The sequence below is a fragment of the Columba livia genome, chromosome 1, assembly GCF_036013475.1.
Source record: "Columba livia isolate bColLiv1 breed racing homer chromosome 1, bColLiv1.pat.W.v2, whole genome shotgun sequence".
In the NCBI taxonomy this organism is placed as follows: domain Eukaryota; kingdom Metazoa; phylum Chordata; class Aves; order Columbiformes; family Columbidae; genus Columba; species Columba livia.
In genome coordinates, this window is record NC_088602.1 from 109,641,139 (window position 1) to 109,713,227 (window position 72,089).

Genomic DNA, 72,089 nt, shown 5'->3' on the forward strand with positions numbered 1-72,089 from the left:
GTTTGGTTGTTTTTTTGTTTGTTTTTTGTTTTTTTTTTTTTTGTTTGTTTGTTTGTTTGTTGTTTGTTATTGTTGTTTTTTCGGTCTAATGCTTGAAAATTGACAAAAAAGCAAGTGAATAAAAACGCTTATGAAATGAGATTTTTTTTCTAGCTGGAAAGCAACAAAAGCCTTCTTATTTTGCCTATCATGCTTTATTAGCTGTCAGCTTTGTGTTTTTCAGCATTTAACTTTTGACAGACTGCTCAGTTTGAGTCCATATTTCTATAGAGGCGATTTATGAGCATTTTTAAAAGCATGGTATATAAAATTAGGAAATATATCCAAAGGCAAAGAAAAACATCAAATTAGAATGCATTCTTTCACTTTTTTGACTTTTTTTTTTCTCCTATATTTCCTTCTAAACGTTATTTCAAGGGAGTGGAAACATTTCACATTTATGCAGATTTTCATTTGATGAAGGAATTAGTTTTCAGTGCTTTTCATACCAGACTACACAGCCTCTGGAAAAGAAAAAGAAATGCATGTTTCAAGTAAAATAAACTGCCTTGCCTTTGTACACAGCATTCAAAGGCATTTGAGTTCTATACAGATGGCTGAATGCATACATACATTACTTTACAAAGCAATAAATAATATTCATAGAAGATACTAAATTTACACACACTATATGAAATATGTACAGCCTTGTAGTTCATAACAAAGCTTTTGCGCACATGCACTTGGAAAGAGATATGAAGCAGATTGTGTCTTCAGCTGTCTTCAGAGAGCACTGCTGGTAAAGCCAGCCTATGACATGTAACTAACTGCTTTTCTCTGTCATAATTTTTATAAAAAACAAATACTGTGTGGTCTTGTTAAGATATTTTTAAAGCGCACGTCGTAGTAATGGATTGCCAAGCTTCCTGAATCAAGTCCTGGCTTTTCTAGACTGCCAGCGACTGGGCCTGAGTGCACATTCAGAACAATCAGAAATGTACAATGATTTTTCTTCCAGGAGCAACCAACAGAAGTGGAAATGCCCATCTGGAGTTCAGTGCTCACCTGCCATTCATAGAGCTCTGCTTCTTGGAAATTAACGAGTTCCTCTTGAAGACTCGTAGCCACTGAGTGAGGGAAGTGTTTTTAAAGTTTTTTTCAACCTAGACTCAATCCCTCAGATAGTAGAGCACAGCTTACCTATTCCCTGAAATGCAACACAACACTTACAGTAAGAAATGCACCTATCTTGCCCAAAGACCACCACTTCTGGACATCAGTCAGAGTAATCTCAAGGGATGACTGTGGTCATTGGGAGTGTATTCACAGCAAGATCCTTCTGTCATGCCAGTAGGGAGATATACAGCCCAGGGAGTCAGCCAAGGCCTGAACCACCATCTGAAGAGGTCTCCTATGTGCCTCATTAAGATGACTTGGGAATAAAAGTCCCTTTCTCATTGTTAAACCACCTTAACAGCCTGCCCAATGTGGCATCAGATGGTGGTGACAGGGCTGTAGGCAGCAGTTAACAAGAAAAGGAGAAGGGGGCATCGTGTGTGACCTTCCGCTGGCCAGCATGGAGGCATGGCAGGACAGTGAGGGACCCTGGGATGAGACTTAGGAGAGGTGTGGTGGGACTTGGATGGACAGACATCAGCCATTTAAAAGTTAGGCATCTCACCTACACTTGTCATCTAGAATTGGTCTGAGTGCTGAGAGAGGGGGTACTGTGTTTTGTCTGAAGGGAGGTGTCCGAAACAGGAGGTATGATGTGCACTGGATGTGCCTGTCCGTCTCCATGGACAGTGGAGAAAAGATGGCAACCCGTTGAGTCTGTGTGCCTGATTTTTCAGGGCAACAGGTAGGAGAGAGGCACCTAAACCCCTGGTGATTGTGGTTAACTTTGTTGCTGACTTCTGGGGACAGTAGGCCATCCACTTTTACATGCTTTGGCTTGGTATTAGGTGAGTCATAAAACACGGATGGAAACATCACTATTTTTTTGAAAAATTCATTGAACTCTTTGGATGAGAAGACTTGTTTGAGAGGCAGGGGTTACAATCATTCTCTACCTCATGGTGCAGAGATTAGTGTCAAGCCCAACTCCCACTAAAAAATAACTGCAGGGCCATAGGGAGATGGTGGTGTGAACAGCTGTAATACACTGTCTGACTCCAGAGCTGGAAGTACTGACACAAATGCAATGTCCATCTACTACAAAGCAACATACTGAATGGACCTGAGGGACTGACTTGCCTTGAAAACACACTTACAAAGAGATGTTCAGCATAACTCAGGCTTTTTACCATTCGGTATAATTAATTTTCATTAAGATAGATTAGATCCTTTATTTCAAAAGAATTCTATGTTCAATTCTCTTTAATTCATATCCACTTATGGTAAAATAATCAAACTAATCACAGAAATAATTTCAAGTAGCTATTTCAATAAACAGGCAATGAGGCACTTTTAAAATGAGTTTTGGATGTGATTTTAATATAAAATTAGATATAGCCTTCTTTGATAATCTTAGCATTAAGCAGAGTGCTATTCAGTCTCTGTTCTTAAAAGATTTTACAATTGCAGTGATCAATTATTATGAAGTGCAAGGTAGTCACATAAATACCAATCCATTCACCTAGCAATTATAGATTTTCCCATGGGGGATTCTTTCCAAAGGGGACTTTTTCATCCCTTTTGTGGCATGACCTGCATGGACACCTTATCTGGGTGGGGACTCATGGGTTAAGTGTGGATCCACATCCAGCTCCACCAGTTTCAAGGTGTTGAGCCCCGCAAAGTGGCCTTTGCAGTTAAACTTTGAGCTTCCGAGGGAAACTGTTACAGAGGACAAATAAGTTACAGGAGATCTGTAGCATGGACCCAAGTTAACCACACATGGGGTACCTGGAGTGTGATTTGGAGATGAGTAGCGCCTCTCCATCCAGCTGAAGTCAGGATGAGTAGGGACAAAACCCTGCTGGGTCTTTTGGGAGGAGAGAGAGGCTGGGGACAGGGTGACCTTCCCAGAAGAGGTGTGTGGGCAGGCAGCTGGCGCAGGGCTGCTGGCTTTGGGGGAGCAGCCTGGCCGCGGCCTGTGCGTGTGAGTTGGATAGCCCACGGGCACGAGACGTCATGCGCAAGGGGGGGCTGCAGCAAGAACAGCTCGTCCACCTCACCATCCACCACAGAGACCCAGTTGCAGGCTGGCTGGACTCTCTTGTGAGGGGTGTCTGTAGCTACCCAAGATGGAATTCATTTTATAGCCCAATGACAACTTTTCTGTTCCTAAAATTTCAACTTACAGAAGATCCAAATCAACTATCTCTTTACATGCACCTTTTTTTCAGGTTTAAAATTTAGTATATCATGTGTAAAGATGGTGTCATAAAAATAAAACAAAAAAATAGAGTAAGAATAGCACAAATATTTAAGTAAAGGCAGAGAAATCTTTCAGTTTTAAATAATGCCATCTAAATATTTCCTCACCTCCTTGTACTGCTGCTCTATTCCTCTTGGAAAGGGCAATATAATAAATCTCTAATGATTTATTGTGAATGATACAGGTCTATCACCTGCCGTGATTTCCCAGGACAGAGAGGATGAACTACCCTGTTATCATCATGGTGCCTAGCACTAATGATGAACCATGCAGTTAACATTCAGGGGATTGCTTACTGCTCAGATAAGCAGCACTGAGCTTCCCTTTAAAGAGGGCTGAAAGACAGGTTTTTTCCCAACTGAATACACACAGATGGTTTTCTGCGGTAAAATATTGTACTTTGTCAGAATAATGAGGAAGCAGGTATATTATTTCTGCCAAACCATGCATAAAACTGTAATCTTTCAGTTTTTTAACATTCGTTCCGTATAAATCAAGCTAATTGGGGGAATCAGAATTACATGTATCAATAGCAAATTTCCTGGTGTTTTTTGTTAGGTAAACAGAAGCTCTTTGACACTTTTTTTTTTTTTTTTTTGGTTAAAACAAAGAAAAAGTCATTATCTTATATATATATATATATTTTTTTTTCCCCCAATAAAATAAATGTTTGTGTTCAACAAATATTTCCATAAATAAATATTTGTGTTCAACAATACAACCCTTCCTGTCCACCAGGAGGCTTTTTTTTCTTGGTTACAACTGTTGTTGCCATGCAGCAGAATCATGCATCTTTGATTTTTCATACTTAAACACTTCCTACAAGGCAATATTTGGAAACACTGCAACACAAATGTTCCTTGTAGGCAGTGCTGAGGAACTCCTAATCCTTTACCTCATGTCAGTATTAGGAAATTTCTATGCTTTTTGATACTTTGTAGTAATTTTCCAAACTTATAAGAAATCATTTTAGAGCCAAACTGGGCTGAATAATTCTAAACTAAAGCAAGAACAGCTGAAAGCTGTGGTTTACTCAGCATCATCTCCTAGCACATTCAATGGGAGAAAAGGGAAATCAGGAATCTCAGGAAATTCAAATACATAATGAAGAACACTGTTTCATCTTATTTAGATTCTCCTGAGAAATCATGGACATAATTCAATATGTCCCTGTTAAATATTAGTTTCATATTTCACACCGATTCATATAATGACAGCTACATATTTTTAATAACCCTCTGACCTGTAGTACTTCTGACCAGGGGTGAGGGCATGGCTGCGCTGCAGTAAATAGCAATACTCTCCTGGTGTGAAACATACAGCATCCTGACCCAGAGACCATTTTTCCCCCACCCACACCCTGCAGCTGGTTGAACATGACACAACTGCCACGTGTCAGATGGAAGGACAGAGAGACCAAACCCAAAAGGCTATTTGGCTCCAGGAGAATTTCACATGTTTCCAGTTTTGGGGGTGTCTGGATCACAACCAGAGAATTCCTCAGCCTCCCAGGAGCCAGGGATGCAGTGTGCAGCTCTGTAGCTGCCTGCCCAAGCAGGGGTTTTATCTTGGGCACTTTGGAAATATGTCAAACACACAAAATGCTTCAGACTATGCTCCAGGTTGAAAGAATCAGTGTGGCAAGTGTGCCAGCAAACACTGAGACAGATCTAGATAAGGGATTAGGTTGTTGCAGCAGTGTGAAGTACACGGTGTTTTTGAAACCAAGGTAATAAGACAAGGAGTGGGAACAAAAAACAAAACAAAACAAAAAAAAACAACAAACCAAAAGCAACAAAAGCAACAAAACCAATTACAGCTACAAGTATTTCAATTATGTGCTGGGAAATTTCAGAAAACTTTCTTGAATTGTCCTTTCACGACTTCGACTGCTGTATTGACATTTTTCATTATTTTAATACAAGGATGAAATAGAAGTCATTCCAACCTCAGATTTGCAATTTCTATGGTATTAAAAAATTACTGTAGTTTTGTGAAATACATGCCAAAATACTTTTTTTGCAAGGAACCATTTTCAATGGATTTTTTTTTCACAGAACCACCTAATTTTCTTAGAGATATTAGATGGGGAAACAGGAGTCTAAATAAAATGAAGAGCATTACTGAAAATTTACATCTCATCTGAAAAGGCTTGGTTTAAATTGCTGAAAATTAAAATAAGTTGTAAGTATCTTAGATTCTGATGAAGGGATTACATTTTGCATGGAACTGTCCTAAATTTTTGCCTGCCACCTCTGAAGAGAAAACAATACTAAGCAAATTAAGCAATGGTGAAGCTGTGACACATGTGGACACCTGCAGCTGCAGTTCTGGAAAGCACTTTCCAAATCAGAGCCAAAACCATCTTTTCTTTTCCTCCAAGGAGTCACTAGCTCTATTAGGAAGAAATGGGTAACATCAATAGCAGTTATTTAATTCCATGGTGCTGAATTTTCATAACTTTCTTGTGTTCAAAACAACATGTTTATCAGCGAGGCGGGGTGTGTATTCGGCTTAACCCTGAGGAAGCTACAGCAATGCTCTTTCCCCCATAGCTGTGATCTTCCCACATCACAGCTGTGCTCTCTCCTTCAGAAACAAAAATTCAGAAACTATCGGAGCCTCTTGTTCTTTACCAAACAGGAGGACACATCATGTAGCACAGATGGTGTGACTGCTGTTGAAGTATGTAATTCCTGCTTGCCTTTGATTAAATTCGTTCAAGGCTGAAGAAAATATTCAGTAAAAATTACTCAGGACAGATAAAATTTGCTCATTTTGGAATGAGAAAGTAGCTCAAAACTCGACAAAACTTTACGAAATGGCTGCAGACTGGGCTTCTGGTACTGTATGTAGCTTCATGTTAAAGCTCAGGGGAAGGGCCATCCTGCTGAAACTTTTGGGAAATGAGGACCTCACACAGCCCAGTAAATTTAAATCTACATCATAGCTACCCAGTCAGCTAAGCAAGGGAATTGCCTCAGCTGTAAAATAACCCCATCACATCAGTGTTCAGGCTAATTGGGGCACTCATGCCTGCAGGAGGGGGTGACACAGGTGGTGGTTCCCACAGATGGTGGGGGGATAGGGCAAGACAGCCCTTATCAGCCCATCAGCATGGTGGTGTGGTCACAAGCTGAGCTCATGTACCTGCGTGTTGAACCTCATACAAAGGTACCTCTCCCAAAGGCAAAATCAGAGTTTTCAGAGCTCTGCCTTTGGCATCACAGCCCTTTTGTGGACCCCGGAGACGATAGCTTCCACCAGCATCCCTGGACAGCTGCAGATGCAGGGCTGAGTTTTTCTACACTGCACACAAGACTTCATCTATGTTCACAGAGCAAGTGCAACACAAAGTTGTACTAGTTTTCATTTTTCTTTTGCTGTGGTAAGGAAAAGGATTATCATCAGAGAGGCTGAGGGCCATTAAAAACTCAATATTCTGCTACATGGATTGCTTTATGGCCTCATTTTGCAGCAGCTTCCTTTATCAGGTGTGCAGCTTCATTGCCTGTCCTATAGCCCACGCACTTCAAGAGTTTTTATCTGTGGGACACTGTGCTCCTGTTCCTGAATAGCTGATACCTGGCACAGGAACTGCTCTGGAGTGAACATTACAGAAGACCTGCTTCTCCAGTCTGTTGTCCCATTTTAGCACTCTGTCTCCACAGATTTCTGTGAAGATAGAAGGGAAAAAACTGTGTGTTTTAAATCTAGGGTGTTTTACAAAGCACTACTGCATAAAAATAGCTGTGCTTAATTTTTGGTTAATTACCTGCCCTTAACCAAAACCGTCTAAAGTTTTGTGCTGCACTGTAGGTGTTAAACTTTTGCTATATCACACCTTGAAGACAGGAAGGTCAAACCAGTAAGGAAAATGCTCTGCTGTCTCCTCTACAACATGGCAAAAGCTCACACATTTGAAAACTGTAAACATATTCCAACTCACATTTATTCATGTTACTGCTTTCACATTGATGTGGCACAAGATACTGCTCATTTCAGATGGGGCTACTGACTTACCCCAGTAAACTCTTGATATCTTTTATACCATGAATTAATACTGTACTCAGAACAATAATAAATACTTTTAAAGTCCGTAAATGACCTACACTGAACTCTTTTGTAAAAGTATTTGCCTTATTTAAATGTAGTTATTTTGGTGTCAAAATATATTACACCGCAAACTGCTGGATGCAACTGTTCTGACAAATTTTGTGCACCCGGTATGGAATTTGTCACTGCTGTAAGTCTGCCCAAGTTCAGATTTGAGCAGAAAGTGACAAAAAATCTGCAGAGCCAAACTAGATTTGATCTTAAGATGCTCACTTTGCTCTCAAAAAAAGCAGCAGGTTTTGAAGCAACACAGCACTTCCCGGGGAGTTCCTGTGGGCTGGTGCTCAATGATCTGCTGCTTTGGCAATGTCTCGGTCCAGGATGAGATGTTGGATGCTTCAGCTTCAGCCCAGGATGAAATGTTGGATGCTTTAAGCTCCTCTGAGTTCTCTGAGCACATCAGACTTCCTTGCACACACGTGTGCATGTGTGTGTGTGTGTGTGCTACTCACCATCCCCACAGAGCAAAACCAAGCAGCCACACTAGGTACGTGATGTGGTTGTCCCTGACTGTGCCCTTTAGACGTAGCCTTCGTGGCAGACATGGTTGCCATTGATAAGGCTGAAGGTGGCCAGGGAATGGTTGGTGCTCTTGAGGGAGGTCATTCGTGTGGTGCTCCTGGCCATGCTCTGGGACCGGATGAGGAGGCGAGCTCTGCAGCAGAACAGCTGGTTGTTGAACTGTTTCCGAAAGCTCTTGCTGAGCAAGTAGAGAGCAAATGGGTTGACACACGAGTTAGTGAATGCCAGGATCCGAGCGCAGATGCTGGCAATGAAATGCAGCACTGAGGTGTCCACCTCTGAGTAGTGGTAGGATCGGTATAAATAGATGATGTGAGTGGGGAGCCAGCAGAAGGCAAAGAGGCACACAAAGACCAGTACTGTCCTGGCCAGACGCTTACGTGATTCAATCTGTAAGAAGAAAGAGAAATGCAGATTAGCAGCTATTCCTAGTTCACATCAGTAGCTGTTTTTCCCAGTACTGCAGCTTTGGGGCAAGTGCATGGCAGGTGTACAGACAGAGCAGGGCAACCTGAACCACAGGTTAACATAAACAGGGTCAAGAACCCTCCTTGTCTTTCCTCAGTCCCCTTCCCCCAAAAACAAGTAATTCTGAAAATTTCTTACACAAGGAAGTAGTTGTTCCTTTCCTGTTTTGGTATAAAGCTCCAATGGTTTGTCACTTTGTAAAATCCAAGCTCAGGCAAAAAAAGTGCAGACACCTACATTAGTTATCCCCATATAATACACACGTTCTTATGTAATTTATATATATTAGCTTATTACTCTTCCTGTTATTATGATTATTAATTATGGGGTAGGGGCCTGGCATATTTCATAGAACCTAGAGGCAGGACTTTCTGCCTTGGGGCCATATGGTATATGTACACAAAAGTGCTGCCAACAGCTCACAGCCCTTAGAGACCAACTGCACTCAGAGGCAAAAGAGCTGAAGAAACCAAGAGAGGAAAATCTGTACTTGGAGAAAGACAGAGGCAGAGGCAAGCTGGACTCTTCAGCTGAAAGAACTGGGGACACGAGGAGAAGGCAGATGTAGGTGGTGAGCAGGTGGATGACCACCTCTCAGCATAATTCGAGCTTTGTCAGGGAAAGGTGCTTTTACAGTGTCAGCTAGCACACAGCATAACCTTCACGCAGACTAGCCACACTTTTGTTTTACTTAAGTATACAGGCTTGGAGTCAACCCAAAAGTATTGCTCAACTGAGGGGAGCTGAGGTAAACTGTACCTTGTCTTTTGTCCACCAGCGCTGCACACTAAGATAACAATGACACTGAAAAACACATCTTTCTTCCTAATGAAGACAAGAGTCCTGACAAAGGTCACCCGAAAGGAGAGGACAGACAGAGTTGCCCAGAAAGATGTGCTGAAATACACTGCTCCCTGGAAGAGGTTGCACAGATAGATGTTTGTAGGCACAGAAAGTGTAACCACTAAATTTTCAGGGTTTCATAATATTCTCTTCTCTGGTAGTCCCTGCACATTTTCACAGTCACCCCTAGGGAATTTGTTGCAGTTTGCTCCCTGTATTTGAGGAAGACCTGGATGGCCTGAAACTGCCCTTAGCCCCAGCCCTCTGCCCTGGTTCCTGCCCTGATGCAGCTGTGGTGCCCCTCCTGGGACACTTCCCCATCCTCACTCCCCTTCCAAGCTGCACAGGCACATCAGAAACTCAACAGCTCACACAGGCTGATCTTTCCTCAGGGCAGCTGCAAGCATGAAGTAGGCAGGAGAGACCTCACAAGACCGTTTTTACTTTATTTTGTGCCCCGTTAATGGCACCGACCAAAAATCAGCCATTGAGCTTGGGAAGGATTGACATGTACCAGATGATAATGTCTCCAGAGAGCAGGCTAAAAATTAAATCCTTTGAGGAAGGGTTCTCCTTGGCTAAACCATATATTCTTTTTAAATGTATCCTTAATTCGATATAGGGCTGTTGAGGCCACATCTGCACTATGAAGAAAGGAAGCAACGCAATAAAGAAATCGATACCAGTTATCTCAGATGGAGACCTATAGCTCCTGAATGCACTGCAGGACGGGAATGATGGACCGACGGTGCTAGACTGCTGCCTGGCCTTTTGCTTTCTTTAGAGTTCTCTCCCCAAAACCAAAGGGGGAAATGGCTTCTTTTACTACTTGCTTTATTGTTACTAATCTAAACAGTCACCAAATCAGCAGAAAAATGGCCTGCAGGGGAGAAAGATTTACACACATTCAGAAGTGGAAAAGGATAAGGATTTCATGGATCACACATCGTTTAACAGGCAGAAAACACAGCTTTCCAGGCCTGCTGTTTCACTTTAGCAGCTGAAGGCTACATGAGATGATTGCATTAGGTCAGCCCAAGGTGGAGATGTCAGTTGGGTGCAATTATGTGGACCTTTGTTCAGCTGAAGAATGGCTTGTGTCAGTTTAGCTTAGGTTGAAGCTCAGTTGAAAGAAAGAGGTAAGGTAAATAAAGTAAATAAGTCAAGGTAAATAAGTTTTTTTAAAAAATTAGTTACTTTGCTGTTACTTTCTTACTTGGACAACCTAAGTCTCAGATGTACTCAAATTTGAGCACTCACCTGAAACACCCAGTTGCTCATGCAGGATTTGGATTTCCCCCCTGAAGAAGACTCTTTTTTTCTTTTCTGCAAAGATCACACCAACCACAAGGCACACGGCTTCAGTGCATCTGTGAGGACCCCACACTGTCTTGCTCCTTCCTCCCTCTTGGGCACTCTGCACCTGCTACTGTCCTCCTCTGGTCTCCGGTCCTTGGGTCTCTCTCTAGACTTGTATTGGTTTCTCAACATGGCACAGCACCAGTAGGTGAAAGCTGGAGTTGTGGTGAGCACAGGAGGCATTGCCACTCTCCAGGCATAGCTGTGTACCTCCCTGACTGACTAGTTCTCCTGGCCCTGAGGTTCCCTTGCAGAAGGAACTTCCTCCACCTCCAGTCTTCTGCTGCTGGGTCCCATTTAGAATCATAGAATCATTTTGGCTGGAATCAGGATCATTGAATCCAACCATCAACCCGGCACTGTCACTAAAACATATCTCTAAGAACATAATCTACATGTCTTTTAAACACCTCCAGGGAGGGTACTCAATCTCTTTCCCGGGCAGCCTGTTCCAACACCTGACAACCCTTTCTATGAAGAAATGTTTCCTAATATCCAATCTGAACCTCCTCTAGCACAACTTGAGACCATTTCCTCTTGTCCAATCGCTTGTTACCTGAGGGAAGAGACCAACCCCTCCCAGAGAGGGATAAGGTCTCCCCTTGACCTCCTTTTCTTTGTTTTCCAGTCCAGAGGAGTGAATTACAGAGCCAGAATTTCCGACTGTGTGAAGAGGGACTGCTTCATGGAGCAAGATTTCATCCAAGGTCCTCTCTCTGACAAAGTAACTTTGATGAATTTTGCTTTCCTACTGTGTGAGCCCTCAGCTTCAGTCTCCAAACACCATCCCCAGCTCTGCCTCTTTCCCTGCATACCAGTCAATACCTTCTCAGGCTTTGGCATGGGTCTCCTGCTGTGTTTGCCATGGTAAACACCCTGCCAAACCCTTTGAACTTAGGATAAGATGCTTTGCCCGTTAAGAGCTGTGACGTGGCTTGTGCCAACCATTCTTTTAGCCCACCTGATCTATTAACATCAGCACAACAGATGCAGTCTGTCCCAGTGCAAATTTCCCTGTATGCACATTCTTTACTTCCAGATTCATGTGGAATTTAGATTTTTGAAGAAAGTTAAATCTCTACCTGTTTCCTCACATGCACGTTTCCTTCCACAGGGATATTGTATGCACTCCGGATCAAATTCTTAGCAATGAAATAATAATATACTGAAATGACAGATAGAGGAATGATATAAAAGATCAAAAATGATGCCATTGAGTGAATTTTAGGATGCAGCCCATCAGAATGTGGGTAAGGAGCACAGCTGACAAAGGTTCTGTTAGTCCCTTTTTCATGGAAAGGGTGCAGATCTGAAAACACTGCTTCAGGTATAGCAAGCAACATGGATACAATCCATATTATAGCAGCTCTCACACAAATCTTCATCAGTGCATGGGATGCTTGGATCTCCATTGGCCTTACTATAGCTTTATACCTAAAAAAAAAAAAAAAGAAAAGAAAAAATTATTTATTGACCTCAAATCTCAGGCATTACATTCTTCCTTGTCCCTTCCATTTATAAAACAAACAAAGAAACAAACAAAATCCTTCTTTATTCAAGAACCTGATTTTTTTTCTGGCATTTTAAATTTCAGTGTTTTCAACAGATTTCTCATTTTAAGCCATAGACACCTGTCATGGGTCAATTCAATTTCATGTGTATCGATTCTGAGTTCGTTAAATTTGTAATCAACCCAACAACGCACGGTGCTGCTTGACATTAATATGTATGTGTACAAATAACATTGAAAGGAAGTGCAATCATAAACTTCTCTTCAAAAACATACAGCAGTTTACACCCATTCAAAGAACAGTGTTGAAAGAAACTGGTCAGAGGTTTTGCCACACATTTTATTTTGAGCTGTGAGTACGCTGGCATCCTGCAAACTGAATGCTATATTTTCTTAAGCTGCAAAGAGTATGTTGCCTATTTTAGTAGCTGGCAATTAAGGGTTGTTCATAACCCAATGGACCCAGGCTAAGTAGCCAGAGCTGATAAGTGACCTTCCAGAAGAAAAAAAATATTCTTACTTACTATGCTAGATATGTAGATGACGTTTTTGTTTTTTTATTTGCAATTTCATTTTTCACTATTTCAGCCTTTCAGAAAATCAAACTTTAGAATCCAAGAAAATGAAAGAAGCAAACTTATTTGAACCTGATGTGTGTCATGAAAGGACCTGAAAACAGAAGAGCTTCTTGTTTGCTGGAGCCCTGCTCTGGCAGGAATATACACTCCAACTAAATCATGATTCACCTACATATTAAAGGAACATGGCAGAAGGAAAAAAAAATATAATTAGAAAGAAATATCTACAGGTTTCACAAGTCATTATTTAGGGTCATTATTATAACAATTTTGATCTGTTAGTTGTTTTTTCCAGGATCTACCTCACACTGCCTACAGTCCATTTGGTACCTGTCAACTCTCTGGGAATTGATGGGTGCCTCAATCCTAGGCTGTCCCAGCCCACTTTTGGCATGGCAGGGTACGTCCCCCATTCCCATGGGGCTGCTCCAGAGTCCCTTTCTAATCTCCTACCAGGATCCTGGCTCCTTCAGCCAGACAAATGGGGCACTGGGGTGGGAGCAGAGGTAACAAGAATACTGAACTGCCAGAAACCAGGGGGTGTGAAGCGGGGTCCATCTGCCTGACAGCCCAAACCAGGTACACTTTGTGTACCTGATTGATTCCCTACATACTGTAGACCACAGCATTCTAAAGCTCAGCATTTCAGAGAATACTTTGTCAGTCCTGCACTGTTTTAACCAGGTAATTGCCTTATTTGCAGGATAATCACGTATTAGACCTCTAGTTGTAAGCAATACCCTGTTCACCATACCTACCCTTTCCTTCCATGCATATGTATACACACATACACATGTGTATGTGTGTATATCTGTGTGTGTCTTTTATATACATACACATTTATGTACATATATTTTATACATATGCATATATATACAGGTATAAATAAGTACATACGTACTTACATTTGCATTTATTTGTATTTATCTGGACACCTAATTCATGTATTTATGTATCTGGACATCTCATAATTTGCAGGTGTTTCTTTTTACAATCCCACAGGTGGTTTTTTTTGTGGGTGATCTTTCCTTTAATGAACTGCAAACCACTTGCTCATTAGTCTTCTGTTTAACCAGTTATACTCCAAGCTCTCCAACTCCCTTTTATTCCAGCTATACAGCTGCAACAGCCAGGCACAGGATTTTTCCGGCTTGCCTAACACCTCCTTAACTTGCACTCTGAAGCTGGGGATTAAGTGGTGTCACACTGCAATGCACAGTCTTCCAGTGCAAGATCATAATCTCAGGTGAAGAAAATCATAGTATGTAAACAATGATGATGTTATGACTATTGCAGTAATAAAAGGGAACAGCTAAGCAGATTACTGAAACAATGTAGCTGAAATAGCTCAATGTATAGTCTGATCCACCAGCTATAGATTATCGACAGAGATACTAGCTAACTGAGCATCTTCAGTAAGCCCTAATGAAGATAAATGCAAAAGGAAACTAATTGCATATCACTTAGTTAATTCAAATGTATTTCTGCAGGGGTTTATTGAATGCTTATCAACATGATATGTTACCATCATATTTTCTGATACAATATAGCAAGCTAAGATAATATTTTCCAATATTAATTTCAAGTAATATGAATGATTTGAAGAATACAGAGAGAGATTCTGTTTTGTTTTTATTAACAGAGTAGGGAGAGTCAGAAAATGAATCCATTTCAAGTTATTAGTACATTTTAATTAGATATGGCATTTCTAAACAATATAATTTTGAAACAACGTAATTAGAAATTGCTAGGAATGCTGGCATTGATTGATAGGCATTTAGTTTATTTTTAAAGCCTCCTACAGCAGATATAAAAGAAGACTGAGACTTGTTTTGCTTGTAAGAGGCTCAGAGTAGACTCAAAACATAAGGCTGAAAGCACATAAAGAGATAACAGAAAAAAAAAAAAAAAACAACAAAACAAAAACAACCCAAAGCGAGAAAATAGGTTTTGAAAATATAAATTCTCATGCTCTGCATGCCAGATCAGTTGCAATCAGCTTCACAGCAGCTAACCCAGTCTTGAACACTTCCAGTTTTCTAAGGTAGACCACCCCTTTGGGATATGAGTGACATTCAGTTCATGTCATTTGCTTCTCCAGTAAACATCTTTAAACTCTTTCAGTGTCTGTTTATGTTATAGCACCTCATTTTGTATCCTGTGAAAAGCGCAGTCTGAGGGTAAACAGCTGAGGTGGGAAAAGCCACCTGAAAGCCAGCTGAAGCTGGATTAATTGAATCCAATTCTCCGTGTCTACATTAGGCCATGGAGGTGCCATGCACCTCATCTACTACAGCTTCCCAAGCACAGGACACCTGCCTAGGCAGCTGCTGTGGTCAGTGGAGAGAAACAGGCAACACTGGGGATGATTTCTCCAGGCCAGAAATAGGTGCCTGAGAGGAATGAGGAGGTAAGTCCTCTGGAGCTGCTCCTCTGTCTTTTTTCTGTAGACAGACCCTGGGCAATGAGGCGACTTGTTTCATAGCTAATTTTAGATGGCTAAACTTAGGCATGAGCCCGAGGAACATAACTTTCCCGTACTTAATGTCCAGCACTTGAAAAATCTGTTCCACTTTGAAGAGGACATTGATGAATATGCCTACATAGCTCAGTGGAGGCATGGACCTACCTAGGTGGCCAGCTGAGTGAGCCCTCATGCAAAAGTCTTACAACACTGTTATTTCCCACTCATGCAGTACCATGGGCTTTGAGAGTATATGTCACATCACACTCACAGCATGTCTGCAGTAGAACCAGACATGGCCCTAGACCTCTGCTTGCTCTCACATTCAGTCTTTCTAATTATTGTTTTATGTCGTGCTTTGTTTTCCAGCTAAATTCCTTTCCCAACCTGCTTTTAAAGAAATTTTTGAAAAAGATTCAAACCCAGAGGTATGATTCATGCCCTACAACAAAAGCCAAAACTTAAAAAGAAAACTCTGCCTTTTGAAGATTCTGTTGAATGAAAAATGATACAGTTGAGAACTACCTTCAGCTCTAGTTGCTCTCCAGTTGTCAAACGGCAGAGATGAAAATGACTGGGTTGCTGATCTGATAGGAAACATGAAAGAGATGCTGGCCTTTACTACTGCTCAGTCTTTGAACTTCTCTGTTCCCACTGTGCTTGGAAAGCACCAACCTGCCTTGTGCATAGCAGTTGCCAATGACCTTCTGGCCAGGATGGATGCCACTGATCTCTGTGTCCCGCAGTCTCATTCAAAGAAGCACACACAAAGAAATTACACATGGAGCAATATCTTAAATGCAATTAATATAATCATAGTTCATGAGTCACTGTGAAGATTCACCCCACAGGACAATTCTCCCCTCCACCAGCCACGGTGACTCCAGTGCTGTCCTTCTTCTCCAGGCCAGTCTCCAGGCCTCCAAGAGGAGTCTGGTGAGAGGGTGGCTTCAACCCAGAATGCCAGAATTCAATAACATAGAATGTGTGATCACTTCTTAACCTAATCCCCAAAATTAATTTGGGATGGGTAGGAGCCCACAGAATGCACATGTCTTCATTGAATTCTGTAATATGTCTAACAAATGTCTCTTAAGGTCTCCATTGTGCTCGTGCAATAATTGTTTCTCACAACTGAAACTACTGAAATGACCATAAGCTGCTAAAATGTGACACGCACATGGTAAATGCTGTGGAAAATGCTTTTCCCACTGTGTTTAATATGCCAGGGAAACTGGAAAATTGTGTCATTATCCTTGTGTTAAGAACAAACTAACGACGACAGCACCTAATGTACTCTAAAACTTTGACTATACAAACACTAGTTAATATTGTACACATAGCCCCAAAGCCACAACTTCGACTATAAACACAGAAGTAGCTTTATCATGAAAAAGACAGTTACAGATATACTCTCCAAAGACACAGATAAAAATAAAGCCCCAAATAGATGTCAGAGTTTCCTACATGCAGTTTCCCTCCTGGTGCAAAGTATTTTAGCTATCTTTGTGCTCCCCACCTGAGCCAAGAAAATATACACCAGCTGAAGTATAAACAGGCTTTGCCTTCAAAGCCATATTGCCTATACATTCCTAAGCATAGAGATATGAAGGGTTGCAATTTTATTGTCATACTGGGGGAGAAGGGACCTTATCCCTAAGACAGCAGCTTCAGTGCATCTGTCATGTGTTTTTCCTGTCACCTTCATCCACTTACTTGTGCCTGCCACAACAGTCACAAAAATTAAATTTAAACAACTAAAAAGGTCTTTTCCAACCCAGTTGATTCTGTGGTTCTGTGGTTCTGTAAAGCATGTGAGGAAAATAAAATGTTTCCTTTGGATTTTAAATTAATTTATCTGCACATGTCTCACTGTCTGTTTTTTTTGTTTGGTTTGGTTGGTTGTGGTGGTTGTTGTTGTTGTTTTAGTGGTTTGGTTGGTTGTGGTGGTTGTTGTTGTTGTTTTAGGGAGGTAACTTTATGCAGTGTGGAGAAGTTGATGTTGTAAACAGTCTGAGCTTGCTTTCCTCTTTTATGTTTGCTTTGTATTAATGCCTTTCCCCCATCCCTCATATCAGCAGTTAAAGCTAGTATACATTGCCAGTACAACAGCCATCATTGTATATATTGTAGGTTTGGGCTGCAAAAAAAGAGACAGGCTTTTTTAAGCTTGGAGATACCACCTTCTGCAGTATCTTTACAAGAGGTACGACAATAGATCTTAATTTCAGCCAAAATCATTAGTGTCCTCTGTAAGAGTAGCACCTTGTGGCCAGTAGCTGAGGGTCTTATAGTACAATGTACCAGTGTGTGGCTGCAGGTGCTGCCGGTGGCAATGGGACAGAAACATCCCTCCCCCATGGCAGTGAAGGTGACTGATCACAAAGGTAGGTGCCTGCCAGAGATGATCTTGGTGACTGAATATGACATCAAGAATTGTACATCAGCTATGTTCCAGCCACTACCTCCCTCTCGTCTATTGAATCTGACTTAAAAAGAGGCACTAAGTTGCTTTCATAACCCTTTCTTCCTTACTTTTTCAGCAGTAGGTATGTAGCAAGAGAAAATGGCTGAAGGAGGCTCTGCCACAGAGTGCTGCCCTGTTTTATCACAATCCTTCCAAGCATGCCTATCTTTCTGCAGCTGAATCTCATGCTTGCAAGAAATATAAGAGGAGAAAATAATCCTCCCCATCCTTCCTACAGGGAAAAGGGACACTGCCCCTCCAAAATGAATTTACAGAAGTGCTTAAGTTTCAAGGAAAGTTTCCTCCAAATAGTATCACCCATTAATATGTCGTACACTGTTTACATAAAAAGATCCCGGGCCTCAATCCTGAATTTGTATAGTAGTTTAAAAAAACATGTACTAAAACCTGTTCAAACAAAATTTCAGAAGGCTTGTCTGCCCCTTCTTCATTGCCAGCTCCACCGTTTAGATTGCATCAGGCTGGTGGAAAGATTTATCATATTACCTCTTTCTGCTTTTTTATCTGAAGTTAGAAATCCATTTACAAACTTTCAAATCTGTTTAAACTAAGCTCTATTTTGAGATGTTGAGCTAATGTGAACCTGAAATTTCAATAAAAATCAGGGATTAGTTGGAATGGACTGATGTTTTACAGAAATAGTAATGTAAATTGCTGTGAAGAAGCTGACTTCTTTCCGGCTCTAGAAAATGAACTCCTGAAATTGCCACCCCATCCTATCGTCACGGTGAAAGAACTGCTTCTCAGTCACCACGTCCCCATATTTCTTCTGTTCCCACCTGCAACCAAAAGATGGAGAAAAGATGTGCAATTTACAGCTCCTCTGATCCCGATTTGTCTGTTCTAGTTTGTAGGCTTGATGCACGCACATTGATCTGGACTTGGCCCATGAACAGTCTGAACAAAAAAATCTTCTCATTAAGATTTTGTAATTATGTTCTACTGGTATCACATTATTGTTTTGCTCCCATAACATGAAGGATGTGCTCAATTACCATGCAAAAAAGCCTCAAGCAACAGAGAAAAAGTTGATGTGACACAAAGACTGCATAAATGAAGTATGTGGAGACAGGTTGAGTGTGAAGCCCCGCTTGGAAAGCAAAGAAAAATTCTTACTAAATATCTGAGGAAATACAATGCCTCAAACTTTCTTTGCTGTTTCCACTACACATGTTATGAATATTTATAGCTCTCAAGAAAAAAATTCAATAAATCCCCAAAATTGCTAGACTGTCTAACACATCAACACACTCCAACAATCTATTCTGGGTCTATCTGCTTTCTGCATACTTAGTTAAGATTATCATTATTATGCATGATTCTTGGATGAACATCTGTTATTAAAATCTTTACTTTAATAAATCGCATATGGGCACAAAGACTTCTCTAATGGCCTAGTTTTAAACACATTGTCAGGTACTGCCTACTTTCTTTTTTCAATTAATTAACATTAAAATGAAAAGAAAAAGCGTGCATTGATGGAAGTGACATAGTTCTCATTTTTTGAAGTGTGTGTTCAAATTTCAGTCGGTATACCTGCATACTACTACATCATCCTGTAATCTGGATGAACAGGAATTTCAGCCCAGGAGTGACTAAGGTCAAAACTGAGACAAAATGTTTTAGAGGTGGTTGAACTGCACTACACATTGGGGAAGGAGAGCTTAAACAGTAGCCATTTGATAGTGACTATGCTGCTCCAAATCATGGCCAGCCAGAGTATAAACTATTTCAGAAATTAACTATGCGTATGGAAAACAATGGATGTAGAGGCTACTGCAGGAAATACTGTGCTTCCCATGGGCAATGCTTTCCTTACAAGAAAGACCCACTTTGCACCCAGGGTATTTACTTCCCGTAGAGGAACTTCAGCCGAGTCTCTGAATGAAATAAGAAAGATGGGAACAGACTTTTTTAGCAGGGCCTGTTGTGATAGGACAAGGGGCAATGGTCTTAAACTAAAGGAGGGGAGATTCAGGCCAGACATGAGGAAGAAATTTTTTATAATGAGTGTGGTGAGACACTGGCCCAGGCTGCCCAGAGAGGTGGTAGATGCCCCATCCCTGGAGACATTCCAGGCCAGGCTAGACAGCATTCTATGATTTCAATGAGGCCAGCCTCACAGCTTGTCACAGTCCTTGCAATTGGATGTGACACCTGCTCTCTGCAGGAGGGGTGGGACCCATTCATTTAAAAATATCCTTCGACTTCAAAGCCAACGAGTTCCCCCCCCAGCCAATGTCCCAGTTCCTCAGCACCAACTAACCTCTGTGCGTGTTTCTACATCCTTAGTGCCCAGAAAAGACAGAGGCAGATGCCTCTGCTCACACTCATATCTTGGTGGAGTAGCTTGCTGGTGCCAGGTTTGCAATGCAGTGTACATCCAGAGCTGAGTTGGGAGGGATGGTGTTGGCACCTGCACTACCAGGCATGGGAAAGAGCAAGCCCTGGTGATGCTTTCCATCCAAGGCTTTGCTGTCTCGGCTCAGATCCCCAGGATTGTCAACTGGCATGGGACTGTGGGCTCGGTGTGCCTGCAGATTGAATTCTTACCACGCCAACTAAAGCTGGGGCCTCAGACATGGACCCTTCATCTCACTAGAGAATCAGCCTTATTTCTCCTGAAAGCACCACCTTCAGTGCATAAAACCAGCATCGATGGGTAACCTAAATCCATGGTGTGATTGTTCGATATGTCACAGAACCTGCTATGGAAATTTATTGGAGTTTCTAAAAATGGCTGTTTCTCAACCCAAAAAGTGTTGCCTGTGATATGCAAGAAATCAACATTGTACCACGTTCTGACAGGGAAAGAAAAGTTCATCACTGACCTAAAAATTAGCAGTTCCTTAAGCAATAGCAGCTGTGGTATGTTTATCTTAGTTTTGTGGAAAGCAAATTAAAAGATTTATATATATATATATATATATATAAATATATATATATATGGAACTTTAGAGAAAGGTTTTTCTAAACACAGCTATCAGATAACTGACTGGGAACAGAAGTCTAAAGGGGACAATGCTAACAAAACATTAAGAGCTGAAACCCTGGCCTTCTCCTTTGTCTCCCCCACCTTGACCTGAAACAACTATGCATGGCAAAAAACTGCCCTGAATAAAAGAAAATGAGGAGTCATGCTAAAATCTCAAAGAAGTAATTACAAAAAAAAAAATCAATGTATGACAGATGGGAAAAAAAGCAAAAGTAAATGACAGCAAATATCGGAGTCTAAAAATGTCGGTGACTGATAAGGAAAGGTGGAGGAGCCAACAAAATATCAAAGGTCACTGTGTAACAGACAAACATGAATTTTTAAACACATCAGGAACAAAAAAAATCAGTACGCCAGGCATACACGTAAATGGTGGAGACATGAACAATGATGAGACAAGGCAAAAAGCAATGACTAGATATTTGCCTTTAAGACCAAATATGGAAGAAGTAGCCATACCATGTGTGCAGTGCTATAGACGTAGGAGAAAACTCATCAGCCATATTAGAGAAGATGTGAGCTAACATCTGCTAACACAAAACACTTTCACAGCAGCAGACCTGAGTAATTTACACCTAGACCTGAGTAATTTACACCTAAGAATGTTAAAGAAACCATCTGGGGAACAATGGCGTTTTTTTACAAATCTTGAAAAACTGGAGAAACTCTTAAGTGGCTCCAAAGTTGTGAAGTTCAGAAAGGTGGAAGCTGTGACTGAGAAAACTGAAATTACTTGGGTTGCCCAGGGCCAGCCGTAGGTAGAACAATTGAGAGGTTTATCCTACTCACAGATGATAATTAGTATAAGTCTGCCTTGTTTAATGCACGGCAGATTTAGGGGTTTTTTGTGTGTGTTTTTTTGTTTGTTTGGTTGGGTTTGTTTGGGTTTTTTTGTTTGTTTCGGGTTGTGTTTTGTTGTGGTTTTTTTCACAACAGTGTAGGTGAAGTAAAAAGGGTGTGGGCCATGATGGTGTGCAATGGAGTTGCAACCTGCATGGGCACATTGGCATGGGTGACCATGCATGTAGATGTGTGTGTGACAGGGCACACACGGTCCTTCCTCTCCTATCCATGCTCGTGCAATTCCAGCTTCTCTCCCATTGGACAAGGGTTAAAATTAGCAGTCCGGACTGGGCAGGTGGGGTTGTGCCAGATGAGGACCTCAAGCCCCATGGCCTCCCCAGCAGGTTCTCAAACATGCTGGTAAAAAGGTAGCAGTGTGTGAAGCCATTTCCAGCCTAGGTTCTGGGAACTTGCTCTAGCTGCAAAGCTATTTATTGTGTACATCAGCTGCCTTGAGCAGGCTATAAAACCTTTGCTGGGAAAGTTTGCAGATGACACAGGGGCCGACCAGACTGTAAAAAGGTTGTAGAGTCATTGAGATAAATGACCACAGTCTAACAGAAGCCATTTTAACTCAGCCAGGTGTAAAATAGTTTATCTAGCACTCAAGTGAGCAGATTATGCCAAAATATTGTGGATCTTTCAAGGAAAGAGGAGACAAAGAAAAGGCATTGGAGCATCTCTTTGGCATCTGACAAAATGAAATATCCTGTGCCATTCTCAACATGCCATGGTTTTAGTGTAATCAGTACCTGAGCTAGATTGTATAAAACTAAGTCAGTTACGATGCTTAAGTTCCTTTTGTGGCTTCAAAAAACATGAGAGACCATCACCTCCATATGAACTTGCATCTGCATGTTGAGGCTGAATGATGTAATGTTATCCAAAACGGCTCTATCATAGAATCACAGCGTGGTTTGGTTTGGACAGAATCTTTAAAGATCACCTAAGTCCAACCTCCCTGCTGCGGACAGGGACATCTTTCACTAGATCAGGCTGCTCAGAGCCCTGTCCAGCCTTGCCATGAACATTCCAAGGATGGAGCATCCACAGCATCTCTGGGCAACCTCTTCCAGTGTCTCACTACCCTCATCATAAAAGGTTTAGGTCCAGCCTAAACCTACCTTCTTTCAGCTTAAAACTGTTTCACTTTGTCGTGTCATTACAGGCCTTCCTAAAAAGTCTCTTTCTTAAAAGCACACTTTATGTACTGAAAGGCTGCAATAAGGTCTCCCTGCAGCCTTCTCTTCTCCAGGCTGAAAAACTTCAATTCTCTCAGACTTTCAGTTGTGCTATTAGTTAGATAATTATGCAGTGGTTAGAGGTCAGAAAATTTTCAATTTGAAATATGACATAATTTCTAAGCAGTGAGGATAACAGGATGCCAGAGACACATCAGGGGAACAGAGTAATATGTGCACCCTTGGTCTGAATACTCAGAAAATTGCCTAGTGTCACTGAAAAGATCTGTTTTAATCCAAATTATGAGGTATTCATCAATCTTTGTAGACAAATGCGGGAAAGAAATGCTGCTGGAATGGATGGCTAGTGCAGTTTGTGCTAGTCCAGCATCTGCATCTTTGTTTCTCCCAGATAATTCAACCATCCATGTCTAAATATCGTGTTTCAGGGCTTTCTGCAGGTGTGAAGAAACATTTTTTCCTCTCAGGCTGTTGTGGTAGTTTTCTCTCCCACCTTCCCATGATGCTGCAGAGACCGGCCGTCTCTGCTGGAAGGTAGACAAGGGCAGGATGGCCAGAGCTCTGACAACATCTCTCTCCTTGATGTTTCACAGTCTTCTGCACTCTGGTTGAACTAGTCACTAGCCTGGCATCAGGAGGGGAGTTTCCTGCAAGGAACTCCAGCTTTCTGCCTTTCCCTTCAGTTTAGCAATTGGCTTGCCACCTTTTGGTGCCTCAGCAACATGAGGTGCCCAGGCACCCTGCTTAGTTTCTACCTGAGGGTACAGGGTGGTCTTCTGGATGCTGAAATCCTCTGCTCCACCTGAGGTCATATGCAGTAAGTGTGTGTGTGTGGGGGGAACACACAAATCAAAGAGCCCCTAGCAAGTAGGATCTCAGACAGGGTCTCACAGCCCCTGGTGTCTTACCTGGTATGGGGTGAGGTGGGCACGTGGGTGCAGAACTGGTGAGAAACAAGGCAAGGGGACTTGGCAGGGCTAGCACTGGAGTATTTTTCCAAAATAAAAGGAAAACAGGTTATTGCAAGGGCTATCTGTGAGCAAAGCAACTACTGGATGTTTCACTATGTATACAAGGCAGACTACGTCTGCTTCTGCTTTTTCAGCTCAAGTCCCATCTACTCTTTTTGGCTAGGCTGTTGTCTGTATCTGGGCACCAAGTACTAACACCTGAGGTGATGTAACCACTGTAGGCTTGCTGCAGCGATGCTGATGTCCCAACCCACCGCATTCAGTCTGACACACAGCTGGCAAATTCTTCGTGGCCAGTCGTTCTCCTTATTGACGGTGCATACACCTCCTTGTACCATGAGACCATGACAACTGATTGGGGTTTTTAGGTTTTACTGAAATGTAAACAATAGGTAATCTGACTTCTCTTCCTTTTGATTGCTTAAATATTGACAGTTTCCAGCACATTAGCACTAACTCTAACCTCGGATTTGCGCAGCACTCCCACTGATATAGATGGGAGCTCTAATGTTCCTGGTTATAGAAATGCATCTATTGTGTTTTGGCCATCTGCTCTGGCTAATCAAGATACTCAGAAAGTTTGAGCTGTTTGATCTGTTTCTCTTGGTGCAGACGGATGCAGAGCTGAGGAAATGGGAGCAAAAACCAAGGGTGTTAAGAGTGTTGACTTTGTATTGACACTGTGGCCAGCAACGCAGGATCCGAGACTGTACATCAACTGAGATACGTGTATCTGTCGCTGCACCTACCCCGTGCCGTCAGCACAGGAACAGCAGTAGCACAGACACCCTGCCAGTGTCAAGGGTCAAGGAGAGGCCGCCCAGTGCTTCAGCAGGAAGGATGGCTTTGAGCTGGAGTCAGAAACCCCTCTGTTTTTCCTCCCTGGACTGATGTTCTGGCTGAGATGGCATTAGCGGATCCAAAATGTACTTGTGGGAGTACCATTCTGCTGACTTGCATCATTTAGATTAGGAAATGTTATGCTAGTTCAGAGTGGCTTTCTCTGCCATGCTGTCAAAAACCTTCCTGGGGCTGCACAATGAATTACAGGACAAGTAAATTACCCCAAAATAGTGCATTAGTGGGTTAAAAGGATTTAATGAATGAAGACGTTATACTACCCAGAATAAATTCATAACTGTGGACCTGCCACTTCACAACTGATGGTATTAAAAGAAAAGGTATCACTCTGTAAATCACCTCAGTGGAAACCTAGTTTGACTCTCCATAGCTTTATTTTAGGGTAGTACTCTTCCCTTAATCATCTAGTGAAGACATAATCCAGTGACTGTAAAAAAAAAGAACCGATATGCAAATATTGCTCCTCCTTTGGTATTTTGCATAATGATATCAGAGGCCAGAGACATCCAAATCACAGAAAAGATGAGTCTACTAAAAAATGATTTTTGCATATTTAAAAACTTCTAAAAATTCTAGATATGTTTCTTTCCACTACTGTTCCTTTGGGAGAGAGAGTTGTCTGAAGTTTTTTTATTTCTTAGATAAATAAACTTTCATATGAGTTCAGAGGAACACTGAAAATTGGGGGTGTGACCTGCTCCAAGGTACCAAATGCAGCTGGAAGCTCTGCAGCATCGCTGCATCCAGTCACTGAGGTCAATGTTTCCAATGTCCTTATTTCAGGTCTCAGTTCTCCCACACAACTGCAGTTCCTGCTGTCTGCAGCTGGTCTTACCAAGGTAAGCCACCTAACCTCACCTGTAATGTCACCCCATGTGTCTCACTATGCCATCACTCCCACCACAGGACAGCAGGCAGCTCTGGCTGGCAGCAATTGCTGCAGTTTTCCAGCACTAAAATCCAGAGAATCCAAGGTGCTTAAAGTAAAGATGCTGCCTGCAAACTCGAACCATGCTTTACACTTGTTCTGCTGTGTGCTTGTAAAAACAGCGTTGTTTCAGGAAGGTTTCACTTCATGAGCACCAGGACATTTCGATTTTTTCCTCTCTCAGCAAAACAGCGGGGAAGTATGATCAGTGCTTGACAGTTTGGGTAATTCAGATGCAAATGTATAAACCTTGTCACTCATGGGAGAAACAGTCAATTAAATAAAGACATCTCCCATGACAAGGGCAATTAAATGGGTTGCTTTTTGTCTTACTGTGCAAAGACATTGCTTAATTTCCTGGCATTTGCTGAGCCAGCCTTGGCTTTTCTGCCTGGGCTGGCGGCCCAGGTGTGACTGCTCTCACAGGCACCTCTATACCCCATCCCCTTGCACTGAGGAGGAGGGCAAGCAGACAAACTCTTTTTGTGGGGACAAAAGGGGTAGTTGAAGATATCTGCTGCCTCAGCAGAGCAGCGGGGCAGACAGATGTCTTTCCCCTGCCAACCTCATTTACAGCCCTTCTAAAACACACAAACATGCATGCACATGCATCGGCTGCATGTTTTCTTGCTCTTGTATACTCAGCCCTGGCACCTTATCACTCATGGAGGGTGGCTGTAAGCACACCATAGGCCTTAACCCTCTCCTGGCTGCTCTGCAAATTTGCCAGGCTTGCGGGGAAAAAAGGTCTGACAACTCCCACTGCTCCTGCGAACGCAGCAAGATAGATCATAGAATCATAGAACAGTTTGGGTTGGAAAGGACCTTCAAAGGTCACCTAGTCCAACCCCCTGCAATGGGCAGGGACATCTTCAACTAGATCAGGTTGCTCAGAGCCCCGTCCAGCCTGGCCTGGAATGTCTCCAGGGATGGGGCATCTACCATCTCTCTGGGCAGCCTGGGCCACTGTTTCACCACCTTCATTGTAAAAATTTTAATCCTTGTGTCTAGTCTGAACCTCCCCTCCTTTGGTTTAAAACCATTGCTTCTTGTCCTGTCACAACAGGCCCTGCTAAATAGTCTGCCCCCATCTTTCTTATAGGCCCCTTTTAAGTATTAAAAGCTCCCTGCAGCCAGTGGGGTAGTCCTATAGAAAATCCATTTCTAATATTGTCAATGCTTTTTAGCCCTTTTTCACACTCTCTCTCAAATAATTTAACTTTATCCTGATGATTCCTCAAGATTGTACACAGAGGGACCTTTTGGTGATACCTTGCCTAACCAAACTTATGCAGCCATGCTTGTCTGCATCCCTATAGATGCAAAGCACTTTGCGGGCTGGGAGGCTCCCACTGCTGGAAAAGCTGAGATCAGCAGTTTGTCCCAAAGTTTCTACTTGAGAAAAGTTTACACATGAGCAGTCAGTCCTCTGGATGTCCACCATTTTCTTGGTGGGTTAAATAACCAAGCAGCTTTGGGTGTTCTGTGATGGAGTTTTGTGCCTAGTTGAGCGTTCCATTCACCAGCAGGTGATAGATCCAGTATTATTAACCCTGCCTAACACCTGGGAAAGTCAAAATTGGAGGTATAAAAATGTACCCTAGTAAGGTACACTCTTAAACTCATGATGTGGGCTGTGCAAAAATCTATTAAAACTGTGCCACTCCTTTTCAGAAGCTGATCCAAAGCAACTGAGACGATTTGTACAATTATTGTAACGTGTAGCATATGTATCTCACTGCTCTCTCACGTATTATATCTACCTATCACACCTACCCACTGCATTTCACCTTGTGTTTTGATGGTCACCTCTTTAGAAATGAGCCTGTAGCATCACATTGTAAATGCTTTTCTTTACACAGCATATTTCTGATCCCAGAGATGCCAGGTACCTCTAAGCATCACCACAATATCTTCAGTAATGCTGTCAGTCATTCACACTTGCTTTTGTTAATGCAAGAAAACTGGAACTGAGGTTTTTGTACTATTGTTTTTTGTAGAAGATGAATTGTAGACAAAAGATCTGTGGTGCTCTGACAAGTCTCCCTTTCCTTGAAGACGGGGGCATACAATGTTGTTCACAGCACATGGTTTATGGTTTTTCTCTCCCATGGTCTATGGCTTTGATTCACGAGAACAGGGACATTTACATTCCTCATGTGAGCATCTCAGGCAAGGTTCATGCTGCTGAACATTAGCCATTCACAAATATCGGTGTCTAATCCATGCTAAACAGCAAAGCTTCCTCTATAGCCCAGGAGGGAGATAGGTATCCTGACAAGATTTATGCTGTCTCCTCCAGAGGCATCTCTTTCCATGGACTAGGGGACCCCTTGCTGACTGTCCTGGAATGGCTCCTCACCTCAGAGAGCAAAAGCCAAGTGAGGTGAGCCATGCCTGAGCAGTCTTACCTGCTAGATTCTTGAGTCCTTGTGTTACCCTGCCCTCACCACCATGCCCCTGTCTTCTGCAGGTGCTTCCCTGCAGGGTTGAGCTGCTGCTCATCCTTCATGCAATACCACATTTGACCTCAGAAATTCTTGTCTGTGAAACCACCCCTGGTGCCAGGCTCAGTATCTTCTGTCTTGTCCAGTCACTTCAGGCAAAAAACACTATTGATGCACTGCTCAGTAAAAGCATTTGTAATGTTTGCTTTATGTGGCACATGATTAGTTAGCATCAAATCTCTCTAACAGGATCTTCTTTATGATGCATTTTTCTTTTCCTGATACTCCTTAAAACAACTTACATTATAGCTTTGGAAAGATGAATTTCCTGGACAAATACTTATTATTTTCCTAACATTTTCCTCAGATCAGGCAGGAATGGTCCAGTCATCACATGAAACTCAGGAGTGAAAGTATAGGTGGTCCTCTACTAGAGGATTTGAGCACTTTCCTATTTTTCCAAGTCCTTTAGAGCAAATTGCTTGAATAATTTTGTCTGCATGTAGGCCTATTTGTCATCTGCTATTGGGGCAGACAGGGCTATTTTTATACATACACCAACATGAAGGAGTTAATAAACGTTAACCATTCTGTCTCTGAAACACTGTTGGAGTCACCTGCTTTCATTGAGACAAGAGACTGTATATGTATATGAACTACCTTGAAAACTGAATAAAAATGGTCTGGCGTTTTAAAGTAGGAGGTTAGGAGAGACACAGTGGCACGCAAGAGACAACCTAAAGCAAACCTGGTTTCACTTCTTTGAGACCAAGATATAAAATCCCCAGGTCTTTTCCGAGCAAAGCAAAACTGAAATTATTTTTCTCATTGGAGATCTTGGTACTTATGACATTTTACAGCTTTAGGGTGGTGACAATGTATTCTTTATCTCTTTCTGAAGCATCCAAATTAGAAACAGAATGTCCTGGCTTCTCTGATGTACATAGGAATTTCTACAAAAGCCAATCTAATAAATACTTAAAACTTTTCTGGAAAGGTAGGCTTCACCCTTCCAAATGACATTAAAATTAAAATGCCTTTTGAATTTAGATCTGAATGCTCTGAGACAGGTTTCCAAAGCCTCCCAGGAATCTAAAATAGAGCTGACTTATTAGAAGCATGTAATTTGTTGAAGTCAAACTTGTTTTCACATATTCTAAAATATCATAGCTTTTACTTTTTTTTTTTTTTTTACCTAACATCATTGGAAGACAAAGTTTCTGAACCAACAGCAAAGATTAGTTTTGATTGGATAAAGGGCAAATGGTTTAATCAAGGGAGATATACTGGCTATACCAAACTGAGATGCCTGGCTTCAAACATCCTCATTTGAATATTTGGAACATATTTAATGAATTATTGCCTCACATGTAATTAGCCTTTAGGAAGCAAGCCACTAGAAAGAATTGACTCTAGCTGCACTTTAAAGTGCTGCTCCGGTGCCTTCAAACTTCATGAAATATGGGTCAATTGTCTTTTGGCAAATATGAGCATGCTATCTTTTAACAGTCTCATTAATAGTATTTTTTATCTCTGGTTTTTAGCGTGATCTGCTCTTGTTTTTCTTTTAATTAAACTAGACTATTAGATAAACTGCACAAACATTTAGTTTAGCCTAGAAAAAGTATCCTGTGTTCAGTCTGCATCCTCCTCGTGTGCTCATAAACACTAGAAATTAACTGAAGTTGTTATTTTTCCCTCATTAGGTTAAAAACATACTTGTTACCTAAAAATATGCATTCATGATCATGCATTTTTATGGAGTTGTAATTATGCAGACTTCTTTTCGAGGCTACAGCAGTCAGCTTACCTGTCAGCTGAGAGAGCAGTGAGAGTAAAGACTGATACCCCTACAGAAGTGAGCTGTATGAAGGGGATAAGTTTGCATCCAGTTCTGCCGAACAGCCACTCATCAGCAAGGTACCTGCTGGCATCCACGGGCACGCAAGTCACTAGAAGCAGCAGGTCTCCCAGAGCCAAACTGGAGATGAACAAATTAGGGACATTTCTCATGGATTTCACAGTACAGAAGATCTTAATCAAAGTGATGTTGCCAATAAGGCCTATCAAAATGATGATCCCGTAGATGGTGGGGATGGCATAGAGGAACGCTGGGTAGAACCACTCATCACCAAGGAGGGAGAAGTTTGCACTTTGGTTGACAGAGAAGTTGTAGAGAATGAAGTTATCTGTTTCTAGGTCTAGCAGAAAGCACTCTCCAGATGCCATTGTCCTATTTTGCTCTTCTCAGAAGACAACTTTCTGCTTTGAAAATCCTCAAATAAGATTTCTTGCTTTAATTTTGCTGCTACTTTCTGGCTTTAAACAGTCAGAAGAGTTTAAAAGTCATATCACTTTATGACACATCTTGACAATAAACAAACCAAAAAGCAACTGCAGCTTGTTTAACAGTACTGTTTCCATAAGGTGAAAGGAGAACATATTTTAGCATAGTTTGAATACTAAAACTTGCCTTTTTCTCATTGACTTGTCTTGCTGTTAGGCATTCCTGAGGTCTGGAAGGCCATTTATCAAATTCAATGATGAGTAAGTGGGAAGCATTTTCAAAATCGAGGCTTGTTAAATTCCCAGCTTCAGGTTTGCTGAGCAGAACCAAGTCCGAAACAAAGATATTACAAAAAACAAGAACTTTTGGTAGTTGCTGTCAGGCTGCATTGCCGATCTCCCCCGGCTTTCAGTACCTGCACTCGTCAGCTGGATTTAAAGTGAGGAAAAACCAGGACTCCGCTGACGGCTTAGATCCTATAGGCAGGCTCTTCTGGACGTCAATTCTTCCCCTGCTTCCCATGATGAGAGCAGCCTCGCTGAAATGACGGCGGTAATTCCGGCGGAGCCGCCAGCGAACGCCGGCGAATGCCAGCCACCTGCTGGCCGCTCTCATCACTGCCGGGGTGGAAGCGGGGAAAACCTACCAAAATCAACGTTAACTCTTTAGATTTTAAATAAATAAATAAATAATAATTACGAAAATCTGCTTATTTATAGATCGTGAGATCAGGTTCACCACCTCGCAAAAAAAAAAAAAAAAAAGAAGAAAAAGAAAAAAAGTAGTTTATTTTACACTGCAAATAATGTGAGTAGAAAAGCAATCACACCTTCTTAAATAAGGGCACGCATGCTTTGTTTGCACTCCAGTGTTCAGCTGTCCCAATGAAAGAGAATAATGATGTGACGCTAAATTCATCTCCCAGGGCAAATGAACTGGATAAAGCCAATTAAGATAAAATCAACATTATAGTTAGGGTAGGCAAATGAGTATTAACGCTATGCACCTGCAGTTAATCAGGGAAGCCTGAACTCTGTTAATTTTTTTGTAATGCTTTAATTTGAAGATAACAATAACAAAGTTTACCATTCAATTTCTATTTATGAGTTACACATCATACTAGCATCTACAGGTAGTGCATGTCTAGATACAACAGAGAATCTTGCTTGGCTTATAACAGTCTGAAAATGGTCTTTCTTAGACCATAATTATGATATAACTACTACTGATGCCTTACTTTTTATAACAGATTTGCTATATATGATTATATATAAGGACTTTCTGGATTGTGGATAAATATAGTTAATTTGGAAAGCAGCCTGCAGAATTAAATGCAGCTGTAATTTTTATTTCCCCTTGCAACTGCTCATTTTTGCAGGAAAAAGAATGTTTTACTAGCTGTTAGAATTACTTGGAAGTAAAGAGGAAGGCAATTCAAACCAGACATTAAAGTGTGATCACTTGTTTCTAGATAGAGGAAACATTTCAGGACATGATCTGGAAAATCCCCAGGCACTTAGCTGTTGTGTACCAGGGTGGGAGTCTGAGCAGGAGACTTCAGTAACTGTTTTTCTGCCTCATTCTTGTGACCTGGGTTAGTGTTTTCAGCTGCTTTGCTGCTGTTCACTCTAAGTCAACAAAGGACTTATGTGTACCCTTAACTTTAAGTAGGGCTCTTTACTTTTTTTTCCTTTTTTTCTTTCTTTTTTTTCAAGCCAAACACACGAGAGAGTGTTGTGCTGAGAGCTCGAGGGAACAGAGGAAAAGCCAAATTTTCTGGTATGCTTTTCAGACAAAAGCCTACTTTTAAGAATAGACCTGTGTTTGCCACTGTTAAAAGCAGAGGAAGCAGAGAGCTCCTGCCCACACCCTGGTCGGGACTCGCAGGCGAAAGCGCTTTGGTGGGTCAGGGCCAACTCTGGGCAAGGCTGCCAGGTTGGGTAGGAGCCAGCTGGAGGCAGCACCGTGTTCAGCACAGCAGGACATGCCAAAGTGCCTCACCGTGGAGCTACTGCAGCAGCCCAGCTGCACCTTGTGGTGGGACACCTCTCCCAGAACTTCCCCCAGGATGTTTGGGAGCCCGGTCATAGGGGCTGCATGACAAAGGGACACACACTTCTCACTCTTTGCTTTCCAGGCTTTGCGGTAAAGCAGAAAGGACATTGCTGGAAGCGAAAGGAAGAATTGGGAGCAGCCACTCAGTATAATCCTGATGGACCCCTGTGCACAGCAGCCTGGTCCGCAGGCCAGAGTGAACCACTCTGAGCAGGGTGGACCTGAGACCTCCCATAGTCCCTTCCCATTCAAATGACTTAGTGACTCTGTAATACGTAAACCCACCAGTCAGAGGCATAACAGCTCTAGCTCTCATCATCTCATCATTCTTCCAGATGGACAACAAAATGGTCTGTTTGCCAAAACCCTTCTAATAGAACCACTAAATCTTTATTTATTGTTCTATAAACTGTTCTACACTGAAATCTCTCATACTGTTACATAGCAAACTATGTGAGGTGAGCAAAGAGGGGCAATGGAAGTAATGACGGAACCACTTACGTTCCAGCTGAGGGTGGTATTGATCACTCTTCTCATCTTTTGAGGGGAATGTAGGCAGGTCACAGAATCACAGAATGTCAGGGATTGGAAGGGACCTCGAAAGATCATCCAGTCCAATCCCCCTGCTGGAACAGGAACATCTAGATGAGGTTACACAGGAAGGCATCCAAGCAGGTCTTGAATGCCTCCAGAGTAGGTCACCATGTCCCAGGTGTCTCCATCAGTGGCAGTAGGGGCTCTCATGACCTCTGGAATGATTCACTTCATCTTTGCAATACTCATATTTTGTTCCAGGAAGCACTTCAAGTCTACAGCTATGGCTTTCTAATTTTTGGTTTTGACAGACCCAGGCTTCAGGTTTTAGGACAACCTCTTTTGACCACAGGCAAGGAGAAACTGAAAAGGCAAATGAAAGAAAGGAAAACCAAACCAAAAACAAAGAAAAAAACCCAAACAACCAGACAAACAAACAAACAAAAAAAAAACCACAAAACCAAACAGAACCTGTGGAACTTGAAATTTAGTTTCGATTTTAAAAACATCCATTTTTTTATGTCAGACGTAGTAGACTGTTTCAGGGCACATGACTACTATCAACATGAAGGACACATGTTTTGTTCACAATTGCCAAACCTGCAGATGTTCCCCTGAAATAACTTAGAAATGTTGAGGACGTTTCCCAGAGAAGTTTTTATCTCATCATAAATTACATATGAGAAGTTTTGTTTATTATAAATGGTGCGCCTTTTTCATCATGTCACTTATCTTCCTGGATCAGGCAAAAAGTCTGGGCGTTTGTATGAGCATAGACACCTCTGCTGTAATGTTCATTTCAAGCTCTCAAACCCCTCTCCAAAGGAAGGTAAGCATCAATACCCATATTTTACCAGTGGAGTAACTTTCATGCACACACACACAGAGAAAGAAGTGACTGGCACAGTTGCTCAACAGGCTGTTGGCAGAGTTGTGAATAGAATAATGCAGGTCTCCTGAGCCTGGTCCTGCATTATAATGATTTTGTGTTGGACAGTGAAAGATTCCACAAATACTTTCAATAGATGCTTTTTTTTCAGCCCCCAACCTTTATCCAACCTCTAAATGACAGCTGCAAAGGGACAATCTTCTTACTCCCTCATTGTGCTCAATGAAGGAGATTTGTAAAAGAGCTTGATGGGTAAAATTTTCAAAAGCAGTTAAACCTATTTGAAAGGTAATGAAATTTAGGCTTCTACATTGCTCATGAGCTCACCACCCAGAAACTGAGCCAGACTACTGAACAAATGCAATCTGCATTGAGGAAAGTACATGAAGACCTGTTTTTCAAAGGCGCTTGGAGAGCTGCAGCTGCCAGGGTGACAGCTATGGGCAGATTTTCAAAGAGCCCAGACACCCAGTGTACTGAGAGCTTTTGAAAGACACTGATCATTTATTCTTCATGCCTAAATGGACTTCTTTTAAAAAATCTAGTGTAACGGGGGTTTTCTGAGCCCCTGTGAAGTCCCACAAGAGATGATCTGGTGATGGGAGCCAGAGGATGCTGCTGTGGCCACCTTCAGACCCTGAGGCTGGCCAAGGCTGGCACAGCCATTGCCTCAGAGGGTGGGAACATGCCGGATGCCCCAAGGTGGGCAGCCCATGCGCTGCCCTCCACAACAAGCACCTCTGGCACCCAGGGGACAGAGGGGCAACGGAGATCATACCCTGGAGAACATGGTTCTTTGCCAAAGGTATCACATTAGTTATCTTGCCACAATACAACTTTTCTTTGTAGTGGCCTCTCACACATCTCCTCGGAGAGGAGATGGATGAACTCACATCCACAGTCAAGTGTCAGGAAAGAAGTCCCCATGCTCAGGGAGGGCTCTGCTGTTTCCTAATAACTGGAATAACAGGGCTAGGAGCCAGTGAACCAGGGATTACTCGCTGCTGAGCCTGTGGCGTGCAACATCCACTGATTTACCAAATGTTCTCCTTCTGCAAACTGTTCATATCTCAGAGGGAACAAAATAGTGGAAAGCATCCTGCCTATGACCTCTTCAAGCAAATTTTTCAATTTTATTGCTGTCACCCCTACGTAATCACATCATTGTCTGTGTCTCAGTTCAGTAATCTGTTTCAGTCACCAAAATTAACAATAACTATTCACAAAAGAGTAATTTTCTAGCTCAGTCCATTCCAGGGACCTGATTTACAGCAGAACTTTACAGACAGTTAATTACATTAATGTTTTTTTTTTTTTCCGAACAGTGATCTGGGCTCATACCTGCATGACTGGAGGTCAGAGAGGCTGCGGAGGGAACTGAATATAATTCATAGTCTAAAAGTCCCCTGAGTGGATGCTATGTCTTGGTTTCTTTGATGTGTAAAAATGGAAATGAAGCATTGTCAAGATTTGTCCTTCATTGTGCAGCCTTGCTGATGCACAGCCTGTACTGCAAATGAAGATGCAGGCCACATAATGTGAAGCACTCCCACTGTGCCTTTGAAAATAGCTTATTCACCCAAAATTAGACAACTCCTTTGGTTTGTTATTGAACTTCACAAATCTCCTACTCACTCTCAGCATCTCATCATGACATACAGTCATCAAAAACTGACACAGCTGGAAGGGATGTCTGAACCACATAACACCTAGGATGTGTGCTCACAGAGAAGGAATTATTTGAAGGAAAGACCATGCAGATATTTATTTACAGGAATTTCCTGCCAGGCTTGAGGAGTAACACAGCCAAAAGCAGAACGGCATCTGAAAGCACAGAGAGAGACTAAAGTTGCATGATGGGCCAGTAGGAGCCAGGAACCAGCCTGTGCCTGGTAAACGAGGGATGAGAAGGAGCTTGAGAATGAAAAAAGCTTCCTGTATGAGATGCTCTTAAGAAGGGGGCAGCTGGAAAAAGTGCACAGAGTGCTGGTGTGAGCCAATTGTAAGGAAAAGGACCTTGGCAGCAGCCCTCTGCACAGACTGGAGGAGTAACACTGCATTGTTTTGAGAGCAGAGAATGCTATAGCAGGCAAGACATGAGATAGTGGGCATTTGGGCAAGAAATCTTAGCTATAAAAGGGATGGGAAAAGCTACATCCCACATACTTTATACAGAACCCCTTCCCTTTCAAGACAGATAGACCTGAGTATGCGGAAAGAATAAGTAGAAAGTGGGCTTGAGTGATAAGCAAACAAGAAAAGTGCTGCCACCTTGGTGCAGGGAAAACATTAGCATGTCTTTTAACCATGCTGAACTCTTGCTGGTAACTGATCATTCCCAAGGAAACACTGCAGGACAAGATTCCCATCCTGATAGATGGAGACAGAGTCACAGAGATTTGAAAGTCATCTGCATGAACAGAAAACACAAGTTCATGGATGGAGACAGCACAGAGGAGCAAAGAATAATACAAAGGAAAGCGCAACCCAATATCCCACAAACAGATGAGAGGAGATGAAAATAAGTCACTAAAGATCTTCAGAAGGCAAAAAAATGGGCAGAAGAACAGAGGTCAGATGAGGAAAGCAGGTGAAGCCAAGATTTTTGGGTTGAGTTTATAATCAAATACATCATCCTAATTAACTACATTGCCAAGGAAGGTGAGGCTAATGGCACAGTTTAGGCTAGATTAGGCTAAAAAGAAAGAATTATAGACCTTTGTGCAAGAAATTTCAGTGCAGTGGAAGGGGAGAAAACCAGATTAAATGTCTGAGCTGGAGCTGAAAAGAAAGATACTCTTCTTCCGTGAAAGTCTGTTTTCCAGGGTGAGAGAAAAACAACAACAACAATAAACCAACAAAAAAACAACAATCCCAACAAAAAGCAACAAAACCAATCCACAAAAAACAAACAAACAAACAAACACCCCCCCTCCCAAAAAAGAAAAAAAAAAAAAAAAGAAAAAAAAGAAACCGAAACACCTTGGTGCAAGGAGGTTGGGGACAGCAGCATTAGTAAGGGTGATGGAAGTGCACATTAGGGGAAAGGGACCTGGGGGTCCTGGTGGACAACAGGATGACCATGAGCCAGCACTGTGCCCCTGTGGCCAGGAAGGCCAATGGCATCCTGGGGTGTATCAGAAGGGGGGTGGTTAGTAGATCGAGAGAGGTCCTCCTTCCCCTCTACTCTGCCCTGGAGAGACCACATCTGGAATATTGTGTCCAGTTCTGGGCCCCTCAGTTCAAGAAGACAGGGAACTGCTGGAGAGGGTCCAGCGTAGGGCAACAAAGATGATTAAGGGAGTGGAGCATCTCCCTTATGAGGAAAGGCTGAGGGAGCTGGGTCTCTTTAGTTTGAAGGAGACTGAGGGGTGACCCTTATTAATGCTTACAAATATATAAAGGGTTAGTGCCACGAGGACGGAGCCAGGCTCTTCTCGGTGGCAAACAACGATAGGACAAGGGATAATGGGATCAAGCTGGAACACAAGAGGTTCCACTTAAATTTGAGAAAAAACTTCTTCTCAGTGAGGGTGACAGAGCACTGGAACAGGCTGCCCAGGGAGGTTGTGGAGTCTCCTCCTCTGGAGACATTCAAAACCCGCCTGGACATGTTCCTGTGCGACCTCACCTAGGCGTTCCTGCTCCAGAAGGGGGATTGGACTAGATGATCTTTTGAGGTCCCTTCCAATCCCAAACATACTGTGATACTGTGTGATATCCCATACTTATCCTCAGTACCACAGTTCTTCACAGAGCATGCTTCACAGCCAGGCACTTTGGTCCAAAGTTCCTGAAAGGAGTACCTCTGGCCTTGGCTCTCAGCAGAGCTGGCACTTCCCTGCAGCTGCTAGTCCCTAGCAGGGATGTGGAAGTATTTCCCTGGAGAGACAGCTGAAGAGAACACAGCATGAGACAGCCTATGTGCTGCAAAATACCATGTCGTCTGTAACAGCAACCTCGATGCTACAAACCCATCCTACTAACACATTTTTTTCATGACCTACTGCCAGAAAGCTGGGAACTCTGCTGGCACCATTCAGGATTACTTCAGTACAAATTTAAAAGACTTGGTAGGTGAAATCCTGGCAGAATCAGCCTGTTTAATCAAATATTAACTCTGGCAGGGCTGGACAGGAATGCCAAAGGCAATAACATCATGTTAAGACCTCAAATTGTGAGCCCCACCCCCTAGCTGTATGACTTCACAGGCGTCTATAGGTGCTGATTTAAGAAGACTAAATTTTCCCTCCTGGAGCCTGGCATACAGAAGCAGCACCCAGGACCTGCCAGCCCTTGTAGCTCTTTCGCTGGGCTGAGCGGTGCTGATGTTTTCACCACTGGTTTTGCTCCCTTCCCTGCTACACCCCAGTGCCCTCCTGTGGGCTCCTGGGGTTGGAACATTGTCTTTTTTCTTCCAGTGCTGTCACTGACAAGCAGCTGGTGCAATAAATTATTGCTGAATATATGCTATTCTTTCCCTTTTATAAGGAAAGATGTACCAAAGACGTATTTCTTTTTTCTTCAACTTAGTTGTCATTGGAGAGGACAATTCCCCATCTAACAGGAAAATAGACAAAACAAGCAATATTGTTATTGTTAATAATAACAGAAGCTGTACTCTGGGAGATGGGAACAAATGAAACAACACATCATTGAAGGTATATTTTAAGAAAAAATCCAGTAAAACTCGTTATCAACACGGCTGTTTAAACTCTTATTCTAAACAAGTGATTCCAAAGATACCTGACAAAAATCACCAAGAAATGTACTGGAAAAACATAGCAATATAATATTATCATTTGCTATCTTTGTATTGTACTTGAGGGATGTTTCAGAAAGAAAATCAGGTACTATAGAGGCATTCCCGAACAAATCGTTTTTCTCTACATCTAGTATATGATTTGCTTTCTGTCATCTTCTCTCACATAAGAAAGAGAGCAGTTCTCAGATAAAAGCAATGATTTACCTCCTCAGTTAAAACTGAGGATGTCTGCAGTTGTGACAAGAGGGAGCAGACACGGCTGAGCCCCTGATGATGCTCTGGATTAAGCCCCTGGTGAATCCCATCATCAGCCTTGCACCCCTCAGCCTAGACCTGCATCCTTGCAGTATGTCACAGCAGTTTTCCGCAGGGGAAAATACCCCACCCAAACCTTTACAGAAACATTGAGAGCAGGAAATTTGCTCGAGAAAGTCCTTTGTGATTTGTTCAGATTGATGAGATGGGAGCCCCTGCAGAAGCTACTCAGTGCAGCGGAACAAAGTTCATCTCTCCCTGGGACTGGCAGGTGGGAGGTTTCCTTTCCCTGGCAGAGGCTGAGACACCCTGGCCATCCTTTCTTCCTCTCCCTGGGTGATGCTGAGTGTGGTTGCTAGAGAACAAGGCTGAGGTAGGCTTCTGGCTGAGCCCAGCTCCATGGAGCAGGGCCAGGGCCAGCTGAGGCTGCTGGGATCCCCCTCAGTACATCTGTGTGTAGGCTAGCACATACCCTTGCTAGAAGTGGAGGATGTGGAGGTGGCTCCCCCCTGCGCCTTGGCTTGGCTCCTTGCAGGGTATGAATGTTCTCATCAAGGAAAAGGCCCTAGAGAACAGGCCCAGGTGTTAATCATGGGCAGTTCTCCCAATATCATCAGAGCAACCCTAATATAATCTCATCACAGGTAGCAAGAGCTGGGGGAGACTGCAAGAGTGGGTAACTAGACACTGCCCCTGTTTTGCAGCAGTGTGTCATCAGGAGAGATAAGACACCAAGGAACAGGTAGCAAACCATAAAAACCAAAACCAAAACAAACCAACCACAAAAACCAACCACAAAACAAAAGTAAAATCTTCAGTAATGTCACAAAACCATGTAAGGAGGAGGGAGAGCCAGCTGCAAAGGTGATTGGAAAGCATCCTGTATGAGCATTTAAAAACAAGTCCACCCTCTACGAATGGGACAAAGAATGGCTAAGAGGATGTCACTATGCCCTTGGGAGGATGAAATGGAAAAATGAGTTGCAAACACAACAAACCACTCCACCGCACTGAGTTGTGTTGATGCGTGATGGATGTGGAGGATCCTCCTACAGCAGTTAGTGGAAGAGATAGAAGTTTGACAGAGCTTCCTCTTTTGTCTCAGTTTAATTTAATGTTAGATAAATTTGGTGGGCTGTGGTCCCTTATCCCCACCATACATTTGCAGGATTCATTTTAGTGTCTTTGCGTGTCAGTGGAGTATCTGTTTGACTGGCTCCATCCTTATTCCTTAACTCCAGCTGAATTTAAGATATGAGCATGTCTGAGGAGCAAGAGAAGAATGGAGTTTTCTGGAAAGCAAAACCACCTACCAGTGTAGCCTATATGAACTTGGCAGTGCTGGGTTTTGTGCCAAGAAATGGGTTTGCTCTGTCAAAGCACAGCAAAAGGAAAGGTGTTGCAAATGTCACACAGACATCCAAAAAGTGTGGAGAGAGATCTAGGGTGCTACAGGACAAACACCTTGCTTCTGGTGTCTGAATAAGACAATATATTAAAAATAAAATCAGTAGCTATGTGGAAAAATACACTTTGTTAGGGGAAAATGAACACAGCATTTGCAGAGGGAAGTCACAGTTCACAAACGTAACACTTTAAGTTAGGTGTGAGTGAGATTGTAAATAAGGGTAATCAGACAATACGTGAGTACTTGGGCTCTCTGAAAACTTTCAGAAACTTATGATTTAATAACAGTTACTAAATAGGAAACAAAGAGTGGGAACGAGTCACTCTTTGCCAAGGAGAAAGGCAACCAGGGGCACTCTGTGCAGCCCAGAGTATTCAGAAGTGATCTGAAAAAGGGAGTAAGCTATGAGGCACCAAAGTCTGTTGGTGGTCCTGAGTTTCTCAAGGCAGTAATGAGGGAAGCTGTTTGCTAAGACTGGAAGAAAATTTTTTGTTTGGGTTGAGGAGATGGACAATAAATGACAAGAAACACAATGTGATACCCGTGGGAATAAATGACTAACTAATCATGCCCACATTGAATAGGATCTAAACACCGTTTCCATTTTCTCTGAAAATGTCAGCTCAGTGCACATAGACCTAAAGGTAAACAGAGAGGAAGGATCAATGAAGGAATAAGGAGGGAACGAATAATTCATTTTAATGCCTGGGCTTCCTGTCCCTTACAAGCTGTAACAATAATTGCATTAAAGAAAGGCAACTGCTCTGCGTGGCATGAAATGCCTTAATCTGCATTTGCCAGCAGTTATCACATGGTAGTGTCTGAGGCTCCTGGGACATCCTTATTTGTGAAACAGCAGAAAACTGGACAATGTTGAAGCATAGGTTGGCAATCTCCAGTTTTTAGTGTTTTCAAGTGTAAGTACTTAGATCGTTTTATGCTAAGAAACTAGTTATGTGCTACCAAAAACATGGACACTACTGTCCATACCTCCAGAAGTCATCCACAGGCTGAGCAGAAAGGTGTATAACCACCATTGGCCCAGATCCACAAAAACATTTAGGAGTATAAGTCAAAATGTGATCATTGGGAGTTAAATACCTAGGTGATTTGTGAATCCAGTAATCTGCAGTTGACTTCTTATTCATTGTCTATAGATCAACAGAACTGATACAACACGGATTAAATTTTAAATAATGATCTTTGGATGTTCTTGATCTTCTTGTACTAATTAATATATTGACATATCCAGGGTTTACGTGCTTTGATGGACACTCATATTTCACCTACAAAGACAAGATACGAGCCCTGGGCTTTGCCAATCTGCTAACCAATATGTCACTGTCAAGAATATCCCATTATCATCAGAATCCAAGCTGAGGTGAAGTTGATGACCTATCAGTACTCATTCTTGGGCTCAGAGCAGAGAGTTGATGTTCGATGTAATCACCATCTCAGTGACATCTGAAAGAGCTCCACAGTTCTACTCATCAGTGAAGTTCACATCTAGTGCTAAAGGTGCCATAAACTTAAGTCAGAATATTAGAAAAAAAAATTACAAGTCAGTTTCTGCCATCATCATTATTAGATCATCTAATTAGCTAGACAGAAAGGCAATGAAATGGAACTACAGTTTCAGACACATACGGATTTCTGTGATAGCAACCATGCTTTTAGATTCATATTCAGTACCCCTGAAGGAAATCTCAGATTCCCATCATAAACTGGGATAGCTCGGTCTTTTTTCCAACCCACATGAAGACAATTGACAAAGCACTCAAAACATTTCATTTCAGTGTTCTCCAGTAAATTTAAATTAATTGGTTTCAGTGCAGCTGAATAAGCCATTGCATTTCCCATTTTGTGAAATTACTGTGTGACAGTTTTATTTAGGGAGCCAACTGTCATAACTCTCTCTTTTAAGCCAAATCTTACTGCGCTCTCGATTACATGCCACATCACTGATTTCACAAGAAAAAACACATTTGCACTCTGGAAAATACAGCTGGATCCATAAAAGGGAATAGGACCATAAATTACAGCCTCATGCAGGAGTGTACTGATATGGTATGTAATGTAATGATTTTTTTAAAAAATTGATACTAAATGAGACTTTTCTAATCTGTTCAGGAAAATGGAGGATTCCAGTTTGAGCCAACCTGAACCTAAAGACATAATTTGGAGTTTCCTGATGAGAAAATTGATTTTTTATTTTCAGTCAGAAAGTAATTTTAGAAAAACTACAAGAGCCCCTGTAGTGTGCCATGTATATCATGCTGTCCTTGTCCCTGCTGTAGACTGCACAGTCATTGTTCTGATCTCGAAGGGGAAGAAGATTCAGACTCAAATAAATAAAGCTAAGACATTATCCCTCAAACAAACAAACAAAAAACCAAAAACTAAACTGACTAAAGCAAGAGGAATTAATAGACTGCTGGATTGCTTTGTTCTTATTTAAATGTAGTTTGCAGCAAACTACTGTTTTATCAGTTTATGAAGAATTGAAGAAAACATATGATGACTGTCACAAATCAAAATTATATAGGTGAGTGTATCTGACAGAAAAGCTGTGAAAGAAATCTGCAGCTAAAGATCTGCTGGTTTCAGGGGGCTCCATTAATGAATGAAGATCTCAAGGTCACAGGAAATTACAGGGACTTGGGACTTTCTTCAATTCAAAACTCTGAGAAGTGGAGGGGTTGAAAAACGCAACAAAGCAAAAACTTGGGGGTTACAACCACATCAACAATAATTCAAAGACTTAGATACCTCTACTGAACCAGGCTCTCAATCTAAGAAAGTGTTCAGGAGTCACAGCATGACCATGAGCTGTCGGCAGGCTGGTGGGTGAAATGATCTTACCTCAGCCATCTGTGCATGCTCTCTCTGCTGTAAAATCCAATTCAGTAGCTCCCTGAGAGAGGGTTTTGAGGACAGCAGAGGCTTGAATAACTCCCCTCTCCTCTTCACCAGCAACAACATTTCCTCCATGGAAAGGGTTGTCAAGCATTGGAACAGGCTGTCCACAGAAGTGGTTGAATCACCATCCCCAGGATGTGTTTAACAGACACCTAGATGAGATTCTTAGGAACATGGTTTAGTGCTAGAGTTAAATTATGGTTGGATTCAATGATCTGGAGGTTTTCTTCTAATCAAAATGATTCTATGATTCTATCATTCCACCATCACAACGAGAAGGAAGAGAAAGGACAAGGAAAACACAGCAGGCCCATGAGGCATCACACACTGGTGTGGGGCTGGGAGCAGGCACCTAAGGACTGGGACTGAGTGGGACCTCCTCACACCAGGACCCCTGCTAGAGCCATCCCCATGTGAAACTGCACCCTTGCTTTGGCTCAGTGGTTTTAACTGAAGGACAGACTATGTTGGAGAGCAAGGTGAACCAGGCAAGGAGATGCTGTGTTCAGAGGAGCGCTTCATATAAACAACTTCTGAAAATATGCGAGCTGGCAGATACTCAGAATGGTCTTGTGATATCTCTGAACACATAGTGTATGATGAGCTAATGAAAGAAAAAAGGGGAAAATCAATCATCTGCAACAAGCAATTAGAGTAGCTACAATGAAGACAGAAGTAAAGTGAAGGCTTTGAAATAGAATTACAAGGCTGAAATAACTGAGCTTTTATTCTCAGAATAGATATTGCATCAGGAGCAAACCTGAAAGTGTGAAATTGACCATGTTTTGTCTTATTTGGAGCACAGCTTTGCTTGCAATGAGACACAGAGACAATTCTGATATCACACTGGTTTTCTAATGGCAAAAATTCCCAGAACTCAGTGGTTTACTGTCCTGATTTAACACAAAAATGCCCATAGCAATGTTCACCAAATCAATTTTGCATTTTTAGCAACGACAGACAGAGGTGAGTTTGCGATGCAGAACTATGCACACGCTTGGAAAAGTCAGCCCTGAATCAGGATGAGAAAGCTCACCACCTTCATGAACAAGAAAGGCACAATGTTCAACTCCCACTCTGTTTACAGAGATTTCATTCAAAAACATGTTCCTATACTTCACTGGGAAATCAGACTGCAAAAGATTTGTACAGAACGTGCCAATGGATATGATTTACTAAGACCTCCATTCAGTTATGTCATTCCACTAAAATATAGCTCTTCTTTGGCCACAGCTTCCTGTACTGAATCTTATCCATACGAAATAAGAGAGATGGGAGATCCCTGGAGTTTACAGCCCTAACACTCACTGTGAGTGCTATTGCAAAAAAATATTTCTGAAAGATGTTTAGATCCCCAGCTAAAATGAAATCAAAGTCAGTGTAAGACACTATCTGTATTCATGTATGTATTGAGAGCTCTCAAGACTCCTTTCTGAGTTTTGTTGAGGCAGTGTCCCATCTTACTTAACTGAATAAACAAATTATTAGTTTTCTGGGCAGACAGACAAAAGAGTGGGAAATAAATGACTTTGAATCATTTCCTCAGCTTAGCACCGTGCTTCAGCTAACATCCTATTCATAGAAATCACAAATGAGTGGCTTCTAATAAAATACAAGAAGTATTGTTTTTCTGCATTTTATGGAAGTAATCCTATTATTTGTCAGACTGCAATACTAGAAGATATAGGAATTAAAGTACAAAGTGAGTATATCACCCTGGAAGTTCAGCGAAATTTTGAATAAAGGAAAAGACAAAAACATCTAATGAATGCTTTGAGGATCCATTACCAAAAAGTTATTTTATGCAATCATTCAACTGGAGCTGTAGTTGTGACACCTTTATCCCTTTGCTTTGATCCTTTTTCTTGGGACAGATGCACGTAGGACATTTTTTTTATTTTTGAGTGATTTTTGTCCACCATGCAATCTACTTATTAGCCAACTTCTAGTTTGCCAGGGTTTTTAATTTGGATATGATATGCTATGCTAGAAAATCCAAAAGAACTGTTAATAGCTGTCAGTAAATTTAGTCTCACAGAGATTACTTCCAGATGAATTAAACAGATTTGATCAGCATATGCTCCTTTATGCTCAGTAGATGTGTGTCACCTCTAGAAGAGCTTCACCTTTCAGCAGCCATAGGATAGGAGCTACAACATTAATAATCACACAACACAGGGCTCCCAAGTGATACGGAATACATACCTTTTCACTTAAATTTCAAATATAAAGTAAACCTCTTAAGTAATTTATGATCATTGGTAGTTTCCCTGGTAGCTGAATTCCCTCTCAAACTATCCCTGACCCTTAGGTTGAAAGCTGGGATGGAGGAAAGGGCAAGAAAGTTCCCCATCATGAGCAGGTGCTGTACCATCACATACACGGTATTGTCCAAAATGTCACACGTGAGTAGATTGAACAATAAAGATATAAAGTATGTTTATACAGCCAAAAGGCAGCTTTCCAGTTCATTCCTATATCTTGGGGTCACTGATTGTCCATACTGCATGAAACATAACCCCAAGGCTGAACCAATTATTTTCCTCCCAAACCACACCAAGAGTTAAAAAACCCCCAAAAGTCAGTGAGTGAGCAGGCTTCAACCAGTTTGCCTCCTTTAACCCAACAGGGTCCTCCAACACTGTTTTTGTGGGTCTGATACCCTTATGTATTCTACAAATGTTCTTGTGCCACCACACCATTCTGGTGGACTGCAAACAGACCTTCACAGATTTCAGACACCACGACCTGAGAAAATGCATGACAAAGTGTGTCACTGTTGGCCTGTGAGATGGGATCCAGAAGAAGCCTATATCAAGCACCTATATCAGCTGTGGGTGCACCAGCTGACCTGTGCAGGGCATGCTTGAGCAGTGAGGGGGAGACCTTGTGAACCCTGGCAGACAGAAACCACTTGCCATAGGAGTATTTAGCAGTACAGATAAACCTAGAAAAGCAAAAAAAAAAATGATCTTGCACACTTATGAGCAGCACATTATCAACTGTAAATACTTGTCCCAAAATGTCTGCGTATGTCTTTCATTCAGATTAAATCAGCAGAAGTTCTTGACTGACACATACTCAAGTACCAGTATTGGGTCTAGCTGATATGCAGCTGGAGCTAAGTTATTCACTTTTTTTTTCAGACAAAGAAATTAAAATTTTACACAATATGAACATTTTGTGGACTATGTGAAGAACATCTGGGTCCTCAGCTTCCACCTTGCAAATCTGACAGGAAAGACAAGAACTTCAGTAGGTATTGATTTTGTAAAGGTATTGTCAAGAGAAGTAAAGAATAGCCACCCTCAGAAAAAGGGCTGTTCTGGTGTGGTATTTGGCACACAGAAGGAAGCCATCAGAGGAGCTTGGATTATCAACACCTGTAATACATCACTTGTGCTGCCACACTGCAAATCCTGTCTAGGAACCTGAGCAATGACTGAGAACAAGAGCATCGTTCACTCACCTTCTGTGAGGTTAAACTTTCAGTCTAATCCGGTAAGATATTCTGCGCATATAAAAAAAATATAGATATCATACTAATGTAAAAAATGCTAAAGGAATCATAGAACCATCTCAGTTGGAACAGACCCTCAGGATCATCGAGTCCAACCATAACCTAACACTAAACCATGTCTCCCTAAGAACCTCATCTAAACACCTTTCAAACACCTCCAGGGATGGTGACTCCACCACTTCCATGGGCAGCCTGTTCCAGTGCCTGACAACCTGTCCCGCAAAGAAGACCTACACTGGTGCAACTTGAGGCCATTTTCTCTTGTCCTATCATTTGCTACTTGGGAGAAGAGACCAACACCCTCCATGCTACAACCTCTTTTCAGGTAGTTGCAGAGAGCGATAAGGTCTCCCCTCAGCCTCCTTTTCTCCAGGCTAAACAGCCCCAGTTCTCTTAGCTGCTCCTCATCAGACTTGTGCTCCAGACCCCTAACCAGCTTCGTTGCCCTTCTCTGAACTCTCTCCAGCACCTCAATGTATTTTCTGTAGTGAGTGGCCCAAAACTGAATACAGGATTCAAGGTGCGGATTCAAGGTGCGGCCACAGCAGGGCCGAGTACAGGCGGGTAATCAGTTCTCTAGTCCTGCTCGCCACACTATTCCTGATACAAGCCAGGATGCTGTTGGCCTTTTTGGCTACCTGGGCACACTGCTGGTTCATTTTCAGAAAGCTGTCAATCAACACTCCCAGGTCCTTTTCCTCCAGGCAGCTTTCCAGCCACTCTTCCCCAAGCCTGTAGCGCTGCCTGGGGTTGTTGTGACCCAAGTGCAGGACCCGGCACTTGGCTTTGTTAAACCTCATACAATTCTCCTCAGCCCAACAATCTGGCTGGTCCAGATCCCTCTGTATGGCCTTCCTACTCTCTAGCAGATCAACACTCCCACCCAATCTGTTGCCATCTGCAAATTTACTAAGGGTGCAGTCAATCCCTTCATCCAGATCATTGATAAAGAGATTAAACAGAACTGGCCCCAACACTGAGCCCTGGGGAACACCACTCGTGACCAACCACCAACTGGATTTGGCTCCACTCACCACAACTCCATCAAAATAGCAGAAATAATTAAATGCTTTGCCCTTCAAATCTAAAAATCATTCAGTCCCTTAGATTAAAAAAAAAAAAAAATAGTAGTACTGAGGAGACATTACAGCAGTAATAGTTCAGGCTGCTGTCTGTAATGTATAATGCAAATCGACCATTTCAAGCGTGTTAAATGCGATGCAGGTAAAATGAGACCATTTCCACAGCAGTATCTAAAACAATTTTCTGACAGACCCAACCCAACCCAGTTGTAAAGCTTCAGCCACATCTGAAAATTCAGTACAGACTTTATGGTTCTTTTTCAAACTCTCAGTAGCCAAATGCAAGTTTTTCCATTAATGCTAGTAGGCAGAGCTGCGAACACTCTCTGCCATGAAAACCTTACCTAAACTGGAGATTAAAAAGTATCAAGTTACTTGTACACAGAAAGGTACCCTACATTTCCCATCTGGATAGCTCTAATTTGAAACTAAAGAACCAGAAAAGCTAGAAAATGTTATTGTGAAATCTCTGTAAGGGAGCTGATAGATGAAAATACCTTTTTTTTTGACAGTGATCTCTGTGTGTAAAGGTAATTTGAAATGCTCTTTTTATCTGGGCTAACACAGCAAGTGAAGGCACTTTGCCTCACTGCCCAAGCTGTTCTTTCACTCAGAGTGGTTATTAACAGTGCTCATTCAGTGTTTCATGAGGATAAAGTAACTCACAATAAAAAGCTATGAGCAAAAGTCTTCCACTCTGAGAAATCACATGTCAACTTGCCTGTGGAGTTCAAAGACTTAGAATTGCAGGAAATGTACTTGGAGTTTCAGTATACATCTGTCAGTGTTTTCCAACCTGTAAACTTTAGTCTTGAACATGTAATTTCAGCATGTTAGGTTAATAAAACTGCAGGATTCCTCATGGATGTGGTCCACCTGACTGATCCCTGAGAATAGATGTGGGTCCCAGGGATAGCTGTGGGACCCCTAAATGCCACCAAGCCCTGCAGTGATGGAGGCACAGGACTTCCAGAGAGACTTTCTCACCTGTAACCTCTTCACCTTGGAAAAATCCAGCTCTCCACCTTCTTCTCCAGGAAATGATTACCAGCTGTTGCTAAATTTTGGAAATAAGAATGGCTGGTGAGAACCTGGACCTACAGAAACCAACACTAAAATGCACACTGACTTCAGCACAGTCAGGATTTCACTCCAATGGCCTTGAGTGAAAAGCTCTGTGCAATGACAGAAAATAAAGATGCTTCTGTAACTTCTTTTGTTCATGCACAGCTCACTGATGAGTGAACCAGTGGGAAGATGGGGAAGGTAAGCACATGTCAGTAGGGCAGGGCTTCCACTTCACTCACCAGACCAGGGCACAGGGCACCCACACGGTGCCATGGGTGGCCATCCTTAAGTTTCTCACCCTGGCTTTTCATCTTCTTCTCATTCTTGAACCTTGCACACTTTTTGGCTCCGCACCTTCCCCAAATGCAGTGGCCATTGCTCCAACGAGCCCATCAATAATAATGTCCCTCTTCTTATCCTTCTTGTAGCTGGTTCAAAGAGTCATTAACATTTTCACTGGAGTTGGCCCAAATGGCCCTAATCAAGAGGAATTGGCATGCTGGCAAACTCTCACCAGATACCTGTCAAGGATGAAATGCTACCATCTTTTCTGTAATATATATCGGGATTTGAAAAAATATCCCTCTCCTCTTCTTCCCCAAGTTTATTATTTATTAGAAACAGAGGAAAGGATTTCAGATTATTAGATTGGTGCCACAGGCCCTGCTCCTGCAGCATGGGGACAGATGCAGGATATGATGTGTGTAATTCTTTTTATTGTTTTTTATCTAAAATGGGTTGATGCTTCCTTTTAGGTTCAGGCATTCACAGCCTATAAATAAAGAGGTAAACATCTGTTTGCTAATGGGTTATGCCCTGAAAGTTAAGTAACTTATCTTACAAATGCAATGCTTATCAGAAAAAGGAGAAGAAATGTTTAATTCTGGAATGGCTGATATTTACTAACATTTTATAGAAATACCAGCCTCAGCCAGATAAGCAACATCTTATCAGTATAATCATCAAGCAATTTAATGGCCGTTGAAATAAAGCCCTGTGAAGTGTTTGGCAACTTCTCTTTCACCAAAGAAAGAAACATCCAGTCAAGATGGACTGAGACACAGCTGACAGCTAATCCATCTCCCTGCAAGACAATTATCAAGCTTAGGTGTGTTAGCTTTGGCAGAAACGCTTGCTCAGAGTAATGATGCATATTGTTTGAGGAATTCAAAGAAAGAAATAGGAGTGCAGTGCTGTTATACAGTGAATAAAATGAGGTCATAAATAAAGCTCTTAACCACTCTGGAAATAAAGATTCTTCTCCTGAAAAAAAAAGAAAAAAAAAAAAAGAAACAAAAAGATAAAGTGCAACTACATTAACACAATCCATGCTCTGTCAAGGCTCTTATGCTGTACTGCATCATGAGCCTCTTTGCCAGGTTTTGTGCCTTGTGACGTCCTCTCTCTCTGTGTTTAAGTGACTCTATTTCAGCTCATTGGGCACTTCTGCTCCCATTTACAAGTGCAGTCGTAGTCTCTTTAGACAGGTTTTAAAGTGTATAGGTCTGAATGATGTGAGACAGTATTTGGGTTGACATGTGAAATGAGAACTATGCCTCTTAATAGCTATTTATTTCTCCTTGGAAATGCTGAATTGCCTTGTGCCCATGCTGACAATGATTTGTGTTTATGAAGATTTATAACTGAGTCACAGATACTAAGAAATAATCTCAGGATCCCACAGCAAGTGTGTGACAGGAACGTGTTCAGGAGTAAAGAGAATTGGACTGGGAACAATAAGACCTTTCATGCTGACATTGTAATACCTTGATATTTTATTGCTCTTTCTGCTATGACTGCCACTGCATCTGGGACCCTGCTACACCATCTGTACTGATGTTCGTCAATACCATATTCCACAGGTGAGATCAGTGAGTCAACTTGTGATGTAGGATGCTGTTCCCTGTAAGTGGTGGTATTGTGGTGACAAATGCATTTAAACTATTTAAATAGCACTTAAGTGACAAGTGTGGAGACTATAGCACCATACAAGGATGATGAGTGAGATTGTATGTGTGAAGGTAAATATTTTTCTGTGTTTATAAACGTAAAACATTTATCAAGGGATCTCAAATCATGAATTGTGCAACTTCCATTTGTATCGGATGTGTAATTCCTCTTTCCTCACCTTTACAGAGCAGCATTTTTCACAGGACTATCTATAAAATGAACAAGCTGGGTGTTTTGGGGAGGAATCTTTCCTTTTACATTAACCAAACATGCTAAGCATCACAGCCAGCTCTATAGTACATTAGAAACGTGTGAATTGAGATTAGTCAAAAATTATCTGGTATTGATTTTACATGTACTATCAACTGACTAACTCTCAGTTAACAGAAAGTCTTGATGCTGTGAAAGGTAGAGTCTTCAGCTTAATGTTGTTTTTTACAAAGGTAAACAGTAAAACATTATCTGCGGTAATTTTCACAACAATATTCTCATTCATTTTTTACCACTCTCAAAAAACACATTAATAGCTTTCTTCCATAGGTAGTTTGGCAGAAATTAGTCTGCATTCATCTGAGGAAACTTAATCCCCACATTTTCAGGAAAGTAAATAGAACATCAAGTTTGAAAATAGGAATGCTTAGATCTAGCTTTCACTCATTTCTTGATGGCTGTTACCAGAACGTGGTCAAGGCGATTCCCTTATCATGTGGGAGATTATGATTTCTCATTTAGATCGGTGAGATTCAGGAGCACTCAGCATCTTGCAGAACAAAGCAAAAAGCCTCCCCTTTAAAAGCCTGTACTGAATAGTATCCATGGGCAAATCAAAAGACGATTGATTCCCCCACCCAAAAAAAAAGAAGCAGGCAACCAACTCCACTTCAGCTGTAAGGTGAGCAGCCCTGCAGACTGGCTCTGCTCAGAGGGAAGGACATCTTGCAGGCCATGCAGAACCCATGGGGACATCCACATGGAAGTCACAAAGAGTTAATAACATCTTGTTCTTGGAGCTGCAGTATGGTAACATGACAGAGGAGTCAGCACCAGGAGCAGTAAGAAGACAGGTGTTGGGGTAACAGCTTTCAGAGAAAAGCAGCCACTTTGCAAGCGCAATGCACAGGCAAGAGGATCAGGTTGCCCAGAGAGGTGGTAGATGCCCCATCTCTGGAGACATTCCAGGCCAGGCTGGATGGGGCTCTGAGCAACCTGATCTAGTTGAAAATGTCCCTACTCATGTCAGGGGGTTGGACTACATGACCTTTGAAGGTCTCTTCCAACCCAAACTGTTCTATGATTCTAGAAAGCCTGGGAACAAAAGTGCCCCTGCTCCCAGAAACAAAGCCATGTTACAACTTTAGGTTCATCAGCCTAAAGATGCCCAGCAGCAAGCACTCATTCTCGAGGGTCTGCTCTGAGTGCACAGGGGTGCAGTGAGCTGCCCATCCCACCCAGAGCTGTAAACTCGCCTGTAGGGAACTCTTTCTCAAAACTCTGCCAGATCTTCTGTACCAGGTTTCCTCTGCCATGAACTCTGGGCAGCTGTGTTACACTGGTGTAACAGAGACTCTTTTGAGTTATCTACACTTTATATTCACTTCACTTGAGTGTAATTTGATTTGGGTCACAAAGTTGTGTTATGGTTGGAGCCTGATACAATCTCAAGCCTTGTACCTCTCTTACTGATTTAGCTCTCCTCCCCACTGAGGCCTCTGTGGCATTGTACTACAACTCCTTTAAGCTGCAAAAAGTGGGGGACAGCTGTCAAAAGGGAGGTCCTGCCTACTCCTTCACTGGGCCATGCATTTTCCATATCCACTTTTGTGGTCCCACGAGCACTCACGCACCTGGGCAGCCTCAAGAAGCTGGTCCAGCTGACAAGAGGAGCAGTTAGAAATGAAGCAGCAGTTTTTAAATCCAGATTAGCTCCCAGCCGTGGCCAGAGAAGGCCAACAGAGCAGAAAAGACTTCAGCAGGTAAGCTCATGCTGTGGGGGGTGGGTCAGACTTTCCTCACCCACCAGCTACTGCAGTGAGATGAAGGTTCTGGCCCAGAGAGGTATAGCATACATTGCATTAGAACTGCCTCATGCTATGAAACAGAGGGCAGGATCTTTCAGCAACTCATGCCACTTCCCAGTGTGTGTTTGAGCTGCCAGGTACTCCGTAAAATACAACTTGTAATCCAGGACACAGCTGCCTCTGGTGATGTGTTCTGTGAGGGTTCATTGGGATGCCATGATGAGGGCATCATGAGCTTTGAGGTTGGCAGTGCAGCTGGGCTCTGCCTCTTGCTGCCTGTAACAGAGAAGGAGCACCAGAAAGGTTAGAGAAGGAAAATATGCTCCCTCCTTCTGAGTTATAGGAAATCCTCCAACATGTAACCAGATGCATGATGGTGTCTTCTCTCTTCTCACTGCAGCATTGCCTTGTCTTCCCCATTCCACGACACTCGGACTGGGAGTAGAGGTTGCCAAGTAAGATACTACACATGAGCCAGAGCATGAGCAGGCAACACAGCGGTAGGTAGCAGGGCAGGCAGCTGCTACTTTATGCTAAAGATGGAGGGTGTGCCCCCACCCCTACACCACACACCACAGCACCAGGGGAAGGTGTAATATCTTCAGTGCCTCATGTGCTCTGACCCTGGCTACAAGGCACTTCCCTCCTGATGCCCATGACAGTATTAGGGAAAAGCTGTTGTGGCTGAACCCCGTCTAACAACACATGGCCACCTGCAGCTTCTTCCCAGTCTCTGAGCTCCCAATGATTCTTGAAGTCCCTTGTTCATCCTCTGATAAAAAGCACTTTTTTTTAATGACAGCTTTTTTCACTCTGCTGCCTTTGAAGCAGGGCCATAAATCATACTAAATGCCTCCATATTATGTAAATGGGATCTTTTACAGAACATTTTTCATTCAGTATAAACAGAGCAATTACACCCTTTGACATTTGCCCAAAATTGCTATTTCTTTTGCCCTTTCCAAAGGGGGACTTTTCATCTGTATCATCTTTTCTCTTGTGTTATGTATTAAGTGAGAATGTCTTGCAAATATTTCATGTCAAACCTCCTTTTTAAAAAAAGCAACTGTGTTTTACCTGCTATTGCTCTAGCTCTTCTTCTGATGTGTGTCCTTTCCACTGGTCCATTCCATCCCCTTCACTGTCTATTCGTTCGCTTTGTGTATTAAGTAATACTTTCCCTTCAATTTTCTTTCTCTCTTTTCAGAGCTTATTTTATGCTATGATACAGGGCATGTAAAAATATTCTCTTTCACCATGTCACAGCCAAACTTCTTAAGCAGCTTATTTTATGTCAGTTCATTCATCATTTTGCAAAAGCTTCTCTAGGTTTCTGTGCCGCTCGTCCTAGGGACATCCTTGACACAGAGAGCTGGATACTAGAGCGCTTCTCCCCCTCTGTGGCACTGGTGTTGCATTAGGTGTTGGTTTTGTATTTTGCATCAGAGTTACCTGTAACAATGAGGTTTTGAGTGTAAAGATCCAAGAAAACATGAACAAAATAAGGACAATAAGAGGAGCAATTCTATAACATGGTTTTTGGAGAAAAGCATGGGAGTTTCAAAAACACAGCAGAGCTCAAATATTTCTAAGTTATCTAGGGGATGACAGAAATAAACAGAGGCAGATAATCTCATTGAAGAATTTCCTTTATCTAGTTAATGGCTTAATTAATTACTGAGAATTATGATCACTTTTGTGTGCCACTTTTATCAACTGAAGATATAAGTTGAGGGATGTCTGTCTTTGAACATCCAAGATGATTGCTGAGTTGCTCGAAGTCTAAGCTACAGCACACTTAAGAAACTCCAACAATCTCTTCTGTTAAAAGATGAATTTTGGTGCAGTTAAAATCAGATAAATCTTTTTTATTGCTGTAACTATTTCAGATAGAAAAATCCATGATGACAGCTTGCTTCTCTATATAATTTATTTTCTTAATTGTTTTCCCGCAGTGCTTCTTTAGTAACAGAGACATATGGAGTCAGTCACCCTGATAAAGCGCTCGTGCAGTTAGCAGCATTTTTCAGACTGAAGTCCCTATAGGTACTGCTAGAAAATCACTGTTGGGTTCATCCTTACAAAACTCATCATTTCTTCTCTTCTGTCAAAGTTTTTGAACAAAAAAGTCAAGTAACTCTTCTGCAGCCATAGTTTTTTAGTCAGATTTATCTGCAAAGCTGTAAATTCTTCAGCACTTCTGAAGCTAAAGCAATGAAGTGTGTCAGTTATTCCCTTGGCTGGCACCTACAGAGTGTCTTTAATTGATATAGACTTTACTGGTGTTTTTTAAAGAATGCTCTTTATAGTCTTTGTAGGAAGCTTGCTGCACAATTATTTGAATGTTCTCAGTCTCAGATGAATTGACCACACTGTCTGCAGAGTGAATTTTTACTGCTACAAGATTATTCTCTCTCTCTATTTTTTTTTGTTGTTGTTTACTTTTCCAGATAATTAATGCTCCAACGGCTGGAGCATACATTCACTTTGTCAATCAGCATCACAGTTCTTGATAAAAATGTTTCTACCTCTCCAAAATCAGGGCTGTACTGAAGGAAATTTTGTCCACTTCAGTATTACTGGCTGTCAAAATCTCAGCTGACTTCCGAACCAACTGAACATTTCCAACAAAACCTATTTTTTCTTTCACTTCACCAGCTCCTCCCCCTACCAGCTGTACTATCTGTTTTTGAGGTAATGAGCTGCTTCTTCTTAATCTTCTACCAGCTAATTGTTTAACCAATCCATCAAGCATCCCATGACCTTGTTCTTGGAAAGAGCTGATGTTCATTCAGTAAATCACTGCCATGACCAATTGTTCACAAACAGCCCCTGAAAGATACTGCATGCTTTTCGTGTAGGGGGAAGGCAGACTGATGGCATGCTTAGAGCACTTAGGAACAAGGTCTTGTTTTCTTGTGGATTGTTCCATTTGTATATTGTTTCCTTTCTGTGACCTGGGACAATTTTCTTTGAAGCTGTCTTCCCACTTGAGCTCTCCACTTCCAAACACAGTCTAGTCCCATAAGAAGTGGAGATGAAAGGCAAGATTTTCCCTCAAGCCTCTGGCAGCTGCAGTCAAAGAGTCTGGCTGGAAACATTCTCAAAATCTTCAACTGTTCTCCTTCAAAATGAAAAATTACTTACCTACTTACAGTAAAGTTGGAGAGACTTACAGCCACTGACCATTTCCATGTGTGTGACCCTCTCCATGCTTTACCTTTGTACTTAAGAGTTTTACACGAAGTGCCTTCCCCAGCCTCAGAAGAGAAGTGAGAAGGGAAGAGTCTCTGGATTTTAAACCTATCAAGAGCCTCAACTCACAAATTAAGAAACCATTGTCTGTGAGAGTCACTGTTTACTGTCCCCAGTCACAGAAAATTCCTCACAACCAAAATCTTCAATATTGTTTATTTCAATGTTTAAACTAGTGACAGTTCTTTCATTCCCTGCTAGAGAAGTTTTAGTGTATCCTTTATTTTATTTGAATGCCCTGTAGGCAAATCATCCTTGTTTTCCTCCATGGCAACCACTTCTCACTCTCTTTTAGAGTATTCAGGGGGGGAAAACTTCCTTTGTTTTGGGCCTCCCAAGAGATCCCTGCCAGCCCTGGATGCCTCTTCCACACAGTTCCCAGGCAAGCGCTGTTACACACTGTTCCCACTGCCCATGGCTTTCGGATGCAGAAGAGGGTAGAAGTCCTGACTTATTTACAGTAAACCATTACCTGCCTTTGCCACACAGGGTCCCTCAGCAATGCCACAGGATGTTGGAGACGTAATCTGTCTTGCTAAAAGCAGCAATGTTAATTTTACAGTACTCTGTATATGCAGCAAAAAAAGGGACAAATTTCTGGTCATATAAGTTTGCTCTGTGAGACAACCTCCAACACAAATGCTGAGGACAGTCGGAAAATCTTCAGTCCAAGTTGGGCTTGACTGTGCTTTTGGCTGGATGATTTGAGAGGAAAGGGCAGATCATCCTTGTGAAGCAGGTGGAAACACAGAAAATCAAGTAATGAAAAGATTTCCCGTGGGCCTTGCTCTATGTGGATGCTGGGCAGGAAATCTGTGACATGTCACAGAGCCAGCATCCCTGCTGGGACTAGAACTTTAGAGGCCAGCAGAGATGCCAACTTTATTCCCCATGCTTGCCTTATAAACCATACCTATTTCTAAAGTTTTGGCCACCAGCAATGATTCCTAGTGTCAACTCAAGCCAGATCTGCAAGGAGTAAATTTTTTTCAGAAGAAGAATACTGCACCAAGCTTTCTCAAATGGAAATGACACCATTTTAGTCCAAGCTTCTTGTGAACACTGCAGTACTGGGCAAGGACAATTTAGTGAGATCTGAAATCCCACCCTAAACAAAGCTGCTGGGAAGCACGAGTATTTCATGCCTTAAATTTAGTCACTCCAGATCCACTAGACTGAAGAAATATTTAACCTTGACTCATTACTGTGAGTGATCTGTGAATATTTTCAGGAACAAAAGAAATAAAAGAGGTGACTTGGTTTTAATTTATTTTCATAACAGTATTTATCACTTCTAGTAACTAGGATAGCTTCCTGAAAATTCTGAAAACATTAATGAATTCTTACCTAATTTAATGAATCACCATGGAGCACATATTGCGTTTCAAACACTTAGAGCATGCTAGTCATTATTCACCTGCCTCCAACTTTCAGTCAACATCTCTGAGAGGCAAAAAAATGAAATAACATCTGTTGAAATATACTCATAGAAAATGTTTGCTACTGCCTACAGAAATTAAATGTATTTGTAGAAAATGGAATTATTCCATAAATGCTTCACAGCAAGAGTATGCTTACTACCAGTTTTATTTGTAATGATTCATCAGGAAATAACAGAAGTAAGCACTTGATGACAAAAAATTACTGTTATTTAGAAATATGATTTTATTGATGCAAAGATAGTCTTGATAGAATGGCTTGACTACTTTGCATTTTAAGTGGGAAAAGATAGTTGGAGATCAAGGTCTTGTGGATATATGACTTAGTGTTTGCATCACATGGTGAGAATGTGGAGCTTACTGCACTGGTTTGTGAAAAGGACCTTGCAAGCTGAAATTGCAGATCAAAGCCAGCAAACGCACATTCTTCATAGGATAATATTACCTCAAAATCCCACATAAAGTTAATTATATCCTTCTAAAGTGCTCAAGACTATGAAGTCCCATTGATGCTATGTATAACAAAGATGTGTGTATTAACTAAATGTAATTTATTTTCTTCTTTTGTTTCTCCTTCGCAGATGCAGGACAGCAAATATGGAAATAAAATCTCAACACAAATAAGAGGAAGGCACAGTTTCTTGTTTAATGTTCTAAATATTTAAATTTCTTTTTCTGAAGTGCTTCTTTCCAAGGTCTTTCTATAAAACTTGAATGAACTCAATGAATTGCATGTGGAAAAAGGTGCAAGTAAAGTTTGGTGATGCATATATTGTGACAGTCTGAAAGAATATTGGACAGTTCAAAAAGTCATTAGTCTCCTCTGGGAAATCTTTTCAGCGCAGAGTGAGACTGACTGTACTTACCTTTGTGGAAACTTCTGTCACATTAACTTCTGGCAGGAGAATACATAGCTGGCTAATGGCTGTATGACATGTAAGAGCATATAGAAGAATGAACTTCAAAACACTTAGTAGATAGCAATTTTGTTTGTACAGTTCCCCATCAAAACTATCACTTGCAGACTTCTTTTCTGCCATTTTTTCCTACAGAAAATTCTCAGCAAGTTGTACTGACTGCCCCAGAAACACCCTTTGTGTTGACTCTCAATGATTAAACAGGTTTTAAAGTGTTAGCCACTTATTATGGTCACACCATTAGGTGAGGACATCCGGAATAGGTAAAGCAGAGCTTTATCTTCACTATGCCCTCACAAAAGAGGTCAGCTGGCTCGTGTTTTTGTGCTAGACTTCACTGCTTTAGCAAAACATTGTTTCAGGCTGTTTTATGACATATCTTTTTTCCTTCGGCAAGGGTGTTATTATTTTAGTTACAAGGGAGTAATCTCTTTTTGCAATGTTTGTGTCTGCTGTAGCTTTGTTCCTCTAGGAGCCATCATCTTCAAGGGAGGGATAAGTTCTTATTGTTTTACAGTCATTTTAACATTGGTTAGGTCTTAACTGAATTTGCAACAAAGAAGATAATGCTGTTAGGTCTACAGGAGGATTATGCAGGTGCCTTGGGCCGCCTTCCCCCCTCGGGGAAAGTCCGGCCCCAGGCAGGTGAGGGAACATGGCTCAGGTCCCTGGGAAAAATGCCGTGAGAGGGCTTTGAATGGGCAGGTGAGCCCAGGGGCTGGGGGGTGACAGGAGAGAGACAATGCGGCAAACACATCTCCCTTTGCTCGTCCCAAGGCTGTTTGCCTTCTTCCCCCCACACTCATCTTCAGCAAGACTCCATGGCCACAGCACTGAGCACTTGCCCCCCTGCACCCAGACCTGGGCTGGTATCCTCGCCTGCTGTGCTGTAGCTGCTCCTGCACATGTTAACATTTTAAAGAGATTTCTATCTGCTTGCTGGTTTTGGGTTGTGCTGGGGCAAGGCAGGGGTGCACTGAGGTAGCTGTGTGACATGTGGAGACAGAGATCTCCTCTACCCTGGCCATTAATAACACTCAGACCCTCTCTTTACTCAGGATGTGCCTGGTTTTGTTTTCCGGTGAATAATCCTCCTCTGAAGCCAGTTTATGAAGAGGCCATCTTTAAGACGGTCAATGAATTTCAGCGGAGTTCCCTGTACGTCTAACTATTACGAGTTACTACCTTAATGTGAAACACTAAAGGAGAATGAGCAGGGATCATATGTGACTCGATGTAAAATTCCTTTAAGGGCTTGATATGGATCTCATGAAAGGCTCTGAATTGCATACAAATTGAGGTTATGAATCCCCTTCCCCCTACATTTTGGTGTTTGTACATCTTGAGAGAACTGTTAAAAGACATTTTCCAAAGCAATGTACCATGAATACGAATATATGTGCTCAGTCTTCTGCCAGGTTGCCTCTTCAGACTTGTGTCAATGCTTCTGTGTATTTGAGACACATATACACCACCAATTAAGCTCTCTGTGGATGTACTAAGACATGTCCAGGAGCAGACTAAATGCATTAGGTCCATGATGCATTGGAAATAATTCTCTCTCCTTCTGCCTATCTCAGCATTATCTGTTAGCCTGAGCACTGTCATAAGAGCAAGGGTGTACGTGCACTCCACAGTATAACCTGCTCTCATTACTGCTGGAAGTTCTCATAAGAATAAGCTTCAGCATTAAAGCAGGATGAAAATTCAGTAGAAATTGCACAAAATAACATACAAAATCTAGCAAAGAATTACTTACCAAAGAATACTCTTTTCATCAACATTTTTCTATCAGTCTCTAAAATACAATAGAAACTCTATTACACTTTCTAAAACTTATTCAGTCTGCTGAAGCAAATAGGAAACATCTTCCAGACACCGAGGTGTTTTTATATTAACCATGGAATTGTCTTCGCTATTTTGTCAGATTGATGTAGATCTCAGAAGGATGTAGAATTTGGTCTGATTATTACAGAATTAAAGCCAGTTTCAACTTGTAGGTCTATAGGAGCAGATCTTCATACTGTGCATTGAAACATTCAGGAATTCAGCCTCAGAGAGGCAGAAATATAAATAAAAGGGACCCTGACCTCTGTGAGCATGCATCCATCTTTTTATTTTAATCTACATATACAGAAGTTACTCTTCAACTGAATGGTTTTGCATTTGAGCAGAGATGGGGACAATACTGAAAAAAATGACTAATTCAGAAGATGACATGACCACTTAAATTCAGTTTTAAATTCATGCCTATTTTGGAACTGCAAGACGTAGACTTTTCAAATGTAAATCACTGCCACCTGAACACAGCTCATGAAAAACATTTCTGAGCAATTGCCTCTGTTTCTGTCTCAAAGAGGCTGAAAGAAAAAAAGGAGTGGTTTTTGATTATATTTTTTATTATGAGGTTTCTTACTCCAATCATTTACCAGGCAATATAGTTGAGTTTACAATCTCTGTTAAAAGATACAGATTTTGGAGGATTGTTCTAATCCTCTATGAGATTTGAAAAGCTTCTTATTTATCAAATCTGTTTCAGTGTTGTGATTTGAAAGTATTTGTTACATATTCATAATAATATTGATAGAATAGTTTGTAGTATGTTATTACCTCATGTTTTGTTTTGTGCAGAGCCCATTCTGGGAGGCATTTCCAAAATAACGCTTCTGATTTGTCTTTTTAGTTTTAAGACCTTTGCATGATGTTAGCATATAATCAAGGAGAAAGCATGAGTCTATGTATTTTTATCACATCTTAAAATAAAATAGGCTGCTTTTCTTCAGAACACCCGAAGGGAGGAGCCTTATTTTCAGTCTGCAGCTATATTTTTTTACAAGAATATCTGCCTTTACAAGACACTGACATCAGTCTGTAAACTCATGCAGAGACAGAGAGGGAGACCTGCAGATATAATGCACGGGATAACCAGTCTCGATTTTGTACATATTGTCTATGTCTATGCTTACAAATCAATCTAATGTGAAACAGCCTGTGTCCACAGCATCACATGCTTTTGGAGGATCATAAAATCATCGAATCATATAATAGTTTGGGTTGGAGGGGGCCTTCAAAGATCATCTAGTCCAACCCCCTGCAGTGAGCAGGGACATCTTCAACTAGATCAGGTCGCTCAGACCCCAGTCCAGCCTGGCCTTGGGTGTTCCCAGGGATGGGGAATCTACCACCTCTCTGGGTGAGGATGCTCTAAAATGGGACAGTGTTATGCAAACTGCCAGGTGTGGTAGGTAGCCTTGATCCATGCTGGCTCCTGAATGGTGCCTGGGGCCATTGGGTACTGGCTGGCCCAGACCAGAACCACACCTGGGATCCTTCTGAGAATTTGCCGGTTGGGGTGAACAGGACTCACTGCCTGGAAAGCTCTCTGCTACTCCTTTAATTTGTGGGAAAACCCACACAAATTTGGAAAAATAAACTCTCTTACCAGTTGTGTTCCAAATCCCAAGTCTCTGTTTATTGCAGCTAATACACTCTGTGACAAAAGTACAATTCTTTGCTCTCTTGAGCAGTCACGAACACCACATCTGAATCTGTCCCAGTGGTGTGGGTACTCAAGGCTATCTCTGACCTTGGAAAGTAGCTAAATAACAAAAATGAGAATCAGTAAGAACAGTGTGATGCTGTTACGACTTTGGAGCCAGAGTGTGCATCTCTGGAGCTGTTTCACCTCATAGTCATTTGCTCTAATGAGCCTTTTCACTGTTCTCATCATGTAAAGCTGCCCTAAGCTGCTTAAAATTTACTTGGTATTGGGATACTTTTTTGGACTTCATCCAAACGTGCAAAAGTACAATTTCTAATTCTTAAGTCTGACGGAAATCCAGCTTCTTGAAACTGGCAGGGCAATGTAAAATGCTTTTAATGTCAAAGAGAGCCAGGCTGAATGACTTTCTTTTGCCATAAACTCCCTGGGCATGGACTCAGACCATATTGTGTTTATTTAAAGTCACAGAACCCTCTTAGGAATCACTAAATAATCTATTTAAATTGAGCTCTAAACAAAATATCAATTGACTTCTAAACAAAATATCAATTGCTTCAAGCAATAACTGTTTCCAGGGAAATTACATTAAAGAAAATATTTCCCTTATTTGTCTAATTATTCATACATTTATCTTATTATTCACATCCTTCTGTGGATTTACTGACACTAGCACAGTTGTACACAGCTGATATGTGGCTGTTTTTTCTGGGATTGATTTGTCAGTTTTATCTCATCTCTTAAATTGCAGTGAAACAATAAAAATAAGCAGAAAGTAGCTATTACACCTACAAATTCAAAGATGACAGCTCATTATGGAAATTATTGCAAAGAGCTGAAAAAGCAAAGACCTTCCCACGTCCCAAAGCTGAGTTAATCTAGATGACGGGATGGGATTTTAGGAGTATAGGGATCTCTTGCACTTTATCAGCTTTTCTTTGGATAAACCATCTGTAATGGTTTGACTGAAAATGAGTTAATTTTCTTAATGTAGTTAGAAACCTTTCTTTTTTGTAGCTATCACAGTCATTATTTGGACTTAATTTGAGAACAAGAAGATAATACCTTGGGACAGAGTCAATGTTTTTAATTGCTCTGGCCTGAGAGCCAAGGACACTCTGAGTGCTCTGCCCACAGGTGTGAGGCATCGAGGAAGGGGGGGAATGCATGGGGCAGAGCTTGACTGACATCCAGAATGAACAATAAGAGTATTCCAACCCACTAGCATCATGCTTCATATTTAAGGAAAATTGAGATCTTCCAGTCTCTTTCTCTCTTGCATTTACTTCTTTTCGCTCTTGGAGACCTGTTCGGGAGAGTTCTGTTTGGGACTTGCTTTAGTTTGGCTTTCTGTCACCCTGCCATTTGCAGAGGCCTCTGGGCCTTTCTGCCTTTTTCCTCTTTTCTCTCTCCGGGATTGGCTGTTGGGACCAGGTGTTCTTTTCTGGGACTGGCTGCTTGGTGTGGACAGAATTCGTGAGGAATTGCATTGAGTATCTTTTATCTTATATTTCTATTTTTTTATATATATATAATTACTAGTACTGTATCAGTATTTTGTTATTTCATTAAACTGTGTTTATCTCAGTTCAAGTTTCTCTCTTCCTTTTGATTCTCTTCCCTGTTTGGGGGGTTTGTAGAGGGGTGAGTGAGCAGTTATAATGGCTGTATTGCTAGCTTGGGTTAAACCATCAAACCATCAAACACCCACCTGTATTTTTATGCTGCCTCACAGAGTGCAACACACATTTTCAGTTTGATATGATGAAACACCGTCTGACAGGCTACCATGTAGCCATGGCATTGCTTTGGGTACTTGCACCGTTTCAGATCTCTGGAGCATTTGTCCTCAGACACAGGGGTTGTTCCTTGCTCTTATCATTCATCGGTGTAGACATGTCCAAGAGGGATCCAGAGGCAGGTGTTCCTGAATCACTGACATTTCCTGGGAAGTAAGAAGAATGCTGACCACACTTTGATTGCACAGCTGTGTTTTAAGCATGTTTTTGTTATTGTTATAAAAGTCATAGCAATAATATGCTTGGCAAGTTTCTCATCTGCCATGGAAAACGTAGTTTTAAATGCCAGCATTAGCTGGGCAATGAGAGTCAGCATTAAAATCTTGTGTGATGGACTAATCTGGGAACTAGGACTGACCAGCATGTTCTCAATGGTGGTGGGGCAACTCTCTGCAGAAGCTGACTTTCGCCTCATAAAAGCCTATAGACTCCATACGGCCATGCAGCTGTGTACAAAACGTACACTGGAGCAGAACAGTTCAAATCCAGGTTACTATATCATATAGTAAATAAAGCCTAAGCAGATCTCCATAGCTAAATATGACCTAAAATGATGGTTCTAGGCAGGCTGGTGGAAAAGTACTAAACATCTGTAAGACTGGACCATTTGCCACTTCCAAAGCTTGTCAAACTGTACTGAGAATACCCAGACACTTTACCAAATGCTGTAAAAAATCCAAAATAAAACAAGTTGTGGTGTCTAGAAGCTGGTACGTCACAGATAAGTAAAAACAACAGAAACAAAATTGTAACTATTGACATGAGAGACATAGTAACTGCCTTAGACCAGGTGGTGAATGTAGACTGGCACAGTTTTACTGAGGTGAGTGATTTTTCTGCTGGTTTATCCCAGCTGACGTGCTGATCCTGAAGCATTACTGACCAAACAGGAGTGGGATAGCTGCGAGTCATGCAAAATTAGAAGCAGCAGCAAACCATCTTGTGGTAGAATGCAAATTCATCAGGAGTGACATAATGGCATAGTTTTCTCCTTGGAGTTTCTTGATGCTTCCATAAAAGATTATTTTTATCAAGAATTTCAGTGTAAACAAGACAGCTGTATTGGGAAATCACATCTGAGCTGCCCACTGGGTAGCATTTCTGCTTTATAACATCCCTTTTTGTGAATATGCCCAAGACTTTACAAACTGGATCCTGAGTCCAAAGCTTATTTTGACTTGTATTGCTCTAAATCACAAGCAACATAGCTGATATTTATGAAGCTACAGTGTTATAAACCAGTATAAACTGATGTCTGTTTAACAGCCAGCACATGGTGGGCTGTCCTGGTTTTGTTAAAAAACAAGTTTCACTTTTAGTGAATTTGCCTGCCAGCTAAAGCCTTCATATTAGCTGCATTTTCCTGGAAAACCAGATACCTGTTTTGGTAAACATAGCAATGGAATGCAAACTTATTGATAAGGACAGATGGACATCTAGTGAGAGGGACAACAAGAAACCGGTGACCAAGAAACTGACCAACGGTGTATAACATTCCATTCACGTGAATACTTCATATAAAAGTGGGAGATCATGAGGATCTCATCCCTTTTTTTCCTTTTTCCTTCTGCTTATGGCCGACAGTAGGAGAGAACCTTGCTAGTTGCCCTGTGAACTGAGGCCTAGTGACAGCCTGAATCCAGCTCCGTTTGGCTGCAGAGTCCAATCCAGGACTTTGGTTGCCGGCTCTGCAGTTGCTGAGACTTTCAAGATTGGTTTTGTATATTTTGTATTATTTTCTCTATTCTTATTAGTAGCATTAGTAAAACACTGTTAATTTTTCCAACTCTCTTCCCTCTGTCCTTCTTTCCCTCCCGATCGCCTGTCCTGAGTGGGAAGGGGGGAGAGGGAGGGACAAAAGGGGGAAGTGGCGGGGAGAGAAGGTTAGCAATACGTCTGCCAGGGTTTTATTGTCACCCCGCAATCTAAACCCTTGACATGGGCAAAAGCAAGCAGAATAACTGTTTGCATTGAATATAGCTGCAAACAGAAGTACTGGAGCAACCCTCAGTAGCTGAAAGGCAGGTGTCTGCTGAATGAGGAAGGGCAGAGGAATGTTAGTCCTCAGCATGGACAAGGTGCCCATCACCTACTCCCTGGGTAGCCTTGCCACCTCCATCACTCAGCTGTGCACAGCTCTGGCCTGTGCTGCCTCCTGCCTGTCATGCCCGTGACAGAAGGGACAGGTTTTGAGCCTAAGGGGATGCAACCTGAAGTTTACTTCTGAACAGTGAACAAGACAAATTAAATCATGCTGAGGGGCAAGGAGCTGGGATGGCTCACACCAGCACGGCAAAGTTGTGTGGCATCAGCAGATACGGCCCTACAATCCCTCACCTTTTAGTTTCACCTCTCATAGTTCAGAGGCCACCCCACAGACCAGAAACCTTTCACAGCACAATCAGATGCCTCCTCTGAGACAAGGCAGCTTCACAGCTGCTCTTGGAGCTGTCAAAGCCATTTTAGTCTGTTTGGTTCACTTTTATGTAGCTTAACTCTATACATCTATCCACAGGTAGATCTGGCCTCAGTCATCCTCTCTGTGCCTGTTCATTTCTGTTGCCCAAATCAACCTTATTGCCCTCTTCAAGTCCTTGTTTCTGCACAAACCAGAATGATCGAATAATTTGGGTTAATAATATTAATGCAAAAAATACACTTGGTGTGTGTTATTTTCAGCCAAGATGATTTCCCTTGTGTAATTCACATTGCAGCCTAACCACCATGTGGACTGCCTTAATTGAAAGGGCAGCAAATTACTCTGTACTAGCAGAGCTAAATGTTCAGCAATGAGAACCTCTTCAGCTAGGAGATGATAGGGCCTCAGGAAAAATGGAAATATATCCATAATTCTGCATGCTTTTGTGACTGAAGAGCAAAATTCTTGCTTCTGTTTTTCCACTGGCATCACTGCAGCATCAGATAGTTATCCCTGACTGCTGTTCCTGGTATGTTGGAAAAAAATTAAGGTTTTCACAGGTAGAATGTCTCCCACTTCTCAAATTTAACATCTAGCTTTCCAGTTATTTCATACATCTTACATGTATAAAGATATATATATATATACTCATGCAAATACAGATACAAATATACGTATATACCAAGATATTTAAGCACGCATACTCACACATAGAAGTCTAGCAGTAGCCAGAGATACTTAAAATACATATGGAATCCCCTGTTCAGTGCCATTGTCTGTGAAATATTCTTCATTTTTTCCCCTTTAAATACCTTGAAAAGCACTTAGTCTTCTTTTGGGCAATACTAGCACTGTAAGTTAATTCTGTATCTTTTTTCCTAAAGATATTTTAGATAATCTAATAAAAAATAAGAAATTAAACAGTAGCCTAATTAACATTGTTAAAATTCAATCAACTTTACCACCAATTGAAAAAATGTACTGAACAATTTAGGCATGAGGGTGAGTCCAGGTAACATGAAGTAGCAAAATATCAGATTGCCCCAGTCCTCTCCCCGTTTGTGGTCCTGCTGGTGCTTACATAGACCTACAGAAGCTTTTTGTAGTCTTAGCATCCTTGTTGCACTTACTCAGCTTTGCTTCAGTGAAATAAATTACTGCACTGATTATTCAATACAGACAAAAAAACCCCAACCAAACAAGAAAAGTCCAGACCAAACCCAAAAAGCTCAACCACATACACCAAAAAAACCCCAAATCCACAGGAAGAATGGATAAGGCAAATTATTTGCTTTTTTTGGAACAGACTGATAGATTCTGTCACTAAAAAACCGTGATGACATCTAAGGACCCTATAATCTGAACAACTGGAGTTGTTCACTCCCCTTGCATGCCTTTAAATTATTAGTTTGTGAATTTTTTAACTTTCTTTTACAGTTTCAGTGCTGTAACCAGCTAATTTTCATCTCCAGGTGTTCAGCTGACTTCGCTGGGGATTGCGGCAGTCGCAAGGACACAGCACTCACTGATTCAGATTATTACAGCCTGTTGGCATGTCCTGTCAAAATCAGGAGTAGAATGCAACCTCTGGGCCAGAGAAGGAGAGCTTTTCCACTTAGATTATTTAGTCCTCTCTCCCTAACAGCTGCAAAAACAGAGGCCGAAACAGTGAGAGGAACTGTTCTGATTTTATCTATTTGTGATCGCTAGAATGCGTATAAGCCTGTCAAATCTAATGCTGGATAAAAATCTCAGATATGTAACGCTTCTCCTGTTGTTCTTCATTTTGAAGCCTGTCAGAAGACTGGGATACTCTAATGGGAGAAACTCATTACTCAGATTACTTCCAGCCCAGCTGGAATGGCTGCATCAAGAGTAATTTAAACTAACCCACATATCCGCTATTTCTTTTGAAGAATAGGACTATCAGTAGCCACTGTTGGCTGCAATTAGAGTTTTAGCAGGTAAAGAAAATTATATGCATAAAGGTATAAGGCACAATTTGATAACGATGTGTGATTTTATCTCAAACTCACAGCTAGTGTGTGATGAACTCTTTTGGTTTGAAGAAAATATATTCTGCTTATACAAGGCCTGTTATTGCCCAGATACGAGCTGTGTAGCTAAAGGATAAATTCTAAATAAAATACCTGTACTTATTCATCAGATTAGGTAGAGCGAACAACTTTTAGTGGAGATAATAGTGTTTGTTTTATTACTAGTCATCTGTACCACTGATGACAACATTCAGTAGGATTTTAGATAAAGAGCAGCAAATATCTGGTGGCAAGCTGGCAATTATACAGTATGCTACCTTTAGACATTTTCTGTGAAAGGTAGTGTTGACTTCTCTTCCTTTGAAATGTATTATATCGAACAACGTCTGCTGAATCGGACATATGTTACAATGCAAAGCCACTGATGAGGTACTGATCAAGAAAAGAGGTTATATATAAAATAAACAGCTGTAGTTTCAATTTATTCTGGGAAGACTGAATGCTGCTTTTAAAGCTGTAATTATTCTGTTCCTGAGAGGATCCAAAATCACAAACATATAAATCTTTCATCATTTAAACAGAGCAACTCATCTCCCTTTAAATTGCTTCCAAACATTGAAAAACCCCAAACAAACAAAACTCCCTAAACAACAACAAAGAACAACAACCAAAAAAACAAGACAAAACAACAACTAACAAACAAAACCCACACAACTAAAAATAAAACCACCTAACCACCAGTGTCTGACAAACGCAAAAGGATTATCAAATTAGGGGAAAATGATAGAAATAAAAGAGCAAGACTTCTCATCACAGGCCTTGGGATTGCCTTTCTGGATCTCACAAATGGACCGTTTAGGTTTGCATAAATGTACTAGTAGGTCTGAGTACTTCATAGTCAAAATATATTCAGCAATAATGCTGAATGCTTTGGAGGAGCAGATCTGGTACTGACAGTGGCCAGCTAGTCTGGAAGGGAAAGTTCTTCAGGCAGTTAGCACTTGCCATATGTCCTCAAGCATGAAGAAAAATGTCCTCTATAAATGTGTCCTCTCAAATGCAATTGCAGATGTTCTCATTATGTGGAACTGATTCTTCTGTGAATTGCTAAATTCTTGTTCTCAGCAATATCCTGTGGCAGTGAATTTCATGTGCTGTGTGCTATGTGAGAAATATTTCCCTTTAGACTTTCCATTTCATTTAATGTCACCTTGCTAGCATCTTCTGAGAAAGGGCAAATGAAAGTCCTTTGAATTATCTTCTCTAGATCATTCATTACGATAGGCAGAGGTGGTACAGCTTCCTATTATTAAGTTTGCTTGGTATTTCCTATTACGATACCCTGTTTTCAGTCACTTCTAACTTTGTCAGACATGAATGCTTCAGGCTGAAAATTCAGTACTACATGCCTGCCTTGAGCTGATTTTTTTTTTTTTTTATTTTGCAGGTTTCAGACAAAGCAAATTAGCCATTTCTGAGAATGAAGAAAACTACTGAGGGGGGAAAAAAAAATCTCGTTTTCAGAAAGACTTAAACCCAGGCTCTCTGGCTTAGGGTCTTGGGACCCATGGGCTTTCCGTCAGAAATGTACCTGTTGCCACAGTGATGAAATTTGTGCAGATCTGGCTACAACCTCACTCTGAGGAATTCCCACGCTCTCCACCTTCAGTAAGGGCCTGGGAGCTTAACAGGTTCTTCTCCTTTGAACATCCACCTTGTGACAGCTGCTCTGTGCAGCCAGGTGTCCAGGTCTCGGGTCTCCTTCGCTTGAAGACAGACAGAAGAGCTCATCACTTCATGTTTCCCAGTTCAGCCTGGACAGAAGCAGGGATGGGAAACATCAGTGTGGGGACACTGAGGCTAGAGGGGAGAGAAAGGCAGAAATCGGACCTAACTTGGTGAGGAGATTGGGCATTGGGAGGAATCTAACTCCCCCACAGCACAGGACAGGGCTGAAGACCTCAGTTGCACCCACCTCATGTTTTTAATCAGCAGATGAGAGATGATGGCCAGGGTGTCCCGAGCCAGCCATGGTGACCCACAGAGGGCAGGAGTCAGTCAAGAAGCTGCAGTTGAGTTGTTTGGAGGTAATCCAACCACAGCACCCCATTGTGATGGACACAATATTGAATGAATGAATTGTCGTGTTGACCACAGCAGTCACCTCCTTAGTCAAAAAACAGAACTGAACCTCTTAAGGGATAAAGATTGGATGAGTAGTAGAGAAGACAGCTCCTTGCAAGTTCTCTGCACCATTTAATAAAGACAATGAAGGGAGCTGCAGCAGCCTGTCAGAGGAAAAAGGATGGTGTTGAGGTTAAGTGCTGCGGTGGAGGATCAGCTATAATCATTGCCTCTGACACTGTCCTCCTGTGCAAGACCAGGCAAGGCACATGATCAAAAATGGCATATTCTTCATTTTCTGTGGTATGTGTCTTGAGACGCTGGGATCAGGTCTATCAAAGCACTGAACAATCAGAGCTGCTGCTTGAGTTAAAATGTGTTATGTAATGCTCTGGGAAAAAAAAAAAACAAAACAAAGGTCCAAAGGATCTCTAACTGGGTACTCAATATTAATGTATATTTTTTTACTCTTATAGCCGCATCTCAGCTCCCTGTTTGCAAAATAGATCCCTACTCATTTGCTGGTATGTAATAAAAATACAAGTCATTAAGAGATCTAGCATCAATAGGCATCATGGGAAGAAATGAATAATTCTACCTCCAGTGTGGGGTTTCAGCAACCTGAAGGAGGCATAACATGGAGCCAAAACAACGAGAAAGGAGAGCAAAACAGAGCAATCAAGAGCTCCTAAATCTGTACTAGAAAAGCTAAGGTGCACAGTATTCTGTAATTACTGATGGTGGGTATGCCTACACTGGGACTGGTACTGTAAAAGCAGTCAAACAAGTGCATCCTCAAGCTCATTTTATAGTGGTTAATTCAGCTACCCAAAGCAGTCCAGTCAGAGCCCCAGATACCCCAAGGAGGGCTGCAGTAGGAAGCTGTGGAAATATGTGATGGGTTCTGGCAGCTCCAGGCCGCAGGGACTACGGTGTCCCAAGGACATGTCAGGGCAGGCAGGCCCACGGGCAGGCTGGAAACTCTCAAGAAGCTGGATTCAGCTTGCATCTCCTAAATTTTGAGTGTTTGGTGCTACACCCCCAAGTCCATTATTTTTAATTTACCCCACTGTAGGTAGTGTTCTGCAGGTCCAGCATGGTGCTCCTCTATTGCCTCTCCAAAATGAAGAGGCTTCATCTCCATGGTTTGTCCTCACCTGGAAATCTTACCATGGTGATTTTAATGCCCTGTTCTTGAATGACCCAGGTTCCTGACCTACCTTTTGCCTACCTATTCACCAAAGTGAATATTCCAGAGAAAGCAGAACTACTCATTCGTAGCCCCAATTAGCTCACTGCAGCATTGATGGTCACTCAGCTGTTTTGTGCTCTGATCCCACTTCTCCTCTTCTGAGAAATCCATCTATATCGAAGCATCAAAAACTGTGACCAGATAGGCGTAAATTTTCACACTCACATTTTTCTCCATCAAGATATCAAGATAAATAGCTGAATAATTGTTTGATTTGTAAAAACTGAAGAGAGTGGGACACTGATTTAAGCGTGCTCTTCCAGTTCATATCTAGATTAGACATTTACATTAAAAACCTGGAGTCAAAAATTACTTGATTTTTGAGATCTTTGACTGTACTGTTTTTGTCAGGAAAGGGAGATGGTTCTCAGAAAGCTATCATCTATAAAACACATTTCAGAACAGTTTCTCAGTTTAGAAGCAGTTCATTTGGTAGTGTATTATCAAAGTGTACTGCAAGTTCATTTAGTTGAGAGGTATTGAAATCTCGATTGTATAATAAACTGCATCTGATCATATCTCAGAACACATGTGTAGATGTGAGGGAGACAAATAGCACCAGCACTGCACCTGTACCAAAGAGCTCCCACCTACCTGAAACTCGGTGAAATCAGTCAAGTTAATATATTCCAAAAAAAGTAATTTCCTAAGGAGATGAACATAGTGCTGGTCGGGCTTTTTC

At 41.7% G+C, this 72,089-nt stretch overlaps 1 protein-coding gene across 2 annotated transcripts; it reads right to left on the minus strand.

Annotated features, from left to right (window-relative positions):
* Nucleotides 1–7,295: 7,295 nt before the first annotated feature.
* Nucleotides 7,296–30,921, minus strand: GRPR (gastrin releasing peptide receptor). Of its 2 annotated transcripts, XM_065072503.1 has the most exons (4): nucleotides 29,767–30,921; nucleotides 11,752–12,103; nucleotides 10,571–10,636; nucleotides 7,296–8,389 (listed from the first exon to the last, which is right to left on the minus strand). In XM_065072503.1, the coding sequence occupies exons 1-4, from the start codon at nucleotides 30,183–30,185 to the stop codon at nucleotides 7,997–7,999; spliced, it is 1,230 nt and encodes a 409-aa protein (XP_064928575.1). In that variant the 5' UTR covers nucleotides 30,186–30,921; the 3' UTR covers nucleotides 7,296–7,996. The 2 variants fall into 2 exon arrangements, with proteins under 2 accessions (XP_064928575.1, XP_064928586.1); XM_065072514.1 differs by lacking the exon at nucleotides 10,571–10,636 and having other exon boundaries at nucleotides 29,767–30,846.
* Nucleotides 30,922–72,089: the final 41,168 nt, after the last annotated feature.

Excerpts from the sequence above, each read along its gene's own strand:
- GRPR (XM_065072503.1), bottom strand. The coding sequence starts at position 30,185 with ATGGCATCTGGAGAGTGCTTTCTGCTAGACCTAGAAACAGATAACTTC. Across the intron at positions 10,637-11,751 it reads ACGTGCATGTGAGGAAACAG|AAAAGAAAAAAAGAGTCTTC; the intron begins GTAGAGATTTAA and ends TGATCTTTGCAG. Across the intron at positions 8,390-10,570 it reads TGAGCAACTGGGTGTTTCAG|ATTGAATCACGTAAGCGTCT; the intron begins GTGAGTGCTCAA and ends TTCTTCTTACAG.